A 71,878-nucleotide genomic window follows, 5' to 3' on the forward strand; every position below is an offset into this window, starting at 1 on the left:
TAAGGTAGGACTCCACCACCTCAGATGCTAGCTCCACCCCAGCCATACTACACACAGTCTTGCCTCTCTTCTGGTTGTCCCCTTGTTCACTAATATTTTCCTTATCCACACTCTCACTCAGCTTCCTTTTACCCCCTTCATTAGCTATGACCATACCCCCATTCTTGTCCCCCAGAGGGACTCTTCTACTTACCTCATGAACTAACCTCTTCCACCCTCTATTCCCCTTATACTTCCCCTCTCTTAACTCTATACTACCATTTGACTCTTGTTGTACTATCACAGGATCACTCCCCTTATCCCCAACATTCCTTTCCTTAGTATCAGTATCAATTCCATCAATCCACATAGAATCAAAAGGTTCCTGATCCTTCAACCCCTCCCTCGGGCCATCCTCCTGTATTTTTTCCTCAGTTGTGAAGATCAGTCCCCTTGTGGCCTTACTCTTCCCCTTAACAGTATCTCCTTTCTTCTTATGATCAGGCTGCACACTTTCTCCCTTTATTACTTCCAACACTACTCCCTCGTCCCCACTCTTTTTAGTGTCTTTTATTATTGCCCCTGGTTCCCTCTCCTTTCCCTCATTCCCTTCTACTACTGTATCAACATGTACCTCCACTAGCTTCCAAGGCAGACACAGCTGTTCCTGCCTCCTGTCCCTTCCCTCCTTAGCTAAATGTGGCCCTTCACCAACCTTACTCTCCTCCCTACTAAAGGTATTCTGTTTCCTAATAGGACTCCTCGCATTACTTGCTCTAAACCAGGCTCCATACTGATTCACCTTATCCATATTCACACCTTTTTCCCTGCAATTCCTCTCATTATGCCCCATGACCCCACAACAGTAGCAGAAGTCAGGGCATTTCTCATATTTGAATTCAATCCATCTAGCACTACCCCCCAGCTTAACAATGGTTCCTCTCAGCATTGGCTTAGTTAAATCCATCTCAACCAGAATTTTTAAATGTTTCCCCTCCTTTCCACCACCATGAGGAATAATCACCTCCTTAATAGAGCTGAACACTCCCCCAATTTTCCTACCAATGTCCTTAGTAATCTAGTGAATAGGTAAATTCCACAGCTGGACCTAAATCCAAGTCCTATTAAACGCTTCAAGGTTCAGTTCTATCCCCTCCTCCCATGGTAACACTACCAAAGGCAGATTATCATAAACCCACGGTCTACCCCTCAGCACCCTATCCATTTCCTGTTTATTACTGAAGCTAAATTGGAACATATTAACCCCTATCTCAACAACTCTTAGATTACTGGCAAACCCCCACATATTATTTGTAAAGCTCTTAATACCAGCAATCTTGTCCCCTTCCAATAATGCTCAATTGACATTCAACTACTCCCTGAGCCAGATCCTTACTATCTAACTCTACACCATCCGCCTCCTCCTCTGTCAGAGCAAATTTCCTCAATATTTCCTCTAGGTCCTCAACCATCCTGAACCAATACCAGTAAATCCCCAACTGATCACAGACCAAAAGACCACTACCCGTACCTGACCAAAACAGAAACAGAGGCTACAAAAAGCAAAGAAACAACACAGACCAAACGAAGAAACAAAAAGACAAAACAGCCGATCAACTAGCACAACAGAAGAATTAGGAAAACTGGAAAGACAAACACGAAGCTACCACCACTGCAAAGGAAACTGTCACCTGAAAATAGAACTTTGATCGATGGAGAAAGAGACTGAAAGTAGAAACTACGATCGAGCTGGAAGTTGGAAGCCAGAGAGCAAGCTCAACAAAGCTCGAATCCAGCTTGGGAACTCAGCTCGCAGAAAGCCACACCTGATGACTCAGGTAGAAAAAGGACAACAACATCATGATAACCAAATGATTCCACCGAATTCACCATTGGAGCAACCATCGATGTGGATCAAAGACGGAAGGATAGCATCAATTTGTATTGAAATGTATTTGATTTTTGTAATTAGGACTAAGAAAGTACGGGAAATTTGAATTTGAAAAAGCAAGCTCACACACCCACAAAAGGTGAAATATGCTCCCTACGTAGAGAGAGAAAGTAACCACCTACAAGAGGGACAATTATGAGTCAAAGGAAACTACTCCATTAATTATCATTATTCAGAACTGATAATATATATATTTTCATTGTATCAAGATTAACCTATAAGGTTTATCATGAGTCATCAAGCTAAAAGCTATAAGGTTGGTCATTGAATATCCAGTTGGTGAAGATTGGACCATGAGATTGGTTCGAGAGTTGTCAAATTAATTGTAAGTTGTAAAAACAAAAGTTGGAGAAGAACCGTGTCTATTAAGTTGTGCTATTAAAACCACAAGGTGATATTAAATTGACAACAAATTATGTGACAAAAACTAATGATTTCGAAAAGATGTAATCAATCAATCACAGCAACTGATTGATTCGGAATAAATCTGGGCAGCAACAAAGATGAATACATGAATTCTGACAGTCAAAAATTAATCAACAGAAGATGTGAATCTGTCAAAGAAAAAAGGAAAGATCATTGACTAATCAATTAACCAAGATTCTTATCAAGAAATCATTTGGAAACGGAATCTTTAGCTTGGAATATTTGAGAAAAACTTTGCAAAAGAAATCAGCCTCCATTTCCCCTTTCTTCTGTTCTAACTCGAGTGCTTTTGCAAGAAAGTCTGTTAAACATGAGTCTACAAGAAAGCTGATGATATTTTATCTCCCCTACACATACCAAAGAAGCAAAGTACAATGTCCGAACCGACGACGACAAGTGTTTCTTCATCTGCTTCATGCCAATCGGCGTTGTTCCCAATCCTATGTGGCACTCTCTGAAGTCTATTCCATTATCGAGTTTGTCCAGCGGTACTTCATCTCAACGCAAAAAGCAGTTGCAACTCCAAGATGTAGCAGCATGGAGAGACACCACTTTACCTTATGGTATGAGATTCATATGTGTAGGGGATTGGCTCTATGGCATTGGTGGTGCGATTATGATGACAAAAGGAGTTACTATGATAGCCAAGATATTTCGCCCATGGAGTTGAGTTTCACCAGTCTCTGGCCACCTCAAGGAGATGATATGCATCTCAAGAAGTCCACAATGCATAGGGGATCGGAAAGTGTTTTCCCCATTGTAGATGAAATTGATGGTTTTATTTATGCCCTTTTTGTGCCGCCCGTGAAAAGAGGTAACCTACTCGACGCAGTCTTCGAAGTTTATGATCCTTGCGCGGATAAATGGACTCATCTGCAAAAACCTCCTTTCCTGAGGATTGGCATTCCCTACTCATACGTAGTTGTTGGTAAGAAATTATGCGTTTCAACCTGGAGTGCCTCGTGTGCTTTCGACACTAGCACTGGGGATTGTGAGGCTTATGAGTTGTTTCTTGATCACGATCAGAATGGCAATGTTGATCTGCGTGAACAAGAAAGGACTGGATCGAGTCATCCTTTCAGAATATAGTCAGCTAGTCCTAGAACGGGATTGTAAATATAGTCCTTCATTCCTATTTGTTCAAAATGCCATCCTCTATATGTGGAGGATATCTTGTTGTGCAATGTGCCTATCTTGGATCCTCCTGTGTCTGCTTTATAAAATGGTTGGTGGCATAGTTCAAAGGAGGCTACCCATGTTGGACTGTGACATAGAACCTGGCCCTTGTGCTGATTTTGTTGATCTTTGAGGAGGTTACTTTTGTTTTGTTTCCCCCACAAGGTAACAGGAATGATTCCGGGAAAAAAAATGAAAATGTCAAGGTGTCAAAATTAGTAGATGCAGTTTCAGGTTCTACATTGCTGGAATGTGGAGATGTGAGGAAATCCACTTTGAAGGTTAGAGACAAAGTGGCCTTTTCCAACCCATCTATTTCTTCACAAAGTAAAACATAAATGCTTCAAAATTACAAATCCTGATCCCCTATGCTCTTAAATATTGAGTTAGAGATTACAAGGAGAAATTTCCAAACAAAGAGGAGAAGAAACCATTGTGGCATAAAGGAATCTCTACCCTTGATGCCAATATTTTCCTCTTTTATTCAAAAAAATATGTATGGCATGCACGAATGTAATCACCATGTCTATGCCACAATGGTTAATTACTGACTAGTCTGAAAATCAAGAATAATGACAATGAAACGTAATTTATACAAAATTTCAGTGCTACTGCTAAAGATAAAGTATGCATAATGTTTAGCTACGCCCATCATTTCAATATATTCCCCCCGTCCTATTAGAAGTGTCTATTTTCCTTTTTTGGATACCCTTCGTTAATGATGCATCAAGAGAAATATGATAGGATTGTTTTCTACTTTTATTTTGATCAACATATGATTAAGGGCAAAAGTGGAACAAAAGGAAAAATTTTTTGGGAGAGTATACTATACATAAAAAGCACATATCCCCAAACATAACTAAATATATAGAACGGAGGGAGTAATTGCAAGAAAAGCTGCTCTAAATTTCAGTCTTGTTTTCAAGGTTTATTATTCTTTTCAAATTAATCATTAGAGCAACAAGATTTAGTCCTCTTAAGTTTTGATAACAAAATATTAAGACGTGCGTAAAAATGTAGTATATAGAACAATAATGTAAATACTACTAAAAATCTCAATATGGCATCTTCACCATCTTTTTGTTTACTTGAAATGAATATGTGGCCTTTGTCTAGGCTTAATTTCATTGTTGCTGTCATGGGAAATTTCCCCCTTTTGCTTGTGATTGCCAGTTTGGCACCATTTCCTTTTCTAATTATACGATGACCACTAACCTGTTAATTGTCATTCAATTGTTTATGCTTTTTTTCTTAGGTAAATTGTTTTTTCCGTAATTATTGATACTCATTGGTTACTGTTTCTAAGCCATTTTCCTGTATATTGAGTTATTGACAATGCTTGATCAATTTATAAAAAATGATAAAAGAAAAATCAGTACATCAAAAATATGATTTTTTTTTTCTCTTGTTATCTATTCCAATTATTGATAGTCAAAATTAAGCTCACAACACGTTTTGAAGTCCATACAAATTCAAATCCAAGCATAAAAAAACGCAGCTTCTTAGATAAGAATGAAATTAATTTAAAAGGATTTGTCTTGCAAATGAGATTGATCAAGTTGCATTCTCCGTTCATTATCTCATATTGACCAAGAAAGAAGTTTTCAGCTACATCTCACTGGATAGAATATTGCAGCGGACTAAGAGCTTTTACTGTCAAATATTATATGAGATACACATGATTATCTTCAAGCATTCATGGATTTTGAGCTGGTTTTAGTTTGCTTCTTTGATTCTTTCAAAAAAAAAAAAAAAAACACTTACCAATTAATCATCCAATCCATCAGACTTAACACTTGCATGTACAATCCCAGAATACATTTCCATTAATATTTCCCCATACACATCCATCAATATACCTCCTCATCGTTTCAATCGTAATGAGAATTCGTCTGATTAGCTTTTCTTAAGTAGATAAAATTGCAATACCATACAATTCGTGGATGTTTCATTATTTTGACTACACAACAAAGTGAAAAAGAAAAAGCCCTTAAAGCCAAGAAAATTCTGTGTTTCTGCCTTCTGAGTTTGAGGTCCACCATCAATTATCCAAGTGCATACAGCTTATATTTACAGAACTACCATGTATCCTGCTAACTGTTAGATTTTAATATCGGTAAGTTCATAGGCATGATGGAATTAAAAGAGAGCAGCCACCCTTTTTGGGTAAATATTGCTTTGCATCCTAAAACATTACACTGATTCTCACTTTGCACCCTAAATTTTAAGTTTGAGATGTTTTGCACCTTAAACTCTTAAAAACCATCCTCGTATTGAAGAATTAATCAACTATGGGAATAACATGTTATTTTGGTGAAACTTATCAACAACTTGACCAACTAAAGTGCTTAGGGTGCAGATGTCCACAATCAAAGTTTGGGTTGCAAAGTGACCCAAAAGCCAAAATTTTGGCAGGCGACGAAATTTTAAAAAAGTTAAAGAAATAAATAAAAAGCACCATGATCTATAACAACGTCACAAGTCATACCAGTATATTGCAACAAGGAAGAAAATCTCTGCAAATTGATTCAAACTTGCCTACCTGCTGTTCAAGCTCTGATAAATCCCATGAAATGTGTCTCCTCAATAAATTTACTATATGCTTTTATCGGTTTTTGATTTCTTTGTTTTTCGCAGAAGAAAGTCTGATGTGCCAGAACTTCTTATGTGACCTCGAAAACTTATGCAGATGTATCCAAATTCATTAAAGCTGCTGCCACGTTAAGTTGATAAATCCTATTTCTTCTTATGTTGCTTCTGTTAACTTTGTGACTAACCATCCAACCAAAACACTGGATCTCACCTGCACTCAAAAAAAGAAAAAAAAAAAAAAAAAAAAAAAAAAAAAAAACTGTTGGCAACTGAATCATCGTTACTTGAAGACAAAAAAAAAAAAAAAAAAAAAAAAAAAAAGTAAATAGCACCTGCAGCATCCACCTGTTGTCAGACAGGAATCCTACTTCAGAGGCTTCATCCCCTGCATAGTTGTACCTCGAATTCAGTTTCTCCATGAGTATTTGCGAGTTCAGCTCAGACTATTAACAGAAAAAAGTCATTTGGCATGCTTAGATGAACTAAATTCAAGTAATCAATTTTTAAGTTGCCTGTACAGAGCCAAAAGTGTATCAGTCTAACCATGATATAGATTTCTAGAAATATGTATTCCACTAAAAAGATGATTAACATTCAGTCAGTTTATTCTCTGAAAGTACAACATCTCCAAGACCTTTCATACTACTCGTTCACTTTTATAACACAGAAAGCTTGGTCAAATTCAAATTTTGGTTTGAAGTTACTTAAGAAATTACTTAAGAAATATTGAAAATAGCAAAAAACATATATTGGAAATTGCACAAATGAACTAACGGTGCATATGCATGTCAGGGATGGTAACGCATAAGAGGTATCTAGATATGATAATTCTAGGGAATAAAGGAATCTTATATTACCTTACCCATGTTTGGGCATGTCAAAAAAATTAGAAGTTTAGAAAAGGATCATTTCTGCATTCTCTTGTTTGTTTAACCTAAGGCACTGGTTTCCAACTAATTAACGCTCTAGAAGGAAAACAATCTTTTAAAATACGGCGTAACAGATGTTGTGGCACTGTAAATGTGCATCCAGAGCCATAAAATAGCAAGTTGACAATTGGCTCCTTCCTCCACCATCAAAAACACCTTCTTTGTATCTCTTCCCCATCAAGACACTACATGATGCTTGACATATTGACATACCCCCAAAGTGCTGATATTGGCCTAGCCAGTAGCTAGATTCTCCTCCACCAACTCTGTTTATAGGAAACAGCATGTGCTGACAATAGCCAAGTTAAGGGAACACTCAACATCATCCAGTGAGACATCATCAAAACACCAACTAATGCACCTAATCATCAAAACCAAGCCTACTGGGATATCAAAGCCAAACTAAACAGCTTCCAACATCCCATGGGAATTTGAGTTCTTTTTCTGGGGCACAGTATCAGGCCTTATGTTGTTGCTTCTAATGTTTGAAATTGAAGTTAAATGGAGTTCTTCCTTCAACACTATTGTAACAGAAGGTTAGTTTTCTGAGGAATATTTTAAATTTTCAAATTGGAAACAAGGCCAAATTCATCAGGAAGACACTCCTTTAAAGCTCTATGAATGATGCCTTTAAAGATAAGTACTGCATCAAGCAACACCTCAAACCTATTAAACTTCACAAATGGAAGCTGCAGACTTAAAAAGATTTTTTTCCCTATTCTTCCCCTTTGCTGTGTTGTAGTTTGTTGATTACTTGACAGTCTATTTCTAGATACCTGATTGACTAAAGAAATCCACTTTTTTTCCTTAAGCAAACCATTTTCAAGGGCTCAGTGGAAGCTACACAACTTCAGGAAGCTCCTAAAACTTTCAACAAGGAGGATGTCATTATCCTCAGATTCCCTAGCTCCTCTTATCTCTTAAGAGCCAATGCCTTGAGAATGGAAGAAAAAAGAGATGAATGGACTCAACAAACTGCATGCTAAAGCCTATGTAGTATGATATGTTTTAGATTAGCGTGTAAAATCCCAAGTAAAAGGCAATGTTGAATCTATGTCTAGAAATGTAGCTTTCTTGACTGAAGAAACAGTCCTCATAAGGTGTCACATGGAAGTTTACTGTTTTTCACCTTGGATGCTCTAAACTCATTCACAACCATTCTCAGTGAATCATCCGATAAGATCAACCGAGATAGAGCACCTGTGCTTAAGCTGAAAAAAGCATCCCAGGAAAAAGGAAGAAGATTAAGTTGAGACAGTGGTAATATCAAATAATGCAGTAAAACATAATAAAACGAAAATGCAGCTTAGAATTAATTATCATTGTACCCCAACAAGCGTGCAGCATCCGAGACAGATCCATTAACTGCAAATATTAGATCAAGTAAAGCTTGCAATCCCTGTGGATGAAGGCAGAAAAGGAGCAAAAGAGACTCACATACACAATGCCAGATTCAGTACTCAAAAAGACAACTTGGAAGAAACAAAGATTGGCAAACCAGAACAAATTTGGGATTATTTGGTCCAATTTGTGGCCCGCAGTCTGATCCCTTGATGGTTGATCTGGCAGGAAGTATTTGAAGAAGCTCTTGAGGAGGCGTGTAGGCATCAAGCACCACAGGATTCCTAACTAACTTAGAAGAGTCAAAACAAAAAAATCAGAACCCAAATGATGGCTGCAGTCCCACATTTTTTGTGAGACCTTAAAATGATGGCTTTCAGTCCCACATTTTAATGAGACCTTAAAATGATGGCTCCACAATTGGCATAAATAACATATGCTCGTAGGTATGTAGGGGTAGGGGTAGTCTCCAGGAACTCTACAGTACAATCAAGAACCCAAATTCTCAGATTCTGTGGAATAAAAGAGAAAAGAGAATCAGGGGATGCACATTGTCTTAAATGTCTAAACTGCTAAACACATGAAGAAGTGTATCCAAAGGCCTTCAATCCCCACACTTATCTTAACAGCAAGAGCTCTTTTTCTAAATCCTAAGTAATAGTAACTAAGCAACTCATCTATTTTGCTCAAACTAAACTAGCAACAGCACAGATGACCAAAGATAGATAAGGATAACAGAATGAAAGAGCAGTGGCACAGATGGAACCTTTGAGAGCTAAGAGTGTACGTAAGCGAGATAGAGCTAACGCACGGTTCCTATGCTGCGACCTGTCCTCCACAGCCTGGGCAACGATTCCAGTAGGGAGGTGCTTGAGGCGCACAGCAGACTCGCGCTTGTTACGGTGCTGTCCCCCTGGACCAGAAGCTTTAAAGGTATCCATCTCGCATCCCCTCAGCAACTGCTCATCCGACATGATCAAATAACCGCGGCCCAAAACAGCAATGGGAGGACCACCACCATCATCATCGATGTCCCCGGTCACATTTCTATTGCCACTAGCTGCTGCCTTGTTGTTAACATAACCATTGGTGAAATTCCTAGCACTAGTAGTTGTAGTACTCGTGCAGAAATTCTTGGCCCTCGTATTTCTTCGTTGAATTTCAATTGCCCACACATTTGATTTTGATTTTGGATATTTAACAGCAGTGGTGCTGGCATGGTAGAAGTAACCACGAGAAGATAGAGCAGGACGATAGCAGTAATTCAAAGAAGAGGAAGCAAAGAAGCGAGTAACAAGCCTTCGGAGTTTCAGAAAGGGGGAGAATTCTGTTATAACCATGGTTCAAAGACTTAGGTTGAGTCTACATACCGTGGTACAACCCGTACTGACTCGTCGATATCATATGCACGGCAGTGGGTGGTGGTGAAATTTGAAGAGGAGAGGATAGGAGAGCAGAGGAGAATGAAAGGCAGAGTCGCTCGAGGGTAGGGATGGCAATTGGGGCACCCGCGACATCTCCTACCTCCTCACCCAGTTAAAAAATATATGTTATTTAATTGGGCAAAAAACCTCAGCGGCCACTAAACTATTTGTCAGATCATGTTTTGGCCATCAAACTATTTTTCGTCAGTAATTGGCCACTAAACAACTTAATCAGTAAATTCGTGACCATTTAGTCGATAATTACTCTTAATCTGTGAAATTAGCAGTACACGTGACAAAATACGAGGGTAATTTTATTTAACAACTATGCGACCGTATTATTCTTTTAATTTCTTTCCTCAAACAATCACCGAATGGAAAATTATATGGAGGAAAAAATAGCGACTCAATTGGGAGCCCCAAATCTTCAGCCACAAATCCAAGAAGCCGAAGAAGAAGACAAGAATGTCGAGGCGCTCTGCTAAACCTAGATGCTTCTGCAAATTAACAGCAACGACGAAAACCTCATGGACAAATTGGAACCCAGCAAGAAGATATGTGGTCTGCCCAGGACAGGCAAGATTTTTTCTGGAATGATGCCTTTACTAGAAGAAGAGTGAGCTCTGAAAGCCATCTTGCGGAGAAGCTCCCAGCCTTCGTGTGGGTTAAGAAATCTCATCCGGTGAATGAATCCTTTGTCGTCGACTGATGAAGAAGCAATCTTGTCTGCAACTCCGACATCCCGAGTGGTGAGCAGCACTCTGCTGGCGGTTGGTTTTTGAGACAAAAGTGCAATGCAGAGGCACTCCCAAGCATCGGCAGAGCAGACATCATCCAAAACAATCAAGAATCTCTTGGACTGCATGAACTGGTAAAGCTTCTGAGCCAAGTCCAAATCTGAAAATGGGGTCATATCATCCTTGGCTCGGCAGACATGTTGCAGCAGCAAATCTTCCAAAATTTTTCTGGTGCGGAAGTCCTTCCCCACCATAGCCCAAGCAAAGCAATCAAAATGGCGGCCACTTAAAACCTCCCATCTTGCTTTACTGTCTAATCCACTAAAAATTACCCGGCACTTTTGCCACGTGTACTGCTAATTTCACAAATTAAGAGCAATTATTGATTAAATGGTCACGGATTTACTGATTAAGTTGTTTAGTGGCCAATTACTGACGAAAAATAGTTTGATGGCCAAAACATGATCTGACAAATAGTTTAATGGCCGCTGAGGTTTTTTGCCCTATTTAATTTAATTAATTACAAATTTACAATAATGATATTATCAGTTATATGTATTACATAATGGATATTAGTATATATAAGATAATTTATATTATTAATTATACTAATAATTATACACATGTCTATTAATAGACATTATTAATTAGTTATATTAAATTAACTAATACATTTATACTAAATTTATAATTACATTTAACACAATAACATTTTTTTCTTAAAAAAAACACAATAATGACTTAATAATTATATTTGTGTGAAAAGTGAAAATTTGACTACTTTAGTTATATTTGTTTCATCATGTTAGATTGTATTCAAATAACTTTTGTTTGATTATTTTTATGAGTTTCAATTGTGAAATTACAATGGATAAAAGTTTAGTGATGTGTTGATATTTTAATACTTGATTATTTGCTAAAATTTGACTGTAAAAAAATTATATGACAACTTTTTATTAGCCCCGCGAGGGGAGCGAGGCTGGACGGGGGTGCAGCGAAAGGAGCACGGGGCGGGGGGAATTAGCGGGCAATGGGGCAAGGGGCGAGGAAGAGGTCCCCCGCCCCAACTCTGTCCCGTTGCCATCCCTACTCGAGGTAGGGGGAGATATGGCTACGAAAGGTCAAAGTTAAGCACTGTCCTTTGGATTTTTTATTATAATTTTTTTTACTTTATTATAATTTTTTTTATAAGAAATTTTTGGATGGATTGACTTGGTCATCATCACCGATCAAGCATGCTTACAGAATCATAGTTAGACATCGAAATCATAAATCATAATCATAGGTGAGCATGCTTTCAAAACTATAAATCACTTACAAAAATTCTTACAAGTCATCCTCCACCAACTCACGAGTCATTCTGTACTAGCTCACAAAAACTCTTAAAAGTAGTCCTCCACCAACACAATTCTTATATCGATAATGGGATTTAAATGCACAACTCTCACATCTCACCCACCAATTCGACAGCGGGATTTAAATATACAACCACTTACATCTCGCCCACTAATATGCCCTATATTAGTGTTAGTGAAATATGAATGTATAACCCGCACATGAATCCATAATAAAAGTCCAATGCACATTTTATGAGAAATTGATCCTAAAGCAAAATTCGAATACACAACTTTTTGTAAAAAATGTGACCCCCCATGCCAATTGAATTCTTTGGCAACCCTAAGGAATTCTCCCTAGGTAATTGTGGTTTTACATGGACCATTGATATTTTCAAATGATTTATAATTATTAATAGGGTTAATTGCACTTTGCACCGATGAACTATTTCCAAATTGAGCACTACACCCTAAACTTCTAATATTTGCAATTCACTACCTTTAACTTTTAATTTTTCGTAACATAGTACAATCCACCTAATTTTGACAGATAAAAAGACCGTTTCACACCTTACTCTTGTTTTGTCCTACAAATACCCTTTCTTAACTTTGCAAAAATAATATGGTAACAAACAAAGGCTTTCAATCATAAGAAAAAGCAAGAAAAATAAAAGGTTTTTTTCCTTAAAAAGTTTAGTCATTCAAAGAACCTTCCAAAACTCCCATTGACTCTCAACCTATTGGATGAAAAAAAAAACAACAGTAATGCCCACTATCCCCATAACCCCCATCCACCATCCCAGAGAATAGCAGTAAGTAGGGCTGTACACGATCAGTAAGCCATCCTAGCATGCCCTGGCCCCTTCTCCCAATGAAGAAGCGGCAACAACATCACCCACTTGCCTCACTTGAATTCAACAACAAAGACCTTGGTGATGGGGATAGCCTAATCTCAAGATCCATTGATTCTTCTTTTGTTTTAGACCAAAAAATGGTGGTGGATGAGCTTGAATCAAAATTTGTTGTGGAAGAGAGTTCAAACTAAGATATGGTGTTGACTAAAAAAGGTACTTTCTTCTTCTATATAGGAGACGTCAATACCCATGGATTTAAGAAGTTTTGGTGGTTGTGATGGGGCTTTTGATGGTTGTGAGATTTCGGCATGGGATCTCTCTCTCTCTCTCTCTCTTTGATGAGTGTGGCTGTTTGACGATGGTAAGTTTAGGCTTCTCATGAGATGAGTTGTCTCATGTTCGATGAATTGTTAGGTAAGAGTGGTAGAGGTTTAAGAAGTTATAGTGGTGGCGGTGCAATTTGGTCATGAGACTTAGACATGGGATATTTGTGCACCTATTTTCTTTCTTGTTCAATGAGTTTTGAGGAACTGATTCAGTGGTTTGTTTGATGAGTTCTTGAGGTTCTAATTTGTTGATGAGTTTCAAGAGACTATGGTGCTGGTATGGTTTTGAGGGATGGTAAGAATTGGACATGGGGTTTTTAATTATTTTCTTATTTGATTGATTTTAGGAATTTGGGTTCTAGAAATTTGAGAATTTTTTGTCTCCAAAAAACCTATCATACGTAGGTTATTTTTGGAAGCTCAACAAGAAATTAAGGGTAAACTAGTCGCACCACTCTTTTTGTGATTATCTTTAGTTTGATTTTTAAATTGTGCCAAAGGTTAAAAGTTTGAGGTAGTTGATTGCTGAAATTCAAAGTTTAGGACATAAAGTCTGATTCTTGAATAGTTGGTGGGTGCAAACTGCAATTAACCCTTATTAATAACAATAGACTTCCACGGTTTTTTTTTTATTTTTTTTTATCAAATAGACTTCCAGGGTTAAACAAGGAAGGCGAGAGTTCTCAAATCTCAACCAGGTCTAAATGGTCTAAATTACTCCCTCCGTCCCACTTTGATAGTTTCGTTTTCCTTTTTCATCTGTCCCAAATTGTAGTCCACTTTCCAATTGAAGAATGCAGTTATATTTTAATTTTCCTAAAATACCCTTATTCAATGTAAACTGTGTGAAAAAAGAAACAGGACTATAAAAGTGGGACGAAGGGAGTACTTTTTCTTAAACTGTGTGAAAAAAGAAACAGGACTATGAAAGTGAGACGGAGGGAGTAACAAATAACATTGAATCATTTGATCATATTTCCTCGGGATCGTAAAAAGTAAGAATACAAAACACACGTGCTCTGGATCATTCATTGATTATTTGGCGGTTTTGGTGACATTAATAGTTCTAGTTGTCAGCTCACCTTAAGCTCTGGACCAAGCCATAAATCACAATCATGATCCGTGTTGTAGTACAGGACCCATGACTCAGGCCCCAGAACAATTTTGTAATGAGATTTACAAACAGATGAAAAGGTCATTCAAATACAATCAACCAAATACATATTCCAGCAAATTTTATACACAGAGATTGCCCTATAAACCAAAACTTTAGTTTACATGCAAATATGTATATAATTAATAGTCAGTTCTACTACTGTTTGAATCCCTAACTGACATGGCAAGTAGGGGTGGGGGTCCTAGAGAGTTTACATGCTTATAACCCCCTTCTTCCTGTCAATCTAATTAAGCTATTAAACTAGGATGGGATCAGTTGAACAGTAGATCATCTATGACTTAGGTTCACAGTACTTTATGTGATGGTCCAAACTTCTTTGTACATCTTCTGGACCAGATCAGTCCATGAAAGTTGACCAACTTTTGCATTAGAGAACCTGCAAGTTCATGGAGCTGAACTGGTGAGGGCACTAAATATCTGCAATCAGCAAACAATTCTGGCAAATTGAACACACTATATGCAACAACCAAAGTCACCGAGGTACATAGGTCATGCAACAGAATGATATCCATGACATATAAACTAATGGGTGAATGAGGGTTCAATATATTGACAAAGACTTGGTATTTCCTGCATTTAACACGGGACATCAATTGTTTCTGCTTTCAAAAACCAACAACGTAAAACATATCTAGACAAGGGAAGCACAGTAAACAAGCTCTGTGGACATGCATTTCACGATGCACTGGATGAATTTTGCAGAGAAATGAACAGTAAGAAACGAATAACACATAACTCGAAACAACTATAACAGCTTTATATTAAGTTTATATTCTCCCCTCAATTCTGTGTTAGCCTCTGCAGGTTTGTGATTATCAAAATAAGATATGTAACGTAATCTCCCTTTTTTAAATTTGGTACAAACGAGTAATAGCAAGAATGTCCTTTACTGCAGAGACATTCATTGAGGTGTAAACAAGCAAATGGACTCATCTCTGCAACATAATAAGTAATGCCAGCAGGAATTAGTCCAAATAACATGTAGCACGCAGCTCATAAAATCTTATTTCCTTCGATTAAGACAATGTCATTCACCCACAACAAAAGACAAATGAATATGTTTGTGCATCAAGAATCAAGCTATTTTCTTATTGATGAAACTTACCAATCAGGTCAGTTTGGAATATAGTCAAAATTAAAACCTAATTATTTGCTACAGCAGTCAATAAATTGGCAAAGCTAATTGCTCAGAACTAGGTCTTACTATGTGTTGCTTAACAGCTTGGTTGCCAATTGCCTGTTCTGCGCATCTCCGCAGCATTACTCGTACTTGCTTCAGAGGATGACTCCATCAAAGCATGTATCTGAGTCAAAATTCCATTAAATAAAGCAAAGTATTATAGGTACGTCAAAAGGAGGACAGGTAATAGGTAATCAGGAAAATCCCTACTCACCACCTCCATACGTTTTCTGTGAGCATCACTTGGTGGCTGCAATACATATCAAATGGAAATGAATATTAATTAACACTGCTCTGAGATGATTTAAAAAACAACAAAGTTCATATCTTTAGCATCTGAAACCCCATCAACAGCATCATAAATCCTACAAGCCATAAATTAGCAATCTGTCCATGTGTGCGGCGAGAGAGAGAGAGAGAGAGAGAGAGAGAGAGGGAGGGAGGGAGATGAAAATGTCAGCCATACAAAGGGGGAAAAAGGAAAACGGGTTAGTGTAATTAAACAAAAAAACCTTTGCACAGAAATGGTATTTCCAAATTAACTTCTTAGCAGTCCATTTAAAGCTTAGGACACCATCCCAAACCAAGTTTGCCTGTAACTAAAATTCATATACTTAGCACCCATGGAATTTATTAAAAAAAAAAAACTCTTGCAAACAAATATATACATAAATACTTACATGGTTCTGTTGATGTTTCTTCTCTTCACTAGAGAAACCAGGGATAGTCAATTTGTAGTTCTTCTCTGCAAAAATATCATTGTTATAACCATGAAACAAAATCCAATTATCCAACTTCCATCTGAGGCGAGCAGCTAAAATCATGCTTAGGATATCATCATATATATAAGATCCTCATTCTTCTATTGCATACTGAGCTAAACGCATCAACATAGTAATCCACCGAGCAATGAATTACCAGATCTAATCTCAAGATGAAAAATGAATTATGAACTCATTGTATTACCTAGATCTATCAACAAAAGACGATGAATATTGGTCCCAGTCTATTTATCCAATAGAGTCAAATATGAACCAGAAGTAATTTAACAGTTGGGCCATATAGAAGTCGGTATCTTACGCTCGGTAATAAATTTCATTTCTCTAATAAGATAACATAAGAAATAATGCCATTCAGGGGAGAGGAAAACAAAGCTATTAACTGATGCAAAACAGACCTAGATGCAGCAATACATCCTTGGCTTCCAGAGTTGATGATTTCCGATGCTTTGCCAAGCCGCAAGCGAATGAAGTCACCTGCAAAATGTAAGCAAAGAAAAAGTTCAGTAAACAATCTCAAAGACTACTGATCATTTTGCAATGTGAATTATTAAGAATAGTCCAAGAATGGTGGTAAAAAACCACAACCTGGTTTACTCTTTCAACATGTAATCAAAGTAAAAAGGAATATGCTAATTCTGATAGCACATTAAAGAATCAAAATGCTGGTCTTCAACTTCAACCTCAGCCACAAACAAGGTTCAATAATGTGAAGAGAAGGTCAAATTGTGACAAAATGATGAAAGAGTCAAACAGGAAAAAGCAGGGAAATGTAAATTGTGCCAGAACTGAAATTCAGTTATTTAGACAATCATAATATCCCCATAATATAAGTTAAGACAGAATGCAGCAACCCCTGGTCACAACTAGGATACACTGAATGTGCTAAATAATTCAAATATCTACCATAAATTCTTGCATAACATTGAATTCTTAAACCAAAAAATAGCCATGTGCTCTCAACCAGTGTATATTGCTTTTATCATGTCATCAACCAAGTATTACTTCATATATCAATGGTTCTGGATGTCTATGATCACAAAACATGGTAACATGCCATTGAAATTGGAAGATATGCTTGCAACTATCAAGTCAAGGAAGTATAAAGCTAGCATCAATGTTGCCAACCAAGATAATACCATCAGATGACAATATCGGTCACTCCATTGTAGACAATGAGATTCGAAGAATTTTAAAGAGAATGGACCTTAAAGATGTCGTCAGATCACTATCAAATACCAAATTCAAGTGAAAGATCTCTAACATTTACCCCAAACTCAGGTGATAGGAACAAAGATTCACAGAAAGAGATTGGCAATGCTCTGCCTGGAAGACAGTGTAAATGTAAGATTGAATGATAATTAGTTATCATAGTTTCAAAGCCTAACCGAGTCAATAAAGTCATCAGCAACTTGCAAAAGAAGGTCTTCAACTTCAGGATCCAGCTTTCCTTGTGGATCTACCTGAAAATACACAGGAGATATTAGATAACTCAAGAGATAAATATTATGTAAAAATTTTCTCGGCATAATCGAAATCTATATCATAAAACTTCACTTATGGAATTAAAATATCTCTTCCCACGTAAAACTTTCCCATAACAACCATAAGCTATTCTGCCAAACAAAATATTTCTTTCTTTGCCCTTTTTTTACCTACCTTTCTCAAATCCCAAAAATGGGAATGTCAAAAAACGAGATATAAGGACAGACCTGTGAAACTAAGTCCTGTATCCTTCTCTTGCCCAGTAGTTGATTGCTTGCTTCAGTACCTTGACTCGAGCTTCCCCCTGGTGTAGTTGTTCCAGATGTAGTAGCATCAGGCTGTGACCCAGTCAAACTAAGAGACTTCTGTCCTGCAGAGGCTACCATCCTGGGAGACTGCTGCTGCTGATGCAAAGCTGATTGTAGTTGTTGCTGCTGCGGCTGCAGTTGTTGATTCTGCTGCTGCTGTTGCTGTTGCTGCTGTGGCTGTGGCTGTGGCTGTGGCTGTGGCTGCTGCTGTTGTTGCTGTTGGGTTGACTGTGTCTGTTGTTGGTGCTGATGGATCTGAGAATGCCCAATCTGTGGCTGCTGTTGAACCATATGTGCTAACTGCTGCGGCAATGCCATAGAATTCTGGTGCAACTGTGAGGATAGCTGTTGCTGCGAAAGGAACTGTTGCCTCTGCTGTTGAAGACGATATGAAGGAGAATTAGGAGATGGCATTTGCTTCAACCACTGCTGTTGTGATATACTATTCTGCATCAAAGCTGGCTGTCCATTCTGAGCCAACGCAGATAATTGGGCATTCATTAATGACGTCCTTGGGACCCCCTGAGTCTGTAATTTCTAGAGAAAAACATTGAATCAGAAAAGTGCAGATGAGCCAAAGACCAGTACAGCAAAAGAAGGTGACAAAGAATACATAAATCATTAAATGCCCTGACCATGAAATAAGCAGGTTTTGTAAAGAACTAAGATGAAAACAATTATAGGTATTAATGGGAATAATGAAGTCAATAAACAGCAACCTATTCAAGCCCAAAGCATTGTCATTTACTTCTCAAAGAGGCTGAGAGACGAATCATCAACCGCCACATGGAAAGTATAAAAGTGCTAATTGCTACAGGTAACGGAAGAATTCGCTAAATGCCAAGTTAAAGTATTTTTCTAACCAGAACATGTTGCACAACTATCTGAGCCCCATATTTCTACTTTTCAGAATTTACTATGATTACATAATCTTATTTCTGATCAAACATCCATGAAATTAACATCCTAATAAGATCTAATTAAATTCAACACCATACAATCAGACATTTCCCAGGTACCGAAACTTAAGGTCTAGAAATTCTCCTCATCTATAGGCAGAATGCAATGTTTACAACATTCAACCTCTGAGTCATCATGAATTAGTCTAACCCTTAGCGAATAGCTAAGCCACATCATGTCCAGTTAACAGTCTTCTTTAATAATTAATTTCTTACCAGAAGAATGGACAAGCATTACAAGCATAAGAAAAACATCAACAATCCCTTCCGCCACCCCCGCCCACCACCACCCCTTCCAAAGAAAATCAAATCAGTTGCCAGGGCAGTAGGAGAAATCTTATATGTAACAATCTAATACCTGATAATATCTACTTTCCTGAAAAAGATGAACACGAGTATGAGGGCGACCATTTCAGAACGGATGCCAAGAGTTGGGCCTGCAATAAATCTACCCCATCCTAGTCTTCTATGAAGGCCCAAGCTGTGAAGGGCTCTAGCAACTATCAAATCATGATTTCTCTTCTGAATGGGGCTGCTATGACACAATCACAAAAATGGCAGATTCATAGTGAAGATTACCTTTTTAAATCAGATATCCAGTTAAACTAAACCTATTTGGAGAATTGAAAAGGCAACAGGACCAAGTAGACGTCTCCCTCAAAGCTCCACACCACCAAGAGAAGGAGACAACCTATGCAATACATACACACATACATACACATATACATACATACATATATATATATATATATATATATATATAAAAGGAATAAAATGGTCCACAGGGTCTAAAATGTTTTGAAAGTATGTGTATCAGAAGAATGACTAAAATACCCAGGATAAAGTGAAACTCAGCTCTAAAGAAAAAAAGCAAAAGAGCATTCACGCCATAAACTAATACGTTACATAGGCTAATTTATTACCCTCCACTACACACCCCCTACCCCACCTGGAAAAGAGAGAGAGCGAGAGAGAGAGAGAGAGAAAAAAAAGGCAAAAGTATTGCAAAACTGATCTGAACATCAAAGGACACTAGGTAGAATGAATGACAAATGATTTCATAGTAGACACACTAGAAGAGTTACGAGCATTAATAAAATAAATAAATGGACCACCAACAACCCCTCAGGCCACCCCGAGCCCCTTCCAAAGAAAGAAAAGAAAAGAAAAAGGCCAGAACTGCAGGAGAAACCTTATACATAACGCTCTAATACCTGATAATATCTACTTTCCTAAAAAAGATCAACATAAATATGAGGGTGACCATTTCCGAAATTATGCCAAGAGTTGAGCTGCAATATATGTAACCCAGCCTAGTTTTCTAAGAAGGTCCAAGCTGCGAAGAGTTCTAGCAACAATCAAATCATGATTTCCCTTCTGAAGGGGGCTGAGTTGACACAATCAAAAAAGTGGCTGATTCATAGTTAAGATTACCATTTTAGATCATATCTCTAGCTAATCTAGACTTATTTGGAGAATCAATAGTGCAGTGGGACCAAGTAGATGTCTACATAAAAGTTCCACACCACCAAGAGAAGGAGATGACCTATGCAAAAATATATAAAGGAAAAAAAATGGTCTACAGGATCTAAAATGTTAAAAAGTACGTGTACCATAAGAGTGACTAAAATACCCAAAATCAAAGTGAAACTCAGCCCTAAAGATGAAAAGCAAAAGAGCTTTAATGCCATAAAACTAATACGTTGCACAACTAATTTATTACCCACACAACCCCCCCCCCCCCCCCAAAAAACAAAAAAATTGAAACTTTTGTGAAACTGAGCTGAAAGTCAATGTGACATCAGATAGAATAAATGACAAATGATTTGATAGTAGTCACAATAGCAGAGTTACAAATATAAGAAAATCACCAACAAACCCTCCTTCGGGCCCTGCAACCCACACTACCTTTCAAAGAAAGGGAAAACAAAAGGAAAAAAGAAAAGAAAAAAGGGCCAGGACAGCAGGAAAAATCTTATGTATCACATTCTAATACTTGACAATATCTACTTTCCCAAAAGAGATGAACATGAGTATGAGAGCGACCATCAAAGAACTAATACCAAGAGTTGGGCCAGCAATAAATCTTCCCCAGCCTAGTTTCCTAAGAAGGCCCAAGCTGAAAAGAGTTCTAGCCACAATCAAATCACGATTTCTCTTCTGAATGTGGCTGATATATAAAAATCAGAAAAGTGGCAGACTCATAATTAAATTACCTTTTTAGATCATATATCCAGTTAACCTAGACCTCCTTGAAGATTTGAAAAGGAACAGGACCAAGTAGATGTCCCCTTAAAAGTTTCACACCACCAAGAAAAGGAGACGACCTACGCAAAACTATATAAAGGGAAAAAATGGTCTGCAGGAGCTAAAATTTTTAAAAAGTAGTGTATCAGAAGAATGATTAAAATAGCCAAAATCAAACCGAAACTCAGCTCTTAAGAAGAAAATGAAAACAGCATTGACGCCATAAAACTAATACATTACACAAACTAATTAATTACGCTCCCCCACCCCCCAACCAAAAAAAAAATCAAAGAGAAAAGAATGAGAAATTGAGCAGAAAGTCAAAGCGACCCAGGTAGAATAAGTGACAAGTAATTCAATGGTAGTCATAACAAAGAGTGCCAAGACAAACGTTAAGAAGATTGAGGTAATTTATGACAATGACAGGAAGATGCCTTATTGATGGACTATAGATATGCCGAACTAACTCCTAGTCCAATTATCGCTCATTTAAAAAATTTACTTTTACTGCAGAAGTACCTCTAGTCTAACCTGACTGATAGCAAGTTGACTTTGCGGTGACAAATGCTGCCTCAGGCCCTGGTTTATCCTCTGTTGAGCATATGCCGTCGGTCCATTGGCCCTAAGTTGAGAGATGGGACCCATCATCCCCATGGCCTGCATTCCTGGCAAAGCTTGCCCAGTTGAACTCCCAGGATGGAGTTGAGACCCTTGCATCATACCAGCCTTCTGCCGTGGCTGCATCCCAATTCAGTTTGTTTCAGAAATATCAACACAAAAAAATTAAAATAAAAGATATAAACAAAAACTCTTCTATGTGTTGACTCTCCATCAATATGAACTAATGTACAACCTAAGTTTGGATCCAAGGGCTCAAAGTCCTGTCTTTGCACCTAAATCTTAATTCCAAAATGTAAATTAACCATTCAAATCAAGGGTCTCGTAATGGTTGGTTCTCAATCAATACACACGAAACTCCATGCTAAGACTGCATGTAGGGGCTCAAAATACATTGAATTATTGAAAATACATCGTAAACCATACTAATAAAGGATCTCCTAGGAAAATACACTAACTACATACTAAGACTAACTCTACAGGCTCAAAATCCAACCTTTGGAAGTAAATTGAAAACTAAAAAGAAACTATCTAAAAGCTCTAAATAACATTTCAATTAAACAGGCATTGTATACCGAAGTCAAAAACGGGGACTGTAAATCGAACTGGGCAGCAGCAGCTGCAGCTTGACCAGAAAGCATTGGAAGGTGGCCAGTCTGTCCCATCAATGCGGACCTTGATAAGTTCCCACTGCCCATCTGAGCCATCTGCCCCATCTGTTGCTGCTGTTGTTGCTGCTGCTGTTGCTGCTGCTGCTGTTGCTGCTGTTGTTGCTGCTGCTGAAGCGCGTTGCCACCAAAATTCATCTGCCCATAAATCCCCGCCTGTTGTCTCATCATCCCAAGCTGCTGCTGCTGCTGCATTTGGCTCAGCCTCGCCATCGACGGGGACCTCTGCAAACTCTGCTGCATCTGGAAATTCGCCACCGCAGCAGCAGCCATCAAATTATTCGCACCATTGCTGTTATTATTACCTGCATTACCACTACTCTGTTGCTGAATTTGCTGCTGCTGTTGCTGAAGCTGCTGAATTTGCTGCTGCTGCTGCTGCTGGGATTGCACCAATTGCTGCTGCTGCTGTACCTGGATCGGCTGCTGCTGCTGCTGTTGCTGCACCAATTGCTGCTGCTGGGACGAATTTAATGGGATTTGCGGGGGAAGATCCACCGAAGACGGCGTTGCTGAAGGAGAAGGCTGCATTAAATTGGAGGAAGAAGATGGTGTCCCCACAACAACTGCCGCTGAAGCCGATGACGATGATTGAAGTTGTGGGTTTGTGGGTTCGATCAATTGATTATTGGATTGAATTGGGTTCGGCGACGGAGATGAAATGTCCGCCATTTTCATCTAAATTTTGAGTTTATTGGGGGTAATTTACAGATGAATGGTAGGAAATTATTAGGGTTTATTTTGGGGGAATTGGGACGAAAATCTGGAGAATTTATTGGGGGTTTGCTAAAAGAACAAAGGGAAATTTTAGAGTTGAGTTTTGTAAATTGTGAATTGGGTTTTGGAGGTGGGAGTATGGGATGCTACTCCACGCCGGCCAAAGAGGGATCAAGGTGTGTTTTTGTACTTGGTACTGTCTGCTTATGTACAAGTTCCATAGCAGAAGCCAGAAAGAAAGAGGGAGACGGACTTCAAAAGAATTGGTAGCAGTTTATGTTGAAGTTGAACTCAAAAAATGACATTCTTTTATTTTGATTTAGAAGGAAATAAAGGCATGAAATTAGGAGAATCAAACTATTCAATTTTCAGTGCTCTTTCTCCAATTTTCAGTGCTCTTTCTCAAAATTAAGGGGGCCAAACCAAACGAGACTAATCTGGACACGTCAGGCAGTGTTAAAACTTGTTTTTTTATTTTAACGACTTTGAGATTATGTTGAAATTTAACTTATTTATATAAGATAAGACGTTGATTCTAATTTTTATTTCATAAGTCACTCAAAATTGTCAAGGATTTAGGTATAAAATTTTTTATTTTTCATGCTTCACTATCTCTACTATTCTTGCCAACATCGAGGCGCAATCACTAGCAAATTTTCTTGACTATTGTCGCCAACTTCGAGAGCCAATCATTGTCAAATTCTCTGATTTTTTTATTTTTTTTATCAACTTGGAGAGGATCACCTTGATTTGTGACGTATATAAATACATATATGTGTGTGTACTTGGTTGAATTAATGTTTCAACATACGTTGAAAATAGATTTTTAGTACAAAAATTGTATTTAGTTTGTTTATATACAAGACTTCTTATTAGGTCTCAGAGAATATATTGGAAATGTAAATATAAAATCTTCAAAGGGATATGTACTAAAGATATCCCCTCATCTTTTAAGGTGTGAGGTTTATTTTGATTGTTCTTTTGCAATTGTGAGAACTCAAAAATTTTATTTATATATATTTATTTAAGTGTTTAAATCATTTAATTATTTCTTTAATTATTTATTCACATGTTTAGTTTCTTATCTTTTCTCAACTTATTCGTTTTAAATCATTTTTTATTTTTCCTTCTTTTTTTTTCTATTAGTAATTGCTTAGTAATTTAATCACTAGTTGAAATAATAAAAATCTTTTATGCGCACGTTTTAGCGTAGTTGCATTAAATTCTACTGAGACGTACTAGTGCGACCAACTAACAAAACATGATCATAACCATGAGAGTGTAGTAAGATTTGAACCTTGAAGGAGAGTGACAAGACTTAAGAGTTGAACCCTATTTTCTCATTATTCATAGTTGACTTTGATTTGCTTGTAAAACCAAACAAACTCTCCATTTCTCTCATCACTCTTTCTCTTCTTTTTCCACTCCCCTTGCCCGAACCTTGAGAGGTAGAGAAAGAGAGAGTTGGCTGCAATTTCTTCCACCCTTTTTTCTTTGATCAAACCCTTAGATAATCATTAAGATTTTTCCTTCATCTCCTCTTCATTTTCCCTTGCTTGTTGGCCGGCTCCTTGGGGCAAAAGAGGAGGAAGAAAAAGCTTTGCATCTTGCCAATCAACTTTTGTTCTAAGTAAGATCTTCATCCTAACATCATTCCCCTTGTGGAGTTGAAAGGGTGGTTTTGATGTGTAGTTTGTCTTGTGATTTTTTTTTTCGTTGGAAGTTTGGAGGAAATGGTTGCTATATACATTGCTAAAGCTGCTTAAGTTATAGTTGAAAAATTGCTTTAATTACTTGCTTAGATGTTGATTCATGTATGTGAGACTGATTTCAGCAAAACAGTTTGAGTTTTAAATGGTGAAATTGTAGTTTGCTTCAAGATATGTTAGTTGTTGAACTTTCACAGTAGTCACCGCATAGACTTAGGGAAACTATCGTACCTTGATGTGGAAAAATTCAAATTGAGTTTTGCTTATTGTGTTTAAAACTGGATTCAGAGTGCTTTCTACCGTGAAAATTTCAGAATTTTTTTCAATTACTATGAATATTTATGATTTTCCAACATTTACTAAATTTTCACACCTGCTCTGTTTTTCTACCTGATGAAGCAGCAATTTGAGACTAAAATTTGACTAATTTGTGGATAGAATCTTACAAATGTGTATTCTGGGAAATTGTAGTCCTTTGAGTTTATTTTCCAACGGTGTAAAGTTTATAAATTTTCGACTTAAGAAACTTGTGATACGATTTTTCAAACAGTATCGCTCAAAATTGGAGAAAATTCTGTTTTCTAAAGTTGTTCTTGCTTCCATTTCCAACTTTAAGTTGGAGTTGTTAAACCATTTTGAACTTGGTTTTATAATTGGAATTGAGGTTTTCTCACAGTTTTATGCCTTTGAGTTGAATAGTGATTGTTGATTGTTCGAAACCGAGTTTCTCTACTATCCCTTAGTCATTATTTGAATAGCACGTGGCATGAAATTCTTATTTGATGGTGCTAAAGGTTTAGTATAGGATGGTAGAACTTATTAAAAAAAATTTTAACTATAACTTAGTACTTGGATAGTGAATTTGTGGGTTTTAGACCACTATGCCTTGTTAACCCCTAAATCACTACTTTACGTGAATTTTCACTTAAAACTAGGGTATTTTAAAGAACAAGTGACTTTTCTTCCCGAGTCGCTTATTGAACGTTTTGATAAGAGTAAATGTTATTATATCATCTTACTATATTCTTGCCTTATTTGTTTTTTTCGTTTAAATTTGTATTTTTGACTTTATCGTCAAAAGTTTTCCCTTATGGTTTAAACAAGAATAGGTGATACTTTTGACTAAAAGCTTGCACTTGGGGGGAGGGGGGGAGGGTTTACTCAAATGTTTGTAGTTCACTTATCCTATGTATTTGATCACAAGTTTTGAAAGCAAACCCGCGGACCCTTTCACCAAGAAAAAATTAACTTTTCTCCACACGGTGAGTGTTTAAGTGCGTGTTGCACTTCATACTTGCTTGACATGCGTGTATCCAGTAAAATTGCTTGTTATTGAACTGTTTGATATTTGACTTAGGTGAGCATGTACTTTAACTTGCTCAACCCTTTTCTTGCTTGCACTTGTCCTGTTAGTCATTTGCGCTGTTGTCCCATAGACTCTTTATTATGAATTATTATTCTATGACTATTTGATTGGTTGGTTGGGCTGTTATCTCACCAACACAACTGCATGTTGGGAATTCCAAAACCCTGTTAACTAGTTAGTCGAGTCGAGTTGGTAAGGATCTGGTAGATTAGATAAGGAACCTTGGGTCTACTATTTTGTCGAGTGGAGTAATATCTCCTCAACTAATTGGTATGCTCGAATATTACCATCACTGTTTATTGTGGGGTGCGGGAATTGAAGTAAAACGGTGTTATTGGTTTGATAAACGTTGATGGAATGTCAACCACTTGCGAGATATCCGAGCTACATGGATCTGGCTTTTGGAAGCCCTTGTATTATTGAATTGGATTGTTACTTTTCAACTTGCGCTCCAAGTATTTGTTTTATTCTTTCTTGAATTAGTGTTAAATTAAATGTTCTTGTTGGTTTGACTGTATGATTTTCTTAGAACCTCATTGGGCGAAAACTCACTGTATGTTTGTTTTCCTTAACAGGGAAAAAAGTGTTAGCACCCTAAGAGAAGTGAGCGTGCCAGCACTTGGTATATTTTGTATTTCGTACTTTTGGACTGTAAGCTGAACCTTGAATTATGTATTAAGATATTTTGGAGATGAACGCTTCAACTTGTAATAGTTAGTATTTATTGGTGATCTTGAATGATTTACTCGTACTTCTTGTCTTGAAATGTTAACGAGTCCTGGCGAGAGTTGGGCAGGTGGCCCGCCGACCACTCTGGTTCGCCTTGCAGTTGTTAGAGGGTACATTGAAAATAGAAGAATGAGCTACTGTGGGTGGTGTTTGAGCAAGGAAGTGTTTAATTTGCTGAGTTTATCGTTGTAAAGAAAATGTCCACATGAAGAATGGGATAAAACATCAATAAACAAAGTTCTCATGCTAAATGTTGAAGAAAGAAACACGGTCCAATGAAGATGCCTTCTCAGATACAGCTAAGTTCATTCATTTTCCATGATAGAATACACATAAAAACTGTTATATACACCATGAGAATTGCTTTTCCACACCATACTTATCAAAGATTTAGGACAGTGCAGGTGGAACTTGATTCAGGAACAGAGGCCAATATCTCTTCAAATTGCATCTGGTGCTCAGCCACAGAAACATTGCAATCATCTGCAAACTGCCTTCTGCGGATTGTAACCGTTATTGTGTTGTTTTCCGTTGTCAAAGTAATCGAAGGTGTCTTGTCAACATGTATGAAGTGAACGGCAAATCTTGGAACTTTCTAATGTTACGTCAGGCAAAGTCAAGATTGTTGCAAAATATAGATGTTCATAAGGGAAAAAATACAATTTGAACTTACAGAGTTATGTCGATTGTGTTTCTTAACAACTTGATAGAAGCATACGCCTTCAGTTAAACTTTGCACAAAATCTGCTTTCGTGGATGATTATACCCGTCATTGTATTATTCTCAAATTCCTGTTGACTGGAAAGTAGATTATATATGTCTGAGGTAAATAAGTTTAAAAAAAAAGAAATGAATTAGTAAAACCGAATACAACAAGTCTAACTTTCTGAGTCAAGGATGATTGTAGATGTAGAACATTAGGTATTGGAATTGTCCATGGCATGTATCCTTGTTTCTTGTCCTCTGAGAAGTGGATCAAATCAAAAAATCAAACTTCCAGAATGATAGAGCAAGAAAAGATAATTTTCTTTTAGGATGTTGCTACGACAAATCTCTTGTCATCCTTCCCCAAACCATTGTCAGTCAAGTTTGATTGACTACACTGGTGTTTAATTAGAATGACTCAAAATTGAGTAGGTAACAACTGCAGTTTACACCAAAATGTAAGTATGCTGACAGCTGAAATAACATGCTCACTTCTAATAATGGTAATGAATTTCTGCAGAATCAAAGTACTTATTTTGTTCTACTAAATCTAAATAAGAACCAGCAAGCTTTGAAATTGATATTTCTTGCTGACCAACTGGATTATCCAACACTTTCAATGGCCTCCATTTTTCTCAGCTAAAACTGAAGATTCAGTGCCTACTTATGTATCCGTGTAGGAGCAACTTCTTCATCTTGTATATATGGAAGAACTTTGAAATATGTAAGATTGAATTGGTTAGTTGTGGCAGTGTTTAGTAGATAGCGTGATGATATTAAGTGCTTCAATTAATATTTGCAGGTGCACTGTTGGTTATAGAGAAAGCAAGTCTAGAGACTTTAAAACTAATCTGCTATTTAATAGAACGATCTGTAGTATACTTGGTCATTGGAAAAGAAGTATTTGGTAATCACAAATGTATATGTCAATGTTCCCTTCATTTCTAGAAATTCTACATAAGGTAGAATATTGATCAAGACTGTTATTACTGTACTAAACTTGTGTTAACAAAAGATTGAGTTTGTGTTGAGACATAAGAAGGTAGATAGTGCGGTGAATGCAAAAATAGGGGTAAGTTATGGTTCCATGTGCAGTGCAAAACAACGCATAATGAGATGGAAGGTCAATTTCATCTTTGATAGAGAACAGTACTTAGAAAGCATAATGAGTCCACACACCTATCCTGATGCTCACAGCTCCTCAAAAGCATTGTGTAGTTAAATACAAACCATGATATTGTCCAAAATCAGTGGCAAAATTAGTCTAGATAAATACACTGGTGAGCATTCAGTAAGAGGCAATCAAAAACAAAAGTTTTAGTCATGACACTTGCAACTGTTTTAACTCTACCTGGCTTTTTTCATTGTGCTACCTTCGGCATCTTTGAAGATGCTTTCCTACGCGTCATTAGATTGATTGAATTCTCAACAAGAGAACCTTTAGCTGGTTGAAGAAAAGGTTTCATATCCTGTCCACAACATGGGGGAGTTTTCATCAGAAACCTCTTGATAGTACTGCATCACATTCCATCTGCTAGAGGGGTTTTTTGATTTTAGCTCTTGGTGCAGCCTTTCCAATGGAAGTTCCATATATTCTGCACAAAAAAGTCAGGCTTGATACGTGCTAAGAACACTGCCTTCACCCAGACAATTTGAAAGATGATAGATAAATAAATAAACTCACCCTGTTTATTTAATGGTATTAGAAAATTCGTTGACAGGAAGAAATCCATCATCCTTTGCCCTGCTGTGATATTTATTATATTAATAATCCTTTGATCTGCCTAGAAAGAAATTTTTGGATTGTACTTGTTATTTGTCCTGTGACTAACAATCTCTACAAGTAGCTTAGAACTTCTCATTGCCTTGCGAAGAGGCAATATTAACAGAAGCCAACTTATAAAGTTTTGAAAACTTAACTGTTAGAAATATGTAATAACCCAAACAGTTCTTCATTGATCTTGCTTCTTGCACAGGTGGATCAACAAGAATAGCTGAGTTAAACCAAGTTGTTAGAGCAACTCCTACAAGTAAATCGGAAATGTCATTATATATATATATATATATATATATATATATATACTGTTTATGCAGAAAGCATGCATAGCAACTAAGCTATCAAGGTATTCAAGTTGTAGCTATTCTAGTTGCCATTGTAATTTAAAACCTTCAACCTCTTCCCAATGATAACAGGATAGTTTTGAAGTTCTGCTACGATCTTTGCAACTTCATTTTCAGTGAAGGCATCCCATATTGATAACATGGTTTTCCGTATATTGCTGAATAAAATTGTAGAATTATACATCTCATTCTTCATTGACGATTACAAATTTTTGGACATATGAATCTTTTGATTACCGGTTGATGAGTTCCTTCTCCAATGCAGGAACGATGATCCCCCAAAACACTTGATAATTAATAACAGACACAGTGTGAATATAATATATGGAGAAGTGTAAAGCAAATGTGTGTAACAATAAAAATGTTTACCAACATATTCATCCTTTTAATTAACATATATAGCTAAATGTGTGAATGCCATTCTCTTCGATTGAGTTCAATTGCTGACGTGGCACATTTTTATTGGTCTATTGATGGTAGTCCTCCGATTGATTGAGCTGATGAATTGAATTGAGGATAAAATTGAGATTTCACGCCTTAATGAATAGGTAGGGTTCCGAGAGTCTTTGCTTGCGCCGCTCATTGTGTTTCTTGCTTCTGCTCCGGTTCTTTCTTCCTTTCTTCTCCCGTTCTTTCGCCCTTTCTCCTTTCTTTGTTTTTCACTTCTTCTCTTTCTTCTTTAATTGAACATTAAATAACAGTGCAAGACAAAACAAAGGTCACATGTTGGTCTTCTTCCAGAGCTTCTCTCCCCTTCCATTTTTCTTTCCTTTTCTTTGTTCCTTTCTTTGGCAAGAAAATAAGATTCGGGATTTTCTCTCCCAGAGATGTCAAAATGTTTTTCCTCCTCTTATTTTCTCTTCATCTCTCCAGTTTTTTTCTGCACTGCCATCTACCCAAATCGTTCTTCCTCTCATCAGCTGAATCATGTGTAAGCTGGATCATCCACCGTTGTAAAAGCAAAAAAAAAATAAAAATATGGAGATCGTTTTCCCTTTTAAACTTTCTTCATCTCCTTCTCAGAAATTGTCATCTTTATCGGTGATTTTTGTGGGTTTTTTTTCCTAATACTTGATTGTACTTTCTATGGTGTTTTAGGTGGAAAGGTTGAATATTTACATTGACTCTAGATTCAAGGTAAGTGTCTTCCATGACTTTTCCTTATCTTTAAAACCCTCAATTCTTTTTCTCATATGCTTTTACTCTAATCTCTAAGGTTTTTTTTTCCTGTTTTTTCGTATTGCTTTAAGAAGGAATAATTTGACTTCCCCGTAATATATTGTGCTCTTTTTGATGTTTTGGTGAAACAATTTTTTTTGTTTTCATTTTGGGTTTTTTGCTGTTGCTGTAATTTAGGGATTTTTTTTTTATGGAGAGCAATGAAGGAGGGGATGATAATGTTCTGTATGGTTTAGCAAGTCAAAAAAGGTTTGCTTTTTTTCATACCCTTTTCTAAATAATCAAGAACATTCCCTATTAATCCTTTGGCAAAATGTTGTGAAATATAAGATATTTCAATCCAAAAAAGTACAATTATAATGTTAATATGATTAGCAATCCTGTAAACTGTACTGTCCCTATAGCTTCTGAGGTCTTCAAGAAAGCAGGGACTTATGATGACAGAAAGTTGTTTGGCGTCACTATACTCGATGTTGTCAGGGCGAAGACATTCTATGCTAGGAAGGCCAAAGTCAATGTTGCAGGTATATCTGCTAGGCCTTGGATTATAGTGTGGTGTATGTAAAAGTGTCTTACTCATTCTTTGTCGTGCTTTGGTTTTGGGAAGTAGTCTATTCTGGCCTTAACTTACCTTTTAATGCTTGCTCCTTTCCTCCAGAGGTTAACGTACCCGTTGTTGGATAGAAAATTACTCCAGTTCTTTTGTTTGGTTTGAAAAATGAGGTAGTGTATTTTTTGGGTGATACAGCAAGTTTTCTGAAGCAAAACTTATCACTTGAGATATGATAAGTGAATGGGTGAGAGAGTTCAAGTTTTGATGTTAGAAATCACATTGGAAATGGTGATGCATTTGACCATAAACCTTTTACGAATAAGAAATTTTTTTGCTGTCACTAGACTAGAATGCACCTACTTTTACACTTTTTTCCTTCATTCCCCCAATTTTTTTGTCTCCTATATTTCAGAATTTTTTGTCTGAATGTTTTCTTTTAACCCAAAAAAGTAGAAATAGGCTTTTGTGTGTGCCTATAGGGGTTTAAAAAGTAAATGCACTTTTAGAGTTAAATAAAAATGAATGGTGCTTGTTAAATTGGTTGCTTCAGAATATGACGAAATTGGGAGGGGCATTGCAAGAGTTAATTCAGTTTGAGGGCATTCTCCAGTTATGATTCTGGGTACTCCTGTATTTGCCATACTGCCTATCTTTACTGCCTTGAAATTTAGCGGGGTTCTGTCTATCTCTATTGATTGCAGTTATTATTTCTTAGCAGTTGAAATGTCTTAAATTTAGCGGATAGAGCAGCTGATGTTCTATGTTCAAATTTCCCAACTCTTGTTTAGTTGTTGCTTGGGTTTTTCAAAATAACTGAAATTGTCAATTTTCTTGGTTCTTGTTCATGTTTCTGCCATTGCAAGGGGACTTTGACTGCCATTTCCAGGTTGACCTTTTGGCCCGTGTTCCAAAGAATCATCCAAAATATAATGAATCTGTTATTAAACTACATGGTATTCTTCATAATGTCAAGATCTGGGAAGCTGTATGTTGAAATCTTTATTTCATAGTTGATTTTTCTGGTTTTGTGGTTTTAATATGCAAAGTGAAATCATTATTATGCCTAACTTCCTTGAAGATGTTTTGATCAGTTCATGATTCATGAGATACATAGTTATATGAATTAGGTAAATGGAGCTTCAAAAGCAAAATCCATGTAATCTACTATGAAGATACCGTCTTTCCTCTTTTAAATTACTAAAAAAACCTAGCTCGATCTTTGACTGGAAAAATTATGTTTAGAAAATAGTATCCCTGTGCTTCACACGATTGCCCTTTGATGTTGGACCCAATTTGCATTTTTAAAAAAAAGAAAAATTGGAAAGTAATGCATAGGAAGTTCTCTAGAATTTGCTTCCACATATATGTACAGTGTTTTGTTCCCTTTGGGGAAATTTCATCAGTGACATTATTTTTATTGATTGATTTCTATTGGTAAGACTCGCTTTTACACTCTCTCAGTAGATTCTTTTCTTGTTTCTGTTATCCCCAATTTTTTTTGTGAATTCTTCTTTCTTCTAAGCAACTTTAAATGTTCTTTTCATTATATGAATATGTTATTATTGGGATACATCTAATCTTGATCCTACTTCTGTAGCAGGAAATGACCATACTTTCTGTTTTGTTACTGGTGGGTCTGCTCATGTGCAAATGCAACTTAGCACCAAAGAGTGTGAGAGTCTGGGATTAACTGGTCTGGCTCTCTGTTAGACTGCAACACCTTTGCTGAGTACGTCAAGGACCAAGGTTATACCTTTATTATATGAATTTTGTTGATCCTCTGATATTTATGGTTTTTGGTGGATTTTATTTCTGGGTTATGATGGGTTTTTTAAATTGATTACTCGCTTGTAAGTACATGGGTTGTAAAATGGTAATATTTGGGATTCTTGTTTCTGTACTATAGCTGATTGGTTGTCAAAATTAACGAATAGTGGGAAGCAGATGCGATTCTTATTGCTTTTAGTTGACTTAAGATCTGGGTTTTTTTTTGGGATTTATGAATTGCTTATTTATATGTGAGATGTCATTGGTGATAATTTGAAACAAGAACCTAAAAAAGGCTATGTTTTTATACAAATCAGATTGAGTTATTATGCTTATAACAGTAAATAAGTGTATTTTGATTTTTGTTGTTTTTGCTATAATTTTTTGTGATTAAGTTTGACCAAAAAAATGGATGGATAAGTAGTATTTGGAAGATTTATCTTTTTTCTTTTTGTGCCTCAGATAGCTTAAGTATAATCGCAGAAATCGAAATAAGATCTTCATTGGGATTCTTAAATTATCTCATACAATTAGTGGCGTTACATTGTAATGTATAGAATTCTAAGTAACTAGCCTGGATTATGGTAATGGTTCAGTTTTGTTGCTCTTGAGGATGTTTTGCACCTGAGCTGACAATGATCAAGACCTGCAAGAACAAACGTTTTACGGTCATGATTTCCTCAATTACGCCTTGTAGTTCCTTATATTTGATGATTAGGACCATACCTATTAAATTGGGATATTCTGTTGGCATCCTTTATTGTACCAAATGAAGTACTATCAGGAGAAATTCTGAATGGAAATGTGCCATTTTCTGAAACATGTACCAGAGAACCCTTATTCTTCAACCCTTTTATATCCATTTTGGTGACTTTGGAATATTTAAATAGCTGAAGCTTGTGTAACAGAATTCATCAATTATATAATGACTTAGATTTGTTAAAGAATTTTGGATAGTAAGATTACAACAAACTGTTTGAACATTCTGCAATAATTTTACTTAGCAGGAAGAAAATTGCTCATGTTGTCTAGAAATCCTGGATGTTTGACAAGATCTGCATTTAACATATGCAATTTAGATGGTAACTTCTATAGATTTCTGTATGATATTGGAGTGATCTTTTTGAGCATTCCGCAAATAATATACTCTATGAGTATGATAATCTGGAAAACCTAATGTTTGAAAAGACTCCGGATGCAGTTTAGATTTGTCAGTGCCTCTTAGAAATTTGCCCCTTGGCTTTGCCTTAGGCTTAGAGATGGCTTGCTGGATCGGTCCATTTTTATCTATTGATTTTTGTTGTGAATTTTAGTGTGCAAAGCTTGGTCCTGTCGATTCAGAAATAGCTCATTTGATGCCCACTGTCTTGAGTTCATTTTGTTTTGTTTTTTAAATTTTTCCTTGATTTCTCTATTTTGTGTTTTGGCCTGTATCGTTGCTTCTAATATATGATGATTTGGTATCTGTAGGGTAGGAGAAGGGGCGGTGGCATATGGTGTTAAAAATCTTATTTTTCATAAGGGATATTCCGCCTTCTAAATCTCTCTGACCTTTGTTGTGTAATTTACAGGATCTGTTGAGGCATGAGAGTAATAAAAGCCGTGGTGACATCCTTTTCATGTATGTCATTATTGTGGGTTTGCTTGGCCTTGTTCTGGGTTATCTTTTGAAGAGGACGTAATCAATCAAGGTTTGGCGTAACCTGCAATATCATGTGTTACAGTCTGTTTCAAAATATTTAGATCATTGAAGACAAATGTACAACTGATCGGGAAGCGCTCAGTATCATGTAGCCATCTGATTTGATTGACTGTAGAAACATGCTTAAGAAGGTGCTTGATGGATTTTTGTTATTGCCTTGGGGGCTTTAGAGCATTCATTGTGTGACTAATTGCTGTAACGTGTTATTTTGGAAACTTAAGAGAGGGACATATTTTTATCTTGCTTCTTGTTTTCTTTCCCTTTCTAATGCCTTAATGTTCAATCAGCTAGAATTTTGTTAGCTTTTTCCCCAGTGGTTATATTGTTTCAATCAATCATCATTTTATCTTAAGTGGTCATATTTAATTTTTCTCTTTGTGATCTTGATATAAACAAATATTGATTCATTTTCTCATTGTCTATTGTTGATTTGTTATCCAAGCATTTGAGGGTTTAGTTAACGTGTGTACATACAGAATATGCTAAATGTTAAACTATTCGATTTGGAGCCTTCATCACTTGTGCTTTCAGTTTCATTAAGCAAGTTGCAAATCTGCCGTGCTTGATTTGTGTACATAGCCAATAGTTTTGAGGGTGTCAAGTCAGCATACCAGAATAGTTTCTAAGTTTTAACGAGGAATTAACACCATCCGAATCTCAGGAACCATCAATAAGGATAAGAAGCTTTTCATCTTTCGAGTTTTAGAATTTTGCTTGATTTGAACAATAATAGAAATCGAATTGAATTACTTATCAAATTGAGTAAACAAATAGCATCTCCACTGTTAAATATTTGGTTTTTTTTTTCTTCCCTAAAAGGTTACTTGTTTGCAAAACTACAAGACTAATACAATATATTTGTTCTGAGAACAAAAGTAAATGATCAATAAAGAAATATCTGAAGTTTTGCCTTTCTTGGTTTTGCATCTGCATCATCACTGCAGCCGAGGAAATTTCATTGATAGAGTTTTCATTGTGGGTTTGTAGAGACTGCATTTTAGAGATCTCTTTTGTACGTGGATATGATTATATATTATTTTAAAGTTTCTTTTATGCAAAAAAAAAAAGATGTTTTATTTGTTATATGTTGTTGACTTAAAACTTATCTTGCATCTGAAATATTTTCATTGTGTAATTATTTGATTTGGTTTTTCAAAACTCATTCATTGTCTTAATAAGATTTTAGACACGAGATAATGGCTTGTTTATCTTATCAATTATATGTAGATTTTTAGCCCGTATTGTGTTGAATCCTGTATCTCTTGCAATTATGTGGTCGTTTTTTATATTTTACAATTAAATAGGCTTCTTATCCAACATATTTTAGTTTTACTCTCAAAAAGATGACCTTTCTCTTGAATTTGTTCATGAGTGGCACATTTTTTGTGCACATCAAATCATTGCAAATACAGTTAGTATATGCAAGATGACGTTACATGGTAATATATTATTTTGAAACTCATGACATTGCCAATCCTATTCAATTAGTAGATAAAGCAAAAACTGACTCTTCGTCGCTTAGTCACTAAGTTAAAATTGTGGCTTATTTTCACTGCTTAATAAAATTACAAAAACATAATCCTAAAGATTTTTGTGCACCTTTATATAATTTTTCATACTTACTATCTAAATTTGAATAATTGCGCATTTCTGGGCAAGTCCAAAAATTACACCGCGCATCGCGCGGTGTTACCCTCCTAGTCCATATATTGTGTGTAGATACCGAATTTTGCCTCTAATTTATAATTTTTATTTGAACCTACATTATTTATTCATTTATTTATTTAGACACCGAATTTTGAACCTACAGATTTATCTTTATAATCCATGTATTGTCTGTAGACACCAAATTATAATTTTTGCTTGAACCTATATTATTTATTCATTTATTTATTTAGATAGCTTTTCTATGAAGTTAAGCTTGGAGTTTTATTTTCTTTAAAAAAAAAAAAGAGAAGAAAAAGAAATTTAGGAAAACAAAAACCCATTTAAACCCAATTCCAATAACCCAATAACTAACGCCACCAAAGGCTCTTCCTAAAAACCCAAAAGAAAGAAGCAAATAACTCTATGCCAAAAAACAAAGACCCAAATGTTGGCCCAACAGCAAAAATGGCCCAACGGAGCTCACCAAGTGGCAGCGCTCCTTTGGCTGTCACATTTCTCAGTAATGTCCCAATCTCATGTCGGGGGTGGGGGGGGGGGCGTACGGTACGAACTTTATTTTTTGACTCTTTAGAGCTCTTTTTCCTTCTTGTTTCCTCATTGGACAATCGTACAATTTCTTTCAACACATTTTTGGTACAAAATGTTAACAAGATATTTAAACAAAAGATCCACAAAAAGTGCAATTCATTAAAGAAAACTCACTAAAGTGACGCAATAAGTTGTAAACTAACACACCAAACATAAAAAGAGGATTAATGAGTCAAGGAAAAATTCAATGATAAAGGCAACAATGATATTTAGGGACTAAAATAAGAAAAATCAAAGTTTTTAAGGCCAAAGTATAATTTTTCTAAATCTAAGAGACCTAAGTGCAAATTCTTAAATGTTAGTTTTACTACCCTTTTGTTCATAAACTACTGAAATTTAACCTACCTTAATTATCCAAAGTGATTATCAAACAAACGAACCAAGGACTATTCACACTAATTTTTCAAGGTTGTGAAGTTAAAATCCTAAACTTAATAAATTCACTTAATCCTCAATTATACTTGAAAAACTAAAATCGATCCATTAAGACAATCATAAACATGATGAGGAAAAGTCAAGAAATCAAAAGGAAGAATTTATCATTTTCTCAATTTTTAGACCTCAACACAATTATTTAAAATATTAGGGGTCAAATTGTAAATATTTCTTAGGTGCTTACATGAAAAATCAGGACCAGTTAATCCTATACCAATACAACTAAATTTTTAGAAAATTAGAAAGTGCCAAAAAATACGCAAGATATCTAAAACTACAAATTAAAAGAAAAATGAAGAAAACATAAAACAAAAGCTTTGGTCCATGTTTCCTTAACCCAACTTTTAACATAAACAAATCTGGGCATTTGGGTCCTAAATAATTCTATTAGACCCATTTCCAGCCACTACGGCCTTGTAGAGGCTTTCAAAGGGAACTTTTTATATAAAAAGGGTCTAGACAACATCCAAAACATGACCAAAGCATTCAATTCATCTCGAATCTCATATTTTTTTTTTTTTATGAAAAAAATAACCAAAGCACGAGAACACAAAAAGAGGCTTCAACCTCATGTTTCCTCCTCAAAACTCAACAAAAATCAAAGAAAAACATATGTGAATTATTTGCCCAAATATATTTGCTTACATCACCATTATAATTTCCAATACACCTTTTTATCTTCCCAATTATCTTTTTATCTCACATACATCACATCACAAAAAGTACTACAGTAAAAATATTTCAAATAACTTACAATCCAAACACACTAATGGTTAGATTCCTCAAATGATAAGTAGCAAAGCCTACTAAAATTTCTGGGCTCAAAACAATCACATTACTATTTGCCGTTATCGACGCATGAAAGCTTCAAAGGAAATGGGTCTCTTATTTTATTTCAAGAACTTGAGGCTTCTTGATTCTAACATGCTTTCTAACCCAAAATGGAACATAAGCTACCATAGAATTTTATCAATAACATACATTTAAGCAAACATAAATCCAAATCCAAAAATTGAGACAAACCAAGATAAGAATGAAATGACATTCTAATCTTTGGGAATGAAAGAGCGTTTAATATGATTACCCGTGATGTTTGATGACGACTTAGACAAGAGATTCTTAGAGGCAAAATAATGCAAGGAATCAACGGACCCAAGAAGGTTGCCGAAAACGATGACTAAGGGTTAGTTTTTGGTCATCTTTGAGCCTAATTTTGAGGCCCTTATAGTTTTCTTTTCAAGAAGTCACCGACAGAGAAAATGCTCTACCACAGTCCTAGAGAGTGCAGAAAAACAAACTCTCAAAAAGAACAAAAAATGAAAGAGAAAATTGTCCTCAATGAGGCTGTCTGGTCAGATGTTTTCCTATGGTTTTTTTTTCTAGAAATTGTTTTTTCTTTTGCTCTCATTTTTTTGGTCCTTTCGCTCCCTTTATTTTGTTTCTGCCGCTACCTCCTTTGATAACTCTCTCTAAAAACCCTAATTCCCTTTTTAGTGGCTATTTACATGAAAGAAACCCTTAGATACAATAGTTAGAATCAATTCTTAGGAAGGAAGATACAAGATGTGTTGCTTTTGGGTCCTTTAATTGAACACCTTGATAAGGTTTCTTTTGGATAATTTCTTGCTCAACAATTCTTCATCTTGTACATGTCGCGCTCAATTCCAGCTTTCCTTTGAAACTCGCCAATATCATGAGCTTTTGGACTTTAACAAATGCATCATGATCTCGTCTCAAGTTTGAGTTCAATCTCATTCTTCAAATCCTACAGAAACAACAAAATTATGAGATTAAAAGGGACAAAATTTCAATTAAAACCCCAGATAGTGCTTAGAACCAATTATAATAAAAATGGACCCTTTACTTCTTGTACCATTACAGAAGTCACTAAAAATATCATCTAATTATCTCACAAAATAGTCACATGTCAACTCCCCACACTTAAATCATTACTTTTTTTCAAGCAATAATGACATGTAATCACCAACAATGATTCAAGGGGTGAGACACTACATGTACTTTTTCAAATTCAATTCCTTATAACTAGACAAACAATCAGTATACAATCATTTAGTTCACATCAAATACTTATAATATTAAGTAATGAATATACAATTATACCCTAAAATCAACAAGTTCAACTTATTTCATCCTAACCTAATTTCATAAATAAGCAAATCATATTCATAGCAATCCTTCTCCTATAGTCATCTTTTTCTCAAGTGCAAGGTCAAAGAGGGTATTATTCATATTTTACTACTATCTTACTTAAATCATGAAAGTTTCTTTTGACGTGAAAATCGACATTTTCGGATGAGAACCCTTAGTTACTCAACACTTTACTTATTTGAGTTGCTTTACATACTCTTAATTCAGGTAACTCCTTCTACGAAAGTCAACATTTTTTAGATGAAAACTCTCGCTTATTCGGCATAAGAATCATTAAAGTAGAGCAAAAACTATTATTTTACTTTTTTTATTTTTTTTCAAAGAAATACATGACCTTCTTAAAGAAATAGAAATAATCGTAGGAAAAGTATTGCTTTCATTTGACTATATCAATCATTTACTTATAAAATTAAGTAAAAAGGAGAAATCTCATTAAACATGTAAGATATAAGCATAATGTATTCCATATTTTATAAGATATACTTTCTAAAATGCAAAAATTCTAATTACATAATAGTTATTTTCAAATCAAATAAGGAATAAATTTTTCAATGCACATATAAAGTTTCAACAAGTAAGAGAATCAAAATGCTTTAAGTTGGAACTTCTTTGCCCTTTAAAAACCACAAAGCAAAAGTTTTTGGGTCATATTGAAATTTTGGAAAAGATTTTAATAGAGTTTTCCCCTATAATTGAATAAAACTCCTTGCCAGTAAGCCCAATTTTCAACAAAATTTTCACTAGGCAATATTCCAAACACAATTCTACTATTTCTTAAACATTCAAATCCACAAAAAATCATCACAAAGCACAAAATTGCAAATTCATATATTCCCTCTCCCCTACATTTAAACATTATATTGTCCTCAATGTGAGAAAAGAAAAATAAAGAAAATGTTAGAGATAATACTCCCCTAATGAACTCATGGTATCCAATTCTAGTGCCTTGTTGTGTTGTTCCAACCTTATTCGAAAGATCAAATAAAGGAGAGTTCAATTAATGCATCACTTCAAAAGACAAAACCAAAATAAAAAAATACAAAGAACAACTAAAAATTAAAATCTTGCAACCATCAAAAAGTATTCATGCAAATCAAGAGAGAATGGGAAAGGGTCAAGCATGAGGATCCAACAAACTACAACAAAAATGACCTTTAACGGCATTTAAATATGTCATTATAGATAATTTAAACTGACACTTTACCTTTTCTCACACCTCGAACAAGTGTCGCCCCCTTCCAATGTGGGGATAGGCTCATAATATTCAAATATATCAGAAAAATTATATTGTTATAGTGTCCCATCTGCCAACCAAAATCCTTTGTTTTGAGAATCGAAAGTGTTATTAGATATTGCTTTAGAAGCTGAGCTATGCTGACATTTTTAATTGTCAGGAGTTTTTTTTTCCTTTTTTTTTGGATATAGAAGCAACCTGTAGGTAGTGCTCCTTACTGTACATTCCGTCAAGCAGAAACCCAAAGGACTTGTAAAATTATCCCAAAGAGCAGAATGCATATAGTAATTTAAAAACAAAAGTCAATGCTCAAATATAATTTGTTGAACTAAAAGTCAGTAACAAATATTATGTAAGGATCGAAGAATTAGGTTGATTAAAAACCTAATTAACTTATGAGTACTTTTTGCTCAATATGAAATTTACCCTCTTTTCTAAGTGATCAAATAATGAATCAATTAATGAATGAATAAATTCACTTGACAGAAGTAGAAGAGATAAGCAATGTAAAGATCACAAACGTAACAATAAGTAAATTAAAAAAAAAGAATTACAAACCAATTAACTACCCAACTCCTCTTGAGTTTGTAGATTAATTCAAACAAATTTTTTCAAATTGATGAATTATAATCACTCTTGTGTACAAAAGTAGGTTCACCTCCTCCTTGCCCCGAACTCCACTCGGTCAAGTTAGAAAGTTTTACTATCCCTCAGAACAACCCTCGTAGAGCTACAATTCTTCCTTGGAGAGTATTTTCTCACTAAAATCACTCTAGATCTTTTGTATGTTCAGCGTGCAAAAGTTATTTGAAGATTCTGACCATACTCTATTTATAGGAAACTAAAAAAGTATTTCATTAATGCTTCCAACGGATAGAAAGTAGTTGAACAGTCAACTAGCCGTTGGAGTATTGGACGTCCGGTACTACCCAAGCATGCATCCGACAGCAGGCAGTGAGTTTGCAAAATATTTTTCAATTTTATCGGACGTCCGGTATTATCTTTTTGAGCGTCCGACAGGTTTCGTCGAGTTTGAACGATCCTATCGAATGTCCGATACTTGCATCCGATCGAGGTCAGTGAGATAGGGGGAATGTCTTATTTCCTTCGGACGTCCGGTGGTAGAGTTATTCATGCGTTTGAAGTTGCGCAATGATTATCAGACGTCCGATCCAAGCGTCCGACAGCTTTCAACAGCCTTTGTCCCTTCCAATTGCACTTGATCTTTGAATCTGATTTGTTTCACAACTGAAAATATTTCTTGAAGAGATATTAGTATTATCCATTATTTTGTAAACATCAAAAGTTAGGAACCAAGGTCAACAATCTCCCCCTTTTTGATGATGACAAAATAATGGATGGAAGAAGGAAAAAGATTAAGCATATAAGCATAAGTTCCCCCTTACTCATTGCATCCAAAATTATAATATCAGAATAACTTCCCCTTATACATAGCATCCATTTCTCCCCCTTTTTGTTATCATAAAATGAGAGTAAAAATCTCATGCCGTAATCCAGCAACAATAACAAAAAATTCAATATTTCAAACAAAAACAGAGAAATGATATCAGAATTCAACAATCACCAACATACCAATATATCACAGAGACTTGATACCAAAAGAAGTACCAACATATCACAAAGAGTTTAGCAAAGCAAATCATCATTAAATCAGAATTGTTCTTTTCTCTCCCTTTTTGACATCATATAAATTCAGTAATATTCAAAAATATCAAGAAAAACTCAGTTCAAAGCATCAGAAATATCAAAAGAGAATTACAAAAAAATATTATGAACAAGAATCTCATTAATCTTATCAATATCTCCTACTTGTTAGAGTTAGTATCATGTCTAACTATTCACATGCATTTATGCCTCTTCTCATGTTCTTTCTCACATAACAATCACTTTTCATGTGATTTTTTTGACAACAAAAATTACACATAATCAAATGATTATTTACATAAACAGGTTTAACAAGTCTAACTTGCCTTCTTCTATAAATGGTAAATTCATTTGCACTAGAATTCAACTTTTTTCCATGTATATCAAAATGAGATTTTGTATCAATCCTTTGAAAGCAGTTGTATTTCTTATGTTGAAGCAACTGATTAAAATCATCAATTCTTCTTTTCAACTCCCTTGTTCATTTTTGAACATTTCACAAATTCTTGTTTTTCTATCAAACTCAAAGTGTAAAACAGTCTCACTTTTTTTTAATAAATCACTTTCAGTTTTCAGTTTTTTGTTTTCTTGAAAAGACGTCTATTGTCCTAAAAAAGAAAGCTAATTTTATGTCTTAATTTCTCGTTTCTAAAATAAAATTCTTTCAAATTATCATGCAATTTTATAATGAAAAATTTAAGATCATTATCAGTTTCATCATCACTTTCAAATTGAGAGTTAGAAAATGTTATCTCATCATTTCTAATGGCCATAAAAGCCAATCGAGTAGATTCATCATCCTTTTCAATTTCACCATCGGAGTTGCATCCATTCCATGTGAACTGGAAGTTGTTGAATCTTTATTTTTTTTCACCGTTCCTCTTCTTCATTGGACACTCACTCATAAAGTGTCCAAGTTGGCCACATTCATAGCATTTGTCGCCTTGCTTTTTGTTGGCCTCATATCTTCCTTTGTTTCTTGTATTGTTGAATTGATTAGAATCTGAATTATTAGGTCCTTCTCTTCTAAATCTCCTTTTGTGAGAATTCTTTTGAAACTTCTTGTGATGAAAGAAAGATCACTGTCATCAATTTTCACATCTTCTCCATCCAAGGAAGCCGAATCATCTTCATCTTGAGATGCTTTTAGAGCAATATTCATTCTTATCTTTGTATCTTCTTGCTCATGTACCTTAGTCTTAAGTTTCATCTCTAAGAGGTTAAAAAATTAATAAGTGATTCAATAGATATAGTATTCAAATCTTTAGTTTTTTCAATAGCAGTCACTTTATTTTTCCAATTTTTGGACAAGACATTTAGGATTTTTTTATTTTTCTTACCTAGAGAATATTCTTTTTCCAACACTTCTAAATCCTTAATGAGATCATTGAATCCACAATATATTTGATCAATATTTTTATGAGGCTCAATCTTAAATGACTCATATTTAGTAATTAAGATAGATTTCTTTTGTTCTCTAACATTCTCACTACCTTCATGAATTTCTTTCAGTTTGTCCCAAATTTCTTTAGCTGACTTGCAACCCTTGATTCTAATAGATTCATTTGAGTTTAAAACACAATATAATACATTCATGACTTTTGCATTTAAGGTGAGATGAACTTTATCTACAGCAGTCAGTTCACTTCTTGTTTTTGGTTTAGATTTATGAGTATTTTTATCTATAAGAGAGGTATCATATAGACATTTACTAATAATAAACCACAATTCAATATTAATTGATTGTAAAAAGATAATCATTCTTTCTTTCCAACTCACATAATTTGACCTATTAAATATATTAAATATAGGTGGTCTAATGACAGAATGTCCTTCAAAAAATAAGGCATTATTGGTTGCTATAATTACTTCTAAGTCGATTGAAGTTAATTTCAAGGAGACCAAGTTCTGATACCAATTGTAAGGATCGAAAACAACCAAAGAGGGGGTGAATTAGGTTGATTAAAAACTTAATTAACTTATGGGCACTTTTTGCTCAATATGAAATTTATATTTTTTTCTAAATAATCACACAATGAATCAATTAACGAATGAACAATATCACTTGAGAGAAGTAGAAGAGATAAGCAATGTAAAGATCACAAACGTAATAATAAGTAAATAAAAAGGAAAGAATTGCAAACCAATTAACTACTCAACTTCTCTTGAGTTTGTAGATTAATTCAAACAAGTTTTTTCAATTTGATGAATTACAATTACTCTTGTGTACAAAGTAAGGTTCACCACCTCCTTATCCAGAACTCCACTCGGTCAAGATAGGAAGTTTTACTATCTCTTAGGACAACCCTCACAGACTTACACTCATGAAATATTCACTCACAAATAAAAAACTTACAATGAATCTTACACCACTAAGACTACAAATCTTTTTTGAAAAGTATTATCTCACTAAAATCACTCTAGATCTTTGTATCTTCAGTGTGCAAAAATTATTTGAAGATTCTGACCATACTCTGTTTATAGGAGATCAAGAAAGTGCTTCATTAATGCTTCCAATGAATAGAAAGTAACTGAACAGTCAACTAGCCGTTGGAGTATCGGATGTCCGGTACTACCCAAGCATGCGTCCGACAGCAGGGAGTGAGTTTGCAAAATATTCTTTAATTCGATCGGACGTTCGGTATTGTCTTTGTGAGAGTCCGGCAGGTTTCGTCGACTTTAAACAATCCTATCGGACGTCTGATGCTTGCGTCCGATGGAGATCAGTGAGACAAGGGAAATGTCTTATTTCCTTCGGACATCCAGTGGTGGAGTTCTTCATGCGTCTGAAGTTGCGCAATGATTATCAGACGTCCGATCCAAGTGTCCGACAGCTTTCAACAGTTTTTGTCCCTTTCAATTGCACTTGATCTTTGAATCTGATTTGCTTCACAACTGAAAATAATTTTTGAAAAGATATTAGTATTATCCATTGTTTTATAAATATCAAAAGTTAGGGACCAAGGTCAACATTCTTCCCCTTTTTGATAATGACAAAACAATGGATGAAAGAAGGAAAAAAATTGAGCATATAAGCATAACCTCCCCCTCACTCATTGCATCCAAAATTATAATCTCAGAATAACTTTCCCTTACACATATCATCCATTTCTCCCCTTTTTTGTTATCATAAGATGAGAGTAAAAATCTCATACCATAATCCAGCAACAATAACAGAGAATCCAATATTTTAAACAAAAATAGAGAAATGATACCAAAATTCAGCAATCACCAACATACTAACATATCATAAAGATTTGATACCAAAAGAAGTACCAACATATCACAAAGAGTTTAACAAAGCAGATCATCATTAGATCAGAATTATTTTTTCTCTGCCTTTTTGACATCATATAAATTCAGTAATATTCAAAAATATTAAGAAAAACTCAGTTCAAAGTATCAGAAACATCAAAAGAGAATTACAAAAATATATTATGAACAAGAATCTCATCAATCTTACCAATATCTCCTACTTGTTAGAGTTAGTATCATGTCTAACTATCTACATGTATTTATGTCTCTTCTCATGTTTTTTTTCACACAACAATCACTTTTCATGTGATCTTTTTGACAACAAAAATTACACATAATCAAAGGATTATTTACATGAAAAGTTTTAACAAGTCTAACTTATCTTCTTCTGTAAATAGCAAATTCATTTGCACTATAATTTAACCTTTTTCCATGTATGTCAAAATGAGATTTTGTATCAATCCTTTGAAAGCAGTTGTGTTTCTTATGTTGAAACAACTAATTAAATCATCCATTTTTCTTTTCAAACTCCCTTGTTCATTTTTGAATATTTCACAAAATCTTATTTTTCTATCAACCTCAAAGTGTAAAACAGTTTCACTCTTTTTAAGAAATCATTTTCAGTTTTCAGTTTTTTATTTTCTTGAAAAGACGTGCATTGTCCTGAAAAAGAAAACACTAATTTTATATTTTAATTCCTTGTTTCTAACATAAGATTCTTTCAAACTATTATGCAATTTTATAATGAAAGATTCAAGATTATCATCAGTTTCATCATCACTTTCAAATTGAGAGTTAGAAGATGTTACCTCATCATCTCCAATGGCCATAAAAGTCAATTGAGCAAATTCATCTTCCTTTTCAATTACACCATCGGAGTTGCATCCATTCCATGGGAACTGGAAGTTGTTGAATCTTGGTTTTCTTTCACCATTCCTCTTCTTCATTGGACACTCACTCATAAAGTATCCAAGTTAGCCACATTCATAGCATTTGTCGCCTTGCTTTTTGTTGACCTCATATCTTTCTTTGTTTCTTGCATTGTTGAATTGATTAGAATCTGAATTATTAGGTCCTTCTCTTCTAAATCTCCTTTTGTGAGAATCCTCTTGAAACTTCTTGTGATGAGAGCAAGATCACTGCCATCAACTTCCACATCTTCTCCATCAAAAGAGGTCGAATTATCTTCATTTTGAGATACTTTTAGAGCAATGCTCTTTTTTACCTTTACATCTTTTTGCTTATGTACTTTAGTCTTAAATTTCATCTCATAAGAGGTCAGAAAATTAATAATAAGTGATTTAATAGGTATAGTATTCAAATCTTTAGACTCTTCAATAGCAGTCACTTTATTTTCCCAATCTTTGGACAAGGTATTCAAAATTTTTCTATTTTTCTTACCTAGAAAATATTATTTTTCCAACACTTCTAAATCCTTAATGAGATCATTGAATTTACAATACATTTGATCAATATTTTCATGATACTCCATCTTAAACGACTCATATTTCGTAATTAAGATAGATTTCTTTTGTTCTCTAACATTCTTACTACCTTCATGAATTTCTTTCAGTTTGTCCCAAATTTCTTTAGCTGACTTGCAATTTTGACTCTAATAGATTCATTTGAATCTAAAGTACAATATAACACATTCATGGCTTTTGCATTTAAGGTGAGATGAGCTCTATCTATAGTAGTCAGTTCACTTCTTATTTTTGGTCTAGATCTATGAGTATTTTTATCTATAAGAGAGACATCATATGGACCTTCACTAATAATAAACCACAATTCAATATCAATTGATTGTAAAAAGATAATCATTCATTCTTTCCAACTCACATAATTTGACCCATTAAACATAGGTGGTCTAATGACAAAATGTCGTTCAAAAAATATGGCATTATTGGTTGTCATAATTACTCCTAAGCCGATTGAGTTTAATCTCAAGGAAACCAAACTTTGATACCAATTGTAAGGATCGAAAACAACCAAAGAGGGGGTGAATTAGATTGATTAAAAACCTAATTAACTTATGGGCACTTTTTGCTAAATATGAAATTTACCTTCTTTTATAAGTAATCACACAATGAATCAATTAATTAATGAACAAGATCACTTAAGAGAAGCAGAAGAGATAAGCAATTTAAAGATCACAAACGTAATAATAAGTAAATAAAAATAAAAGAATTCAAACTAATTAACTACCCAACTCCTCTTGAGTTTGTAGGTTAATTCAAACAAATTTTTTCAAATTGATGAATTACAATCACTCTTGTGTACAAAGGAAGGTTCACTTCCTCCTTGCCCCGAACTCCACTCGGTCAAGTTAGGAAGTTTTACTATCCCTCAGGACAACCCTCGCAGAACTACACTCATAAAGTATTCATTCACAAATGAAAAACTTACAATGAATCTCATACCACTAAGACTACAAATCTTCCTTGGAGAGTATTTCTCACTAAAATCACTCTAGATCTTTTGTATCTTCAGTGTGGAAAAATTATTTGAAAATTCTGACCATACTCTATTTATAGGAGACCAAGAAAGTGCTTCATTAATGCTTCCAACGGATAAAAAGTAACTGAACAGTCAACTAACCGTTGGAGTATCGGACGTCCGGTACTACCCAAGCATGCGTCCGACAGCAGGGAGTGAGTTTGCAAAATATTCTTGAATTCTATCGGACATCCGTTATTGTCTTTGTGAGCATCTGACAGGTTTTGTCGAGTTTGAACGATCTTATCGGACGTCCGATACTTGCGTCCGATCGAGGTCAGTAAGACAAGGGGAATGTCTTATTTCCTTCGGACGTCCAGTGGTGGAGTTCTTCATGTGTCCGAAGTTGCGCAATGATTATCGGACATCCGATCAAAATATCCGACAGCTTTCAACAGCCTTTGTCCCTTTCAATTGCACTTGATCTTTGAATCTGATTTGCTTCACAACTGAAAATATTTCTTGAAGAGACATTAGTATTATCCATTGTTTTATAAACATCAAAAATTAGGGACCAAAGTCAATATGTTAATATAACAAATCCCTAACAAGTACTAAAAGATTCTTATGTGCACAAACTTGAAAGACTCTCTTGTGCACAAACTAAAAGATTCTCATCCCTAACAAGTTGAAAGAACTTGTAGTAGCATCCAAACTTTCCAATGAAATGAGAGGCTTCAGTCATAACCACGAAGTCCCCATCAATCTTTAGCTGGTTCCACCTGTGCACAAAGTTTGTGGGGATCGTTGGATCATCATAGTTAGCAATAAAATTCCAGAAAGGCCACAATGTAAGTAAGTGCATATCTTATCAAATGACAAGGCCAAGCAACTGGTTCACCAAGTGCATCTTGAAAGGTCTATCTTTAATGGGACTGTAATTGAACTTGGAACAAACTGACAATCTTGGAAGCCTTTACAGCAGAAAGCCAATGAGAAACATGTCAATTATATTTTTTTCGGTTACTTTCACAAAATGCTAATAGATAGCTCTGTTGAAAGGAGGACTTATACTTGCCATCATATAGTGCAAGATTATAACAAAGCTCCTGTATCTTTTCTTCATCATTCACTCCAATGTAAAGAAGCATCTCATAGAAAGCTAATCTGGGGAGTGAATTCTCGTCTCTGATTAGTTCACAGAAGAAGTGAAACTCAGGAACCAAGCCAAAATCAATAAGATACCTAAAGAAGGGACCATAAGTTATTCCCCCTATTGGGAATCCCAACTCCTTCATCCATTCAAAAATTTTGTAAGCCTTGAAAATCTGCTGTAGGGAAACTTCTTCATCATCAGTTTTCCTGGCTATTTCTATGCACAATCAAATTAAAACATTAAATTCTTTCAATCCAGTTCCTCATCCCAATTTACCAAGTATATGAATGGTCACATCTAGCCCCAACTTCTCCCCACATATTGTTGTTAGTCGGTCAAAATGATTTTTCTGACTACTGCTAAAGATCCACTTCTGCTTTCGCTCCTGGGATATTTCTTTCCTACGCAGAGATATGTTGTTGTCTGCTGAGCGTGAGATCCCTGGATCATGCAAAACATTGCTGAAAGATTCTTCACTATCACTCGTTGAATCATATGAGCCATCCATATAGTAATCTCGCTCACCTGCATTAACCGTCAAGAACAAAAATAAAATGGTAGAATCCAACCAATACTTTCCATTCTCACAATGCAAAAACAAAAGAATTTTCCATTTGGTCCATTATGATGTCCTAAATAAGACAAACCTTTAATCGTCAGGCACCAATAAGCTTAAAGTGCAGACACATAACTTCATATCTTACTTATGCAGAAGATCATCATAAGCAAGACTCTATGCTCTCTTGAAACTTCAAATTTCTGGCTACATCCAGTCAACAAACTTATAATTCTGCATCTTAGCAAGCCCTAAGACCCAATGCTTTCCCATAATATAATCAAACCTTTTTCTAAATGTCAATTATATTTTTTAAAAAATGTTTAACTTTCTCTATTCTACAGGTTGAACCTCTTTTTTTTTTCTTCTTTCTAAAACAATTTTTGAAAGGGAAAACAGAAGCAGGGAAGGCTAAATGGGGACAATGAGAACTGAGAGTGAAGGAACAAAGGGCATTCACCACTAATCAGAGACCTTAAATGACCAAGTATTTCATTCTGGACATTTTAATGTTATACCACGTAAATAAGCTGCTTTGGAAGCATCTTGATATGTAATTACCGCAAGAGTTAACATTTCACTAAATAATAGTATCATTCTCTCCACAAACTACAAATATAACAAACACTATATGAATATCTATAATTCCAATCAACAACATTATTATTTTTTATTTAAATATCCCTCCTACAAGTAGTACAAAAATGGCCCAAGAATTTCAAAACAAGTACAAGTAAAAATCGAAAAATGATTTACTCAACCACGTAATATTGCAGATATCTCCTCCACAGCAGCCTCGCCGACTCGTTTACTTGCAACAACAGCCAGCAAACACCATTAGCAAAACAAAAATAGCTTAAAGTAACGGTACTAGTCACAAAATTGAAGTAGAAAATGAAAATGATGAACTAAATACCGTTATCAGCAGCAGAGAGAAGCTTTAGGTTTCCGATCCCACCGATATCCCCGAGAGATTTGATGAAAGAAGCAGTATCAATACTAGAAGAAGAAGAGATGTCTGAGTTAGGTGCCTTGTAGTTGAGTAACTACTTGCGGATACTCTCGCAGGTGGAGACATTTATGGAGGAGACGTATTTTTTCAGAGCAACGTCTTCAGCTGAGGTGGCGATGGCGGTGGTGGTTTTGAATTTAGAGGCGGAACGGAAAAAGTTGCCAAGGTTTTTGAGCTTAATGGCGAGCATGAGAAGATGTCCGGCAAGTGTTTGTTGAAATGCATATGGTATGGGCATTCGTAGAAGCTTTTTCTTCCCTACCCCTTTTTTTGTAAGATATTTGTGGGCTAAATTTTTTGGCCGGCAATTTGAAAGTTTTGAGTATTTCATGGCAAATGAATCTTCCGCCAATTGAGTACGATGTCGTTTAGTGTCTTTCTTTTTTTTTTATTTGGGTATATCTCATATTTTCTCAAGTGTCATGATAGGTAGTCTAAAGGCACATTATTATCCTTATATCAGATAAAATAATAAAAAAGAGTATATATTATTGAGTTGATAACAAGTGTCATGATAGAAGTGTTATAATGACACAAACTATCAAGTATCCTTATAGACATGTTAGGAAAGACCATTTTTATTGTAGTTTAAAGGATGATCAAAATATGTAATTAGCTTATTTTACAAAACAAGTATATGCATTAATATCCAAAATAAAGTTAAACTAACTTCACAAATTTTGCCAACAATTATGAACAATGTGAGTATCATTCTTGGATTTTGTCATTAATGTTCAATTTTCCCAAATTTAATACAAGTCCACAATTACTTCCAAAATAGAGGCAAACACACAAAATTAACATATTAATGGCCTTTTTTAGCATTCACGAAATGCTAATTACCATGTAACTGCAAATAGCATGAGTTCATTCATGAATTTTGCCCATTGAAGGTCATTTTTCAATTCAACTCCACTTCTGGAATTACCTAAAAATTCAATAATTATATCAACAATTTCACGTTCTCATACATTTAGGAAATCTAGAAGACCAATATCTCCTTGACAACATTCCCACTGAGCAAATTAAATTACCACATTTACCATTAATTCTCAACAATTCATGAAGGTAAAATTTAGCATAAAATCCCCAAAATTCACCAAATACATGAAATAACCATCAACCCATCATATAACCATCATTAATAAACATCAATAACATCAACCAAACCGACTACAATCACAAATATCACAAAATAAATAAATTCAAAATTGTCCAAAAAATTCATCAATAATTAACAATGGCTTAAATGAAAAGTTTTGATGAGGAATTGTTACCTCCAATTTGTCGAACCATGATTGGGGATGCAAAAGATGCAAAAAATCCCAAAAAAAATTGTGCAAATTGTACCCTAATGGAAAGATTTAGTGTCCTTGAAACCCTAAGGCACCTAACCTTAATCCCAATTTGGAGGTGCTTTTGAAGGATTTCAATTGGTAAAACAAGCTTTAAAGATAGGGATAATGATTTGGTGAAGAAATTATAAAGTTTTAATGGTCAAAATTGAGGATTTGTGGGTAGTGTGTGAAAGTGTATGTGGGTCTCATGAGGAAGATGAAGAAAACAATAGAGTATCCAATGTCATGAAGAAGAATGTAAATGAGAAACAAAGAATAGAAGGCGTGAAACTAGAAGCAGAAGGCGCGATCAGAAAAGAGGCAGGAAAAACGAAAACATGGTTTTGGAAGCACGCCTTTTCCAGAAAATTCAGTTCATCAATGTGAAGTAGCAGCGGTGGTCTTATAGCGACTTGGACGCGATAGAAGACACGTGTCTTTACTTGATTGTGGCTTTTAGAAGTTAGTTACGGATTTAAACAGCTTTAAATAACGAGATTTGTTCTTGTAATAGATCAAGGATTCATTTGTATTTGATCAGATTTGGGATTCCTTCCCAGTCTCCCTCTTCCCCAAGTTTCCTCCCTTCTTGTTCATCCTCTCACATTTTCCTACCCTTTCTGTATTCTCTCGATTGATATCAATATACAAGTTCATATTTTTCTATTGAATTCTTGTTCGTTCTACTACCATTGAGTTCCTTGTCAAGTCTACTTGCAAACTCAGCTTCCGTATTCTGATTCATTTCCCTTAGCTCAGCTTGATACCATTATAGTTGTATCAGAGCCAGCTACGAGCCAACGGGATGACTAAGACCCAGGAAGAAATGTTAAAGAAGGATCTGACTGAGCTAGGGAGTGTCATGGGAACATTTGCTAATAAGATTGATGGACTGGAGCAGGCTATAAGAGCCATGAAACACAGGCAGGAGAGTGCTGAGAAAATCATAAAAAACTTGGATAAGAAGTGTGAGAGTATGATGAGCATGATAGCTCTGATGATGGCGAAGTTGAATGACAAAGAGAGAATAAAAGAAGGCAGCAACTCTGGAGAGAATTAGAAGTTGGACGTGGTTAAAGGGAAATCTGAGAAGACAGAAAGGAAAGGGGGAGCTAGGCTACCTAAACTTGACTTCCCTATGTTTGATGGGGATAATCCCAGAGAATGGGTCAGGCGAGCCAACAAATATTTTCAGATCCAAGGGGTCGAAGAGGAGTTGAAATTTGACCTGGCTCAACTGCACTTCAGAGGGAAAGCAGACAATAGTTCCATGGGATGTACCACGGAAGAGATATGGTCGCCTGGGATGAACTGTCTATGGCAGTGTGCGAGAGATTTGGAGGAGGGATGCCAGAAGAGACCATAGAAGAGTTTAACAAGTTAACACAGACTGGGAGTGTAGCTGACTATCTGGAGAAATTCGAACTGCTAAAATCATTGGTAATGCCATTACTTCATAGTCAACCTGATTCATATTACAAATCATGCTTTCTAAGTGGCTTGAAGAGTGAAATTGTAAGCATGGTGAGAATGGCTAGACCTCGCACCTTAGCAGATACCATAGAGGTTGCTAAACTACAGGAGAAGAACTTGGAAGCTAAAAGGAAGACACAAAGAATAATACCTCAGAAATACCCACTTAACTCAAATTCCATAGGAATTAAAAGGCAAAATCCTGCAACACAGATGAGATACAATTGGCCTAATGGCAATTCTAAGAGTCCTGGAAATAATGACAGGAAAGGAAATAAGATGAGAGGTACAACAACAGATCAGTTCAGGAAGATCGCCCCCTCAGAATTTAATTACAGGAGGGAGAGGGGGTTATGTTATAAGTGTGCATAATCTATACCCTAGGCCATGTTTGCAAACAAGCTCAGATTCAGTATATCTTGGAGCATGAGCAGACTGAGCTGGTTGAGGTTACTGATGAAGTAGGGGACGAAGGAGAGGAGTTCTGTGATTGTATTGAATGAGGAATCAATAATGAGAAAATAGAGGAATCAATTCACACCTTGGCTGGGGGAAGTGGGCATAGAACCTTCAAACTTAAGGGAGCACTTGCAGGAAGAGAGGTCTTAATATTAGTGGACAGTGGTAGCACACATTGTTTCTTAGATGAAAGGCTGGCTACACACCTATAGCTACAAGTAACAGGAGCCCCACTGACAGTTAGAGTAGCTAATGGAGAAAGACTGGAGTCCAGACAACTCAGCAGACCTTTGGAATGGAAGGTACAAGGGTATGAGTTTCAACATAACCTCAGCACTCTGAAGTTAGGGAACTATGATATGGTATTGGGAGTTGACTAGCTAGCCAGGTACAGTCCCATCGAGTTTGATTTCAACAAACTAACATGAAGTTTTGCAAGGGAAGGGAAAGGATAGAATTGAAAGGTGAACTTGATGATCTGAAACTTACAACAATCAAAGGGAGCAAGTTAGCCAAGTGGAAGAGGAAACAGGTGTATGGAGTCACTGCCTACCTAACCATGGTAGAGGAGGAATAGGTAGGGCAGGAAGAGATCCTAGCAGGCTTGGAAGAGATCCTAAATCAGTTCAAGGATGTATTTGCCGAACCACAGGGGTTGCCTTCACCTAGGAGTCATGACCATGGAATACCATTAAGGAAGGAGCCAAACCTTTTCAGATCAGACCCTACAGATGTCCCTATGTGCAGATATCTGAAATAGAGACACTAGTAAGAGAGATGATACAGATGGGGATTATACAACCTAGCAACAGGTCATTTGCTTCTCCTGTGCTGTTGGTCAAAAAGAAGGATGGGAGTTGGAGGTTCTGTGTGGACTACAGACAACTCAATGAGCTCACAGTGAAGGATAAATTCCCAATGCCTTTGATTAATGAACTGATTGATAAGTTACATGGATCTAGGTACTTTACTAAAATTGACTTAAGGGCATAATATCATCAGATTAGGGTCAAGGTGGAGGACAGACATAAGACTGCATTCAGAACTCACCAGGGATTAAATGAATTCAAGGTTATGCCATTTGGATTGACTAATGCTCCTACTACATTTTAGAGCTTAATGAACCAGGTTTTCAAGGAGCAGCTGAGGAAGTATGTCATAGTATTCTTTGATGACATCTTGGTGTACAGCCCTACAATAGGGGATCATCTCCAACATGTGACAGAAGTGCTAGAACTACTAAGGCAGCACCAGCTATATGCTAAGCAAAGTAAGTGTTGTTTTGCACAAACTCAAATTGAGTACCTAGGCCACATAATCACTACTTAGGGAGTGCAGGTAGACCCTAAGAAGATTGAAGGTATGGTGAACTGGCCAAGACCTGAAAATGTGAAACAACTTAAGGGATTTCTAGGATTGACAGGGTACTATAGGAAGTTTGTGAGAGGATATGGATCCATTGCCAACCCTCTGACATCACTACTGAAGAAAGGAGGGTTCCAATGGAACGAGGAGACTGAGGGGGCATTTCAGAGACTAAAGATGGCTATGTGTAGCATACCTATACTAGCCTTACCAGATTTTGATAAACCTTTCATCATAGAAACTGATGCTTGCTATGGAGGGATAGGAGCTGTACTTATGCAGGAAAGGAGGCCTATTGCATACCTAAGCTAAAGTTTGGGAGCAAAGAATTTGGGACTATCCATTTATGAAAAAGAATTGCTAGCACTAGTTACTGCAATCATCAAGTGGAGGCATTGCTTGGAGGGCCACCATTTCATCATCAGAACAGATCTCCAGAGCCTCAAATACTTGTTAGAGCAGAGACTTACCACTCCACTCCAACAGAAATGGCTTACTAAGCTGTTGGGGTAAAGTTATGAAATCCAGTACAAAAGGGGAAGGGAAAATGTTGTTGCAGATGTACTGTCCAGAAGAACCAGCAAAGAAGAAGGAGATTTTACAGAGATGACCTGTGTCATCCCTGAATGGGTAAATGGGGTGATAGAAAGCTACCAAGGGGATAAAGAATTTCAGGAGATGATCAAGGGATTGGTCCTCACACCTGGTTCTCTGTAGGACTACTCTTACCAAGATGGAATAGTCAGATACAAAGGGAGAGTAGTGGTGGGAAAAGAAGGAGGAATTAGGAGGAAAATCATCACTGTCATCCATGATTCCCAGCTAGGAGGACATTCTAGGGTGCAGGCCAATTATTTGAGGGCCAAACGCCTATTTCACTGGCCAGGAATGTATAGGGAAGTCAAAGTTACAGTACTGCAGTGTGATACTTGTAGAAAGTGCAAGGATGAGCATAATGCTTATCTTGGTCTCCTGCAACCCTTACCCACACCTCAGTATTCCTGGAGCCATGTCACCATGGACTTCATTGAAGGACTGCCTATTTCAGAAAGGAGAGATACTATCATGGTGACTGTGGACAGGTTCACCAAATATGCTCACTTTACTAGCCTAACACATCCCTTTGATGCTCTAATAGTGGCCAGGGTCTTCCTCGATCAGGTTTGCAAGCTATATGGAATACCATTAAGCATGTTATCTGATAGAGACAAGATATTCACTAGTCAATTTTGGACAAAATTGTTCACACTGTTAGGAACTGAACTATTCCTAAGCACTGCATACCACCCTCAGACTGATGGACAATCTAAGAGGGTGAATCAGGTTCTAGAAATGTATCTAGGGTGCATGACACATCTGGAACCCAAGAGGTGGAATGCATGGCTATCTCTGGCAGAATGGTGGTATAACACCACTTATCATACTGCCATACAGATGAGCCCCTTTGAAGCACTGTATGGAATGAAACCCTCCCAGTTGGCCTTAGAGACATACTTGCACTCTAAGGTAGCCACTGTTGCAGACCATTTACAGGATAGACAAAGGATAGATGAATTACTCAAGAAAAATCTAGAGGAAGCACAAAACAGGATGAAAGTGTATACAGACAGAAGAAGGTCTAAGAGGGAATTTGAGGTTGGTGATTAGGTGTACCCCAGACTACAACCCTACAATCAACACTCCGTGGAGATGAGGGGCAACATTAAGTTATCAACCAAGTACTTTGGACCTTATCAGGTAATACAGAGGATAGGAAAAGTGGCTTACAAACTTCAGCTACCAGCACAATCAAGGATACACCTAGTTTTTCATGTTTCCCTGCTGAAGAAGCAGATAGGATAGAAGGTGGTTCCAGTACTCCAACTACCAGGCACAAACGAGAGAGGACACTTGAGGGTCAAACCACTAGCAGTGCTAGATTGAAGAATTGTAAAGAAGAAGAATGCAGCAATAGTCCAATGGCTGGTGCAATGGTGGGGAGCCTCTCCTTTAAAAGCTATGTGGGAAGATGCAGAGGATATTGAACGAAGGTACCCTGAATTTCAATCTTGAGGGCAAGATTGTTTGGACGGGAAAACTATTGTCATGAAGCAGAATGTAAATAAGAAACAAAGAACGGAAGTAAAACTAGAAGCAGAAGGCGAGATCAGAAAAGAAGTGGGAGAAACGAAAACGTGGTTCTGGAAACACGCATTTTCTAGAAAATTCAGTTCATCAACGTGAAGTAGCAGCGGTGGTCCTGCAGCGACTTGGAGGCGATAGAAGACACGTGTCTTTACCTGATTGTAGCCTTTAGAAATTAGTTACAGATTTAAACAGCTTTAAATAATGAGATTTGTTCTTGTAATAGATCAAGGATTCATTTGTATTTGATTAGATTTGGGATTCCTTCCCAATCTCCCTCTTTCCCAAGTTTCCTCCCTTCTTGTTCATCCTCTCGCCTTTTCCTGCCCTTTCTGTATTCTCTCGATTGGTATCAATATACAAGTTCATATTGTTCTATTGAATTCTTGTTCGTTCTACTACCATTGAGTTCCTTGACAAGTTTACTTGCAAACTCAGCTTGCGCATTCTGATTCATTACATCCAACTTGATACCATTACATCCAACTGCGACTTGCTGTTTTAACAGCAACCTCGACATAATATAGCCCTAGACTATGGGCTAAATTGTGGACTGGATACCAAGCAGAATGCTCTTTTCTTGGAAAATTGATGCCTTGTCAATTCGGCCTTCAATCCAATTCAGTGTAAACTGGATTGTGAGCAGGATTCTGGATAGGTCTGCATTTTTTTCTCTAGTTTCTACTCAGCAAATTTTCTGCAATAACCTAGTTTTTTAAAACTATTTTCATGTTCTCAAATTGAAGGCGAGTTCTTACCAAGAAAATGCATTGTTTACAGCAACTCTCACTTGAAAACAACATTTTCGTGCATGAACTCAAGATTAACATGAAATGCACAAAATGCATCAAATCAGTAAAATGAACATGAAAGCTTTCTCTAATGCCTCATTCATAGCAATTTTGCACTTGTGCCAATTTATATTAACCCTTAAATTTGCATCCCACGAAATATACAAAAACACATATTAAACAACATAACCACAATTTAAACAAGAAAGCATTGGATTGTCCCCTAACAAGCTTTCTTTTATAGTCATTAGCTTAACTATATGGCTTTCTTTTTCAATGAGACTTTGTTAAAGAATAATTTACTATTAGAGGATGTGGTGGATTAATGAAAGATGGCTCAATTTCATAAGCTATATATTCAATGATAAGAGAGACGGAAGTGGCTTACCAATTCTAAGTATTTCATAGATATTATCTTATAGTAATACCATTTGAGAACTCACTAAAGTAATGTTCACATGCCATCCTTGGGGGATAACATCTTTAGAATATGCACTTTCAACACACTTCTCAAGGGGGGTTACATATACATGATTCATACCTTTCTTTTGATGTTCACAATTTATTTCAAAGACATTATCAAATGAAATAGATATTTTCTTATTTAAAATTCAATTAGGCTCATCAATATCTACAAAATACAATCCACTTCATCTGTGACATTCCTAGCATTCATGTTAGAGTAAAATTGTATTTTATTACAAGAAACAACTTCACAAAAAACATGAAATTGATCTTTTAATATTTCAAAGTGCAAAACTAATTCATCTACCCTATTCTCAATCCTAGTAAAACAGTCGGGTATCATATTAGCTAGGATCTCTAAATCAAAATAAACTAATTAGCAAATTTTTCTATAACCAACACCTAAAATGGCTTAGATTCAAGTTCGACATATTTGGGTTAGAAATCATGAAAATTCTGAAAATCACTACAACCACATTGATTGTTCCAACCATAAATATAAAAATCACCCAATTAGTGTTGCAATGAACAAAACAAGAATTATAATATCAAAATTCGTCATAAGAATCCACATTTTGTTCTTGTATACATTCATAAGTAACATGATAACTTCCACATAAGCCACAAATTACATCATTAGAATTATGAGTGTTTACATTCATCTTTTACTCTATCAAGTACATCAAGTTGCCCAATTTTGCATTTAACATCAATTAATCAAGTTAACATCAAATAACATTATCAAAACACATACCTCTGGTACTTCCTTGATTACCTTTAATATTGAATGCTTGTAAGTATGGAGGATTGTTTTCAAGCTTTTACCTCTCATGCATTGTCTACCCGATTGAGCTATCCTTCTTGAACCCTTAAATATGCTTCCAAAGTAACTCAAAAACAAATTTGATCAAGAAGAATAGATGACTCGACACATGTATAAAAACATACAAACATAAGACTCAACAAACACATAAGAAAACTAGACACACAAGCACAAGAAAACAAGTAAAACGTTTAAACTAATAAAGTTACTCTTATCACCAATATTGAACCAAATCTTCCCTAACAACAACACCAAAAACTTGGTTAGATTTAATCCTACACTTTAAATTTTATAAATCTAAATACCCCATTTTTTACAAATATACATATCATTTATCAATTATAGTCTATATTATGTGTCGATCCCACAAGAAATAGTGATCATTTACCAGTGTGATTTTATATTCTTTATTATTTAAACTATCACAAGTAAATCAAGTAAATATAAACTATAAACATGCAATAAAAGTAGTAAAAATGATAAGAAAGAGATTCTTAGGGTTATGAAATTCCTAACAACTTTTACAAGTGAAAATTACTGATAAATTGAAGTTGATTATCTTGATTAAAACTATGACGTAATTTCCTAATATATGTGATATCCATTTTCACAAGTATATCAACCATATCTATGGCTACTCCTCACTTCGTGATGATGAAACTTGTTATAAGCTCATTAAAATCTATAAAATTATATGGTTAAAAGTCACAAAGGTGCATCTCTACATAAGTGAGTTAACTCCCAAGATTTAACACTTTCATAAACTAGTGTGGAATTCCAATATTTATTGATGAAACAACACCTTTAGACAATCATAAGTAATGGCCAGTTAATTAAGATTGGATAAGCAAAAGTGCTAAATCAAAATAATAGTATAAATTATTATAACTAATGAAATCCAATGCAAGAAAGAAAGTGATAAGAGAGATATCACTCTTGTCACATGAGATCAAACTCTCCATTTTTGTTTCTCAGTCTTTATCCAAGTTTAGCTATACACAATGTAGGATGACACAAATTAACCAAACCATCATATACTAACCTAAACTAAGGAACTAAGAAACTAGCAAAGTTCTACATTTTGGGGTGTTGTTTTTCCACTCTCCAAGCTCTCCTGATTCTTGCAATAATTGTGTTTATATAGAGAGAAATTGGCCTAAAAGATGTTTCTAAAGCCTCCATTTTACAGCCAAGAATTTGAAATTTTGTCTCCTAAAAGTTGTGCGATTATTGAGCAATTGAACAAGTTGTAGTCGCACTTTGACCATAATACAGCCCACAATCTGGCCTTGAATTGGGTGACTACTTATGAATCTGGCCTAGAATTCAACTTGGAATCCAGCCTTGGATTGCTTCCTTGTTTTTTGAGAAATTTTGTTTCTTCAATGTGAAGCTTCTGCTTTCAATCCGTTCTCCAATCTAGTCATGAATCTGGACCCAGATTGGTCTTGACCGTTTCTTGCTCAGGTTTTCCTTCATCTTGTATACCTCGTGCTCAATTTTAACCATCCTTTGAAACTCGCCAATTCCACGAGTTTTTGGACTTCAACAAATGCATCATGATCTTGTCTTAAGTCCAACTTCAAGCATCATTCTTCAAGTCCTATAAAAAAACAACAAAATTGTGTGAGTAAACCAGACAAAATTTCAATTAAAACCCTGGATAGTGCTTAGAACCAATTATAGTAAAAATGGACCTTTTTCTTCTTGTAACATTGCAAAAGTGACTACCATAAAATATCATCCAAATATCTCGCAAAATAGTAACTTATCAACGATACTTAATTTCCATGGGTAAATTTTATGTGCTAAGACAACTTAGATCCATCTCTTTTTCAGATCGCCAATTAAGCTGGCTTCTCTCTTTCCCATTAAGTCCACCATGACATTTTCTGTTTTAAAAGAAAATGTTTACCCCTATATGAAATATACGTACGTGCTTCTTAAATATAACTAAGTAGTGATGAAACTTCATTTCATTCTTAATTAGGTCATTATTGGTATTCTTATGCATATGTATTTACTAATTGAATTCTTTCCAACATCGGACAATGTCGAAGGAACTATGAAAATTTTACTTCTTCCCAAAGTATTAGCTAACTACTATTTTTGTAGCAATTATTAATGACTTAGTGATTTATATCATTTGTTTTTTATAAACTTTATTTGATTCCAATTCTTATTTTTAATCATTTCATTTTCATATGGGAAATAAAATATTTTGCTGGTAATCTAAAATATGCATACGAACTCCCTAAGTTGACCCTCTCTGTCTCTCTCTATCATTTATTTTCAAACATTACAATAAGATTTTAGTAGCATTAAAATGCTCAAATTAAAAAATTAATAGATCTCATTTTAGATCGACTAGCAACTTAGATAGGAGAAGAAACAATTATTTTACTCATCTTATATTGCTATATATTTGACTTTGTATATTTTTTCATGTAAAACCTTATTTATGTATAATTGAACCAAGTTTGAAAAATAAATTCGTTATAGTTTAACCAAATTTGAAAGGAATGTGGCTATAATGTGAAAAAAAATCAGCACTATTTATTGATACTCTTTCTTTGACATTTTCAAGAACTTCTTCTACTTTTTGAGAGGCATATACAAATTGAATTTTATTTCCATCAGTATCTACTATACTAAATTGCTTATAGGTTTTGTAGATGCCCAGCTTTAATAAGGCTTATCAAGTATGCTAGGGATTCCCAATAAATGTATTGACTCTTAATGAATAGTTTGGATTCGGTTTGTCAAGGGTGTGATTCAAGTTTGATTTTTAGCGAGCTCAAGTTGAAATTGGAACAAGAATTAGGATTCATTTAAAGTATTGAATCATGCAATCTCAAATTTTGCAAATATTCAATTCGCTAGGACTCAATAAGATTAAAATGTTTTTTAATCTAAATACATGTATGTTATTATGTAGAATTTATATAGGTAATTCTACGAGTATTATAGATAAAAAATAAAATATGAAAACTTTTAACTGGTAATCAAACTATTGACATAAATAAAAAAAGAAAGTTCCAAACATTGCAACATTGTCGTAAGAAGAACGATTTCAAATAGATGTATCCAATAGAATCCATATAGAAAGAAATTTTATTTTGAAATTGATCTAGAAGAAACAGAATTAGGCAACATTTTCTTCTTCTTTTCTTGGGCCCGCATAAAGATTGGAAATTCATTGGGATATCATGTTCCAGGTCCTCCAGGAAGGCTGGCTACGAGCTGAACTAAGCGTTCCCACTGAAATGTTAATATGAAGATTAATTATATTTTTAAAAGCAGATGAAATATATTACAGTAAGCAACTTTAAATAGACAAAATATAAATTCTTAAAAAACTAGAATGCATAAAATATACCTCTTCTTTCAGTTGAGCATTTTCAACGAGTAATTGGCGCAAAATGAGTTTCCTATCATCATCTTGCTTAGTTGCAGTGGCTAGACCCGCACATGTTGAGCAAACAGTACACCTCATTCTTTCCCTCATCATCATATTCTCCAAATAAATTTTTTGATTTTCTTCTCTTAGTAAATGATTTTCTGCTCTTGCAATTTGAGCCTACAATTGGAAAATGAAGTGCTTCACGAAACTTTTTATTTTAAGATGCTAAAGAACATAGAAAAATAACACAAAATCGCCTTTTATTTAAAGTCAAGACGTTAAAATCAAATAGTAATATACCTTCACTTGATTTCGTTTGTTTTGAAACCAAAATTTTATTCGTTTAGGATCAACTCTGAGTTCCCTACCCAACTCTTTTCTCTCATTTTCATTTGGATGAGGGTTATCCTTGAAATACCTTCAACAAATTCAATCACCAAAAAAAAACTATGATAAGTACATACCTCAAGAAGGGTGAACATCATAACAACAAAGCACTTTTGTTTCAGGTTCTATAAATGTAAATAATTGATACATGTTCATCAGATGACCAATTTTTTCAATGGTACATACATTAATAATTCACAATAATCTTACTCTTCAAGTTGTGCAACTAAATCAGGTGAATTCCGATGATATTGATTCTTGTGCTTTGGCGAGTTATTGGATGAAACTTCATCGTCAGATCCAATTCCACCATTTACTGGATCCATGATCTCTTACAATAGGAGAAGAATGATTTTAGAATCAATAACTCGACAAATAATAGCTTGACAGATTCTTAATTATCCAAATCCTATTTAAAAAGACTTTTGATGGTTAAGAACACATATATATATCTATATAGCTAAAAATTGATGCGTTAACAAAAGTTTGCTAAACATGAAATTGAAGAAAGCTCAAAGAAATATACTAACTTAAATCTAGGGAGTTTCTACTTGGTTGGGACTACAGAGGGGATATGCCACCTATAGAGTTTTTGTGTGTTTCACTTCATGAAAAGCCTCACTTATTTATACTATGTCAATAACAAAAAATTATACTATGTCATGAAAAGTGTCACTTATTGTTCAAGAATATAAGGAAGGTAGCTAAGCACTCAAGTACTTACCATATAAGATTAATTGCATCAAAAAATTGGGGACTGAGATTATTTCCCAAAAGTAAATAAAAAATAGCCATAAATGGCTCATCAAATATGGAAAAAAATCTACTTCATAGTTGTAATATTTAATGCATATTTATCATGGTTTCAACTATTTATTCTATCAAATTTTTAACCAAAAAACTGTGTGCTCTGGCTTATAAGTAGATTTGCTATTTTAAACTAGATTTATTGCACGTTACTATACTTCTAATTTCTAAATTTTCTTTAGCAGCTAATGTAAAAAGAATTATGCATTTAGGTAATATATTGATATAAGATATTAGACATTGCCAAAAACTTCAAATTTTGGACTAATGGAGCATCTTTTTTGGTTTGCATTCATATAGTTTTTAACTCAGATTAGACAAGTTTTAACATCTTATAGTTTTTAGTATCATTGACTGGTTAATGACAATTTAAAGTTTCATCTTACTAACTAATCACTGTTATCTTAACCATTAGCTTTTGTCAAAAAATTAAGAATTTTATTCCTCCATATGAAATGTTTAAAGTCTAGAACTACCCCAATATGATTTTAGTTTCAATTTAAATAGAACTATTGGCTCAACCGAGAATCTATAATTCCATTCACATTCATTAATTCAACACTAGCACAAAATTAATAAGCCCACAGCTTTTTTGCCTCCTAAAATTTTTTATATTTTGTTATATAATTCTCTTTGCAGAGCAAAGCCTCCAAAGACATTTTTATTAGTGCAATTTTTTTAATAAAAATGCTAATGAAATTCAATTATGGAGTCAGTCCAAATAATATAAAAATAAAAAACAATAAAGATAGAAATGAAAAATGGCCATAAATCACTATACAACAACAATATTGGATCCCCTTTCGTAATAAGTAAATATTATGAATTTGCATTTCTAAGAAATTTGATATTTTGAGACTGACAACTTTCCTAAATCTTACTAATTATGTATAGTAAATGATTGCATTTTTTAATTGGACACTAGTAAGATATGTTTCTCCCAAATAACATAAAAAGGATTACATCATTGTAATCTTCTAGCATATTTGATCACTATGTAGTTGGAGTTTATTCAATAGTAAACATACAATCATTGATTGGTAGATAAAGTCCCACTCTTCGGTCGCTTTAAAAAAAATAGGTACAATCTCATTTTATTGATAGAAAACTTTGAGCGAAACACATTGATATAAATGAGACTAATTTTACCTAATAAAATAGATTTCAGAGAATTCAAAAGGACACTAAAATATATCAGAGCACATATTGTGATAAAGTAGGGTTTTCTTTCTTGGAACATAGAACTAGCTTAGGGTTTTTTGCGGTGCTGGGGCGTGACAGCAGCTTAGGCTGCTAGTCGCCATGGCTGCTCTCTCGGCCGCCGTGGGGGATGGAAAACCATCCTTCGCGGTTGTCGTTTCGGCCCGCCCAGGGTTGGGGTTTGAAGCAAAATCCTTTGCGGCGCTTGCAGCTACTACACAACCGGGGTCGAGGATACAAGCAGTAACAACTACGCATCGAGGAGAGCCAGCGGTGAGCTTCTCAATGACGGACATGGAGAGCGCTGCCGCGCTTTTTCAGTTTGCTTTAGTAGGGAAATTTTCCAGGAGCCGGCCGCTGATGGAGGACCTTCGCAAATTCTTCCGGGCTTTAGATCTAAAGGGAGAGGTATCACTTGGATTGTTGGATCGACGACATGTTCTGATTCGGTTGGAGAATGAAGCAGATTTCTTCCGTGTGTGGGCAAGAAACATATGGTACGTCCATCATGTCCCTATGCGAGTTTTTAAGTGGACAATCGACTTTCATGTAGATAGGGAGGCCTCGATAGCACCTGTGGTTTGCCCTACCAAAACTACCCATACATCTGTTTCAGAAGGAGTTTCTGTTTCCCATTGTGGAGTGTTTGGGAAGGCCGCTGTGTGTTGACGCTGCAACAACGCGGGGTTCACAGCCAAGCGTAGCTAGAGTATGCATTGAAGTGGATTTGCAACGTGTTCTGCCGAGCAGGATTTGGATATCGTTTGGGGAAAGGATGGGGTTCTGGCAGCATCTGATGCCGGAAGGGCTCCCCAAATATTGTAGCCATTGCTTCCATCAGGGGCATGCGATCGATGAGTGTAAAATAAAGAACCCAACATTACGAGCGGATGCTATTCATGGCGACAGGAGAAAGCGAAACCAGGTTTATCAGTCGCGGGGCCCTCTGGAGGCGGGGAATACTGATGGTGCGCCTATGGAGCGGTCCACAGAGGTTGTGCATATGAGGGGGGACAGGGATATTGCTGGGGTGGATACAGAAGAGGGTGCTGGGGTTAGAGCGCTGGCAGGGAACGGCGCAGGTGCGTTAAAAGGGGAAGATTTGCACCAGCAGTTGGGCCCTGATGGGGGCACCAGGGAGATTCCTCGAAATGATTGTGGGTCGAAGGAGGGGCAGGGGATCCCCCCAGTAGGGGTCCAGAAGAGGGGGAAAGGGTTGATAGAGGGGTGCGATGCTAAAGGAGTGGAACAGATAGTCGACGAGGCCATACAAATGGCGGCAGAGAAAGAAATTGATCGACTGGCTGTGCTTGTCTGCGAGGAGGAGAGGGAGGTGGGTTCGGCTAATTCCTTGAAGGGAGGGTTGGTGGGGGGCAGGATGTCCGTCAGAGCGTGGTTGCGCAGGATTTGGCGAGTGGGATGGAGGAGGCGTTGGCTCGAGTGGACGGTGAAAATTAGCCACGGGACGAGGTTTCGGCAGGTACCCATACGACTACGGTGACTGCGGTGGAGTCCCTGGGGGCTGAATCGAAACAACCAATGGGGGGGTTGTTGCATGGGAAAGAGGCCTTAGAGGATCTGAAACTTGTTGACAGCATTTGCATAGAACTGTCTGGGGACGTGCGGACTAGGGATGTGCTGGTCGCAGAGGAAGAGTCAGCCTCTTTGGAGGAGAGTGATGACAGTGAAGAAGGGAGGGGGATGGAGTTACCGCTGGTGGCAGGCAACTTGTCGCCAAGGCTTGTGTTTAGGCGTGAGACAAGTCCGAATACCTCTCTCGTGGAGTTAAATGTTGATCCTCTCGTGAAGGAAGTCAAGAGTGGCAAGAGAAGAAAAGGGAAAGGTTTGCGTGCTCGGTTCCAATCGGACAGACAATTGCGTTCCTCAAATACCAGCAATAGCTCATCCCAGGTATGTCGTTATGATTAATGCCCTGCTGTGGAATATTAGAGGAGTGTCTAAAGCTCCCAATTTACGACGCTTGAAACACATTGTTCGCAAGCATGGTGTTCAGTTTGTAGCCATTTCTGAGCCAAAATTGGATGCTTCTAGATTGGAGTCTATTCGCTTGAAATTATCCTTCGACTATGCTCTTGTAAATGAGTCCGAGGACTTGTGGATTTTTTATAGTTCCCCTTTCGATTGTTCGATGGTGGGCTCTTCCTCACAGCACATTTCGCTGCATATTCACCACCCATGGCTACCGAGACCTACGGTTTTCTCATTTGTGCATGCGCTATGCTCAGTAGAGGGACGGAGGGTCTTATGGGAGAAACCTTTAACTGATAAGCCTTCATCACTGCCATGGTGCATTGGGGGGGATTTTAACGTGATAGTGGGTGCAAATGAGAAGCGGGGAGGGAGGCCTTTTTCGGTCTCGGAAGGGCTAGAGTTCTTGGCTTTCATGGAGGAGGCCGAGGTTTTCGATGTTGGGTTCTCAGGCCAGAGTTTCACATGGTGCAATAACCGGAGAGGTAGGGCAAGAATTTGGAAGCGGCTAGATAGGATACTCATTAATGGGGCACGTGCTGATGGGGCATCGGCAATCTCAGTTGTGCATCTTCCGAGACACCCGTCGGACCATGCTCCTCTGAAAGTTTCTTTTTCTTCAAGACTTGATAATGGGCCGCGGCCATTCCGATTTTTGAATGCATGGACATCCCAACCACGCCTACTGGAGGTCATTAGGGGAGCTTGGGAAACGACGGTTCAAGGATCACCACTACGAGTGTTGTGTTCAAAGTTACTAGCAACTCGGAGGGCGATTCAGCACTGGAATAAACAGCATTTTGGTAACATTGGGTCGGCTGTTAAAGAAGCGGAGGCTCGACTGGAAAGGCTGGAGGGATGCACGAGTTATGGAGGCACTAATGGGGAGACCGAGGAGATACATCAAGCGCAAGCAGAATTAAATCGGGCTCTGACGATTGAGGAACAGTTTTGGAGGCAAAAAGCGCGGGTCAAGTGGCTCAGTGGTGGGGATAGAAACACGAGGTACTTTCATGCGGTGGTTAAGCAAAGGAGAGTACAGGGAGCGATTCATCGGGTAAAGACAACAGAGGGGACGTGGGTGGACAGGGACGAAGATATAGCAAGGGAGGCGATCGAGTATTTTTCCGATCTTTTCTCAGGGTCTTTGGACTCCAATCCGGGGGACTTGGGACACTTAATCCCGCCAATGGTTTCGAGTGCTGATAACGCTTTGTTAGCCGAGGTCCCAGACATGGAGGAAGTTCGACGAATAGTGTTTGACATGGACGGCGAGAGCGCTGCCGGCCCAGACGGCTTCACGGGCAAGTTTTTCACGTTTGCGTGGGATATCATTGCCCAGGACGTTCACAGAGCAGTGCTGAGTTTTTTCTGTGGAAGTAAGTTGCCTAAGTTCATTACTTCCACCTCAATAGTGTTGATCCCTAAAGAGGCGAACCCACAGGATTTCTCGAAGTTTAGACCGATCAGCCTCTGCAATTTCTTTAACAAGGTCTTGTCAAGGATTTTGGTGGGTCGGCTGGCCTTGGTAGTGCCGAGAATTATTTCCCCTCAGCAGACGGGGTTTGCTAAAGGCCGGTCTATAGTAGATAATTATTTGCTGGTTCAAGAATTGATAAGGGATATTGGTAAGAAGGTGCGAGGGGGAAACGTAGCGTTAAAACTGGATATGACTAAGGCTTATGATCGGATGTCCTGGAAGCACATTGTTTTCATGTTGCGTGCATTTGGGTTTGGGGAGACGGTGATTGACCTGGAATGGAGGCTCATCTCCAATGTCTGGTTCTCCATTATCATTAATGGTAAGTTCCACGGGTATTTCAAATCGAGTAGGGGATTACGTCAGGGGGACCCGTTGTCCCCAGTTTTGTTCATTATTGGGTCGAAAATGTTGTCGCGAGGGTTAAATGCTCTAGCCTTGAGTCAGGGGCATATCGGGTATAGAGGTTCCCCAGGTTGGCCTGCCGTTACGCATCTTGCTTTCGCGGATGACATGCTCATCTTTACCAATGGGTCGGCGCTTGCCTTGAAGCGTACTATGCAAGTGCTCAAGGCATACCAGCAATCCTCGGGCCAACTGGTAAATGCTCACAAGAGTGGCTACATGGTTCACAGGGGTACTTCACCAGCAAGATGACGGGTTATTGAGCGGATTACGCACTTTACGCGACAGGAGTTTCCAATTCGCTATCTTGGCTTCTCGTTATACACGGGTAGATGCAGAGCTGCATACTTTGGAGAAGTGTGTCAGGCAGTGGTAGCTCGGATCATTTCGTGGAAATCTAAGATGTTATCCCAGGGGGGAAGAATAGTGTTGATAAAGCATGTGCTCTCATCTATCCCGGTGCATTTATTGTCGACTGCGGTGTGTCCCGTCTCAGTCTTTAAGCGAATTGAACATGCTTGTGCAAACTTCTTATGGGGAGCTATAGGGGAAGGAAAGAAGCTCCACTGGATTAGATGGTCTCAGTTATGCCTCCCAGTCGAGGAGGGGGGTGTGGGGTTTAGGAGGCTCCGTGATGTATACGAAGCTTTCTCGTGCAAACTATGGTGAAATTTTCGGACGGGTACATCGCTTTGGGCAGACTTTATTCAGGCAAAGTATTGCAGGGGTCTCCACCCCTGCCAGGTGGAATTGAGGAGTTCTGATTCACCGACTTGGCGGCTAATGTTAAATAGCAGTCGGCAGGTAGAAATAGGCATGATTTGGATGGTGCAAGGGGGGACTTGTCACTTCTGGTATGATAATTGGCTTGGCGATGGAGCCCTGTTTCTTAAGGTTCCGATACACCCGACAGTCACCTTCAGGGATTTCGTCACAAATGGGGAATGGGATGTCCAGTCGCTCGCCCAATACCTCCCGATGGATCTCACCTGCCAGATAATGCATCATCCAGTTCCGAGGGGAGAAGGGTACGATGAGGTGTTCTGGAGCTCGACAGCTTCAGGAAGGTTCAGGTTGGCAACTGCATTTGAGAATGTCCGTCAGGCTCGCGGTTTTTCAGTGATCCACGCTCAGGTATGGCATCCTCAAATCTCGTTGAAGATTTCGTTCTTCATGCTGCGGTTGCTTATCGAAAAGCTGCCTTTAACTGATGCCTTGTGGAGGGTGGGCGTACAATTGGCTTCGAAGTGTTTATGTTGCCCCGATAGGGCGATGGAGCTGCTGGAGCATGTATTCTCGGAGGAAAAGGTTGCGATAGAAGTCTGGAGCTACTTTGGTAACATCTGCGGGGTTGCTCGACATGGGTCATCTGTTCGAGCATGGCTGATGTCTTGGTGGATGTCGAACCCCAGGTCGAAGAAACGACGGGTTATGTTCACTGTTCTGCCCGTTTTCATCTGCTAGCACATCTGGAAGGCTCGGAATAAAGCGCACTATGAAGGTATTCAAATGTGTGTGTCAAGAGTTTGTCATGACGTTCTTTTGGACGTGAAGGGCGTGATGGAGGCTCAGTTCGGCTGGCGGCTGGGGTTACTTACGCTGCCCCAGTTATATGAGTGGTCTCGAGATTAGCCATCTCGTTTTAGGTTTCAGATAGTGGGATGGAAGGCGAAGGCAGCTGACCTGCTAACGCTGAATACAGATGGGTGTTCCAAGGGGAATCCAGGAGTGAGTGGTGCTGGAGGAGTACTTCGGGATGCAGCGGGGGTTCTCTGCTTTGCCTTCTCGGCGTACTTTGGGGAAGCATTGAGTCTGCGTGCAGAAGCTTTGGCACTTGTGACGGGGCTACGCTTGTGCGGGCAGAAGGGGTTTACAAACGTCAGCATACAGGTCAACTCCCTGGTCCTGGTTGGGATTCTTCAGCGACATCTTCTGTGCCCGTGGATGATACGAAGGGAGATGGAGGAGATCTGGGGCATAGTTACAGATGTGACGCGTGTGTCCCATTGTTACAGAGAAGCAAACATGGTTGCAGACTGCCTAGCAAATGTGGGTGCGTCGGACATCCACCCGCATATCAGCATTTACGAACAGCTCAGTGAACTTCTTCGTTTGGCGCGGGAAGAAATTCGGTTAGACAAGGCTGGTGTACCTTCAG

At 36.6% G+C, this 71,878-nt stretch overlaps 4 protein-coding genes and 1 long non-coding RNA gene across 28 annotated transcripts; 2 read left to right on the forward strand and 3 right to left on the reverse strand.

Moving 5' to 3' along the window:
• Positions 1–5,976: 5,976 nt before the first annotated feature.
• LOC113715465 (uncharacterized) lies at positions 5,977–9,910 on the reverse strand. Of its 5 annotated transcripts, none has more exons than XM_027239674.2 (6): positions 9,161–9,910; positions 8,552–8,682; positions 8,382–8,452; positions 8,183–8,264; positions 6,470–6,509; positions 5,977–6,335 (listed from the first exon to the last, which is right to left on the reverse strand). In XM_027239674.2, the coding sequence occupies exons 1-5, from the start codon at positions 9,732–9,734 to the stop codon at positions 6,489–6,491; spliced, it is 879 nt and encodes a 292-aa protein (XP_027095475.1). In that variant the 5' UTR covers positions 9,735–9,910; the 3' UTR covers positions 5,977–6,335; positions 6,470–6,488. The 5 variants fall into 5 exon arrangements, with proteins under 5 accessions (XP_027095475.1, XP_027095474.1, XP_027095473.1 ...); XM_027239673.2 differs by having other exon boundaries at positions 6,457–6,509; XM_027239672.2 differs by having other exon boundaries at positions 6,470–6,567.
• A 395-nt stretch (positions 9,911–10,305) lies between these two features.
• On the reverse strand, positions 10,306–10,809 carry LOC140016850 (putative disease resistance protein At1g50180). The gene has a single exon (XM_072070881.1). The coding sequence runs from the start codon at positions 10,807–10,809 to the stop codon at positions 10,306–10,308; it is 504 nt and encodes a 167-aa protein (XP_071926982.1).
• A 3,445-nt stretch (positions 10,810–14,254) lies between these two features.
• Positions 14,255–23,665, reverse strand: LOC113716841 (transcription initiation factor TFIID subunit 12b-like). Of its 4 annotated transcripts, none has more exons than XM_027241338.2 (9): positions 22,398–23,665; positions 21,724–21,942; positions 17,918–18,526; positions 17,594–17,668; positions 16,604–16,682; positions 16,107–16,171; positions 15,641–15,676; positions 15,451–15,550; positions 14,255–14,622 (listed from the first exon to the last, which is right to left on the reverse strand). In XM_027241338.2, the coding sequence occupies exons 1-8, from the start codon at positions 23,166–23,168 to the stop codon at positions 15,461–15,463; spliced, it is 1,944 nt and encodes a 647-aa protein (XP_027097139.1). In that variant the 5' UTR covers positions 23,169–23,665; the 3' UTR covers positions 14,255–14,622; positions 15,451–15,460. The 4 variants fall into 4 exon arrangements, with proteins under 4 accessions (XP_027097139.1, XP_027097138.1, XP_027097141.1 ...); XM_027241337.2 differs by having other exon boundaries at positions 17,918–18,535; positions 22,398–23,664; XM_027241340.2 differs by having other exon boundaries at positions 21,736–21,942; positions 22,398–23,663.
• A 965-nt stretch (positions 23,666–24,630) lies between these two features.
• LOC140016410 (uncharacterized) lies at positions 24,631–27,691 on the forward strand. Its single transcript, XR_011822808.1, has 2 exons — positions 24,631–24,837; positions 26,858–27,691. It is a non-coding gene; the product is annotated as an uncharacterized lncRNA (long non-coding RNA).
• Positions 27,692–30,385: 2,694 nt separating this feature from the next.
• Positions 30,386–35,279, forward strand: LOC113716664 (uncharacterized). 17 transcript variants are annotated; one of them, XR_011823172.1, is made up of 6 exons: positions 30,387–30,768; positions 30,936–30,974; positions 31,194–31,265; positions 31,421–31,540; positions 33,170–33,315; positions 34,908–35,279. XR_011823172.1 is itself a non-coding variant. In XM_072071035.1 (5 exons), the coding sequence occupies exons 1-4, from the start codon at positions 30,673–30,675 to the stop codon at positions 33,257–33,259; spliced, it is 321 nt and encodes a 106-aa protein (XP_071927136.1). In that variant the 5' UTR covers positions 30,387–30,672; the 3' UTR covers positions 33,260–33,315; positions 34,908–35,279. The 17 variants fall into 17 exon arrangements, 1 of the variants encoding a protein (XP_071927136.1); XR_011823171.1 differs by having other exon boundaries at positions 31,445–31,540; XR_011823167.1 differs by having other exon boundaries at positions 30,387–30,974.
• Positions 35,280–71,878: the final 36,599 nt, after the last annotated feature.

The sequence above is a fragment of the Coffea arabica genome, chromosome 11c (assembly GCF_036785885.1).
Source record: "Coffea arabica cultivar ET-39 chromosome 11c, Coffea Arabica ET-39 HiFi, whole genome shotgun sequence".
In the NCBI taxonomy this organism is placed as follows: domain Eukaryota; kingdom Viridiplantae; phylum Streptophyta; class Magnoliopsida; order Gentianales; family Rubiaceae; genus Coffea; species Coffea arabica.

What these genes read in the sequence shown, in the direction of transcription:
- LOC113715465 (XM_027239671.2), bottom strand. Translation starts at nt 9,734, where the DNA reads ATGGTTATAACAGAATTCTCCCCCTTTCTGAAACTCCGAAGGCTTGTT. An exon ending in ATAATCCCAAATTTGTTCTG is followed by an intron (nt 8,453 to 8,551) that starts GTTTGCCAATCT and finishes CTTCATCCACAG; the next exon opens with GGATTGCAAGCTTTACTTGA. An exon ending in ACAACAGGTGGATGCTGCAG is followed by an intron (nt 6,336 to 6,456) that starts GTGCTATTTACT and finishes TTTTGAGTGCAG; the next exon opens with GTGAGATCCAGTGTTTTGGT.
- LOC113716664 (XM_072071035.1), top strand. Translation starts at nt 30,673, where the DNA reads ATGTTTTTCCTCCTCTTATTTTCTCTTCATCTCTCCAGTTTTTTTCTG. An exon ending in ACATTGACTCTAGATTCAAG is followed by an intron (nt 30,975 to 31,444) that starts GTAAGTGTCTTC and finishes TCAAGAAAGCAG; the next exon opens with GGACTTATGATGACAGAAAG. An exon ending in GGCCAAAGTCAATGTTGCAG is followed by an intron (nt 31,541 to 33,169) that starts GTATATCTGCTA and finishes CTTCTGTAGCAG; the next exon opens with GAAATGACCATACTTTCTGT.
- LOC140016850 (XM_072070881.1), bottom strand. Translation starts at nt 10,809, where the DNA reads ATGGTGGGGAAGGACTTCCGCACCAGAAAAATTTTGGAAGATTTGCTG.
- LOC113716841 (XM_027241337.2), bottom strand. Translation starts at nt 23,168, where the DNA reads ATGAAAATGGCGGACATTTCATCTCCGTCGCCGAACCCAATTCAATCC. An exon ending in TCAGTCAGGTTAGACTAGAG is followed by an intron (nt 18,536 to 21,723) that starts GTACTTCTGCAG and finishes GTTTTTCTCTAG; the next exon opens with AAATTACAGACTCAGGGGGT. An exon ending in CTGATGACTTTATTGACTCG is followed by an intron (nt 16,683 to 17,593) that starts GTTAGGCTTTGA and finishes TACATTTTGCAG; the next exon opens with GTGACTTCATTCGCTTGCGG.